This window comes from Pleurodeles waltl, chromosome 8 (assembly GCF_031143425.1).
Source record: "Pleurodeles waltl isolate 20211129_DDA chromosome 8, aPleWal1.hap1.20221129, whole genome shotgun sequence".
Lineage (NCBI taxonomy): Eukaryota > Metazoa > Chordata > Amphibia > Caudata > Salamandridae > Pleurodeles > Pleurodeles waltl.
In genome coordinates, this window is record NC_090447.1 from 116,068,409 (window position 1) to 116,140,497 (window position 72,089).

The window sequence follows — 72,089 nt, forward strand, 5'->3', positions numbered from 1 at the left end:
GTGGTGTGTCGTACAGTACAGGAAAGTGCTATAGATAACATTGTGTAGAATGGCATAGAATCTAGTAGAGGTTTGTAGAATGGAGTGGTGTACAAAACAGTGTTGTAGAGTGTGACTGAAGGGATTGGAATAGAGTTCTATAGAGTAAAATAGCATAGAGTGGCATAGAGTTTATTGGCATTCAGTAGAGTACTGTGTCGTAGAGTTGAGTGGAGTAAAGTGGGGTGCAGTGGCATACAAAGAGTTGCGTACAGTGTTGTATAGTGGACCAGATTATCATAGAACGGCATACAGTGGAGTGGAGTTTTTACAGTGGCACACAGCATAGTACAGTGGTGTGGAGTGCAGTGTAGGGTTATAGACAGGAGTAAAGTGTTGGAGAGTGGCATACAGTGTACTAGAGTGCTATAGAGTGGAGTTGCATAGAGTACAGTAGTGGGTGAAACAGTAGAGTTGTATAAACTGGATTGCTGTACAGTAGCGTAAAGTGAGTTAAAGTCTCATGCAGGGTGGAGTAAAGTATAACAAGGTGTATTGGCAAGTTGTAGAGTAGAGTGGCATACAGTGGAGGAAAGTGGTGTAGTGTAGGTAATAAACTGTTATAAATTGGAGTGTGGTGTCATACAGCAGAGTGGAGTGCAGTGTTGTAGAGTATAGAAAAGTACCCTATAGTGGAATAGAGTGCTGTACATTGGAGTGTATGGGCATAGAGTAGAGTAAAGAGTTAGATAGTGGAGTGTATGGGGTAGAGTGGAGTAGAGCATCATAGAGTGCCATAATGTGTAGTAGACTGTTATAGAGTGGAGTTATATAGAGTGAAGGAGAGTCTTGTGCAGTGGAACACCATAGAGGGGAACAGCGTAAACTGTAGTGGCTCAGAGTGGAGTACTATAAAGTGGAAAAGCATACAGTGGAATAGCGTAGAGTTGAGGTGCATGTAGTGCAATACAGTTCAGTGGCATACAGTGAAGTGGTGTAGACTAGAGTGGCGCACACTGTAGTGGAGATGTGTACAGTATAACAGTGCAGAGAGGAGTTGCGTTGAGTGGAGTGTTGTACAGTGGGATGGTGTAGAGGGTAATAGCATATAGTGGAATAGCATACAGTAGAGTGGCATACAGTGGGGTATTGTAGACTGGAGTGATGTACATTGGACTGGGGTGGAGTGTACTAGCATACAGTGGCGTGGCTTACATTAGAGTAGCATCCAATGGAATAGTGTGGAGTGCCATACACTAGTTTGGAGTAGAGTACAGTGGATTGGCATACAGTGGAAAAGCATAGAGTGGAGTGTGGAAGAGTAGAATGGCATACTGTGGAATAGAGAGTAAAGAACAGTTGAATGGCATACAGGGGAATAGTTTATAGTGGAATAGCATTTAGTGGAGTGGAGTGGTGTGGAATGAAGTGGTGTAGAGTGGAGTAGCTTATAGTGAAGTGGCATACAGTGGAATTGAGTGGTAGAGTGCCACCCCAAATGGGGGGCACGGATCTTAGATCCCGGGGCCACCACGGCCTGAGCCCTACGCACTAGTCTTGCATTGGGCTGGCCTTGAGTACTTCCGCCCTCTCGCGCAGAGGCGAGAGGGCGGAAGTGCCTTCAACAAGGGTCGCACGGGGCCCGTCACTACCAGATCCGGCTGCCGGTGCTGCATCCATTGGGGGGTACATAAGTGAGGTCTCGCAGGTCCGGGGGCAGCGTATTATTAGGAAGGCACTATCCGGGTGGGATCGCCTAGATGGCTCAAAAAAGGATGATAGGCGTCCCATAACGGCTCACATCTTAGGGGGGCTCCTGACCAGCCTCGGGAAAGTTTGTTCTCCCCTCTTTGAGGCGACATTATTTGCAGCACCATTCTCTACAGCTTTTTATGGCACTTTCCGTGTGGGCGAACTAGTGGGGTCATCTAAGGGTGATTTTTCAGGGGGTCTCCAATGGGCTGAGGTTCATATTGGCCCAGGGTGTGTAACAATTCAGTTACAAAGATCCAAGACAGATCAACAAGGGAGGGGGTCGACAGTTGAACTCAAGGCAGCGCACGGCTCCCCCTTGTGCCAGTAGATCGCTTGGGCTCTTACTTAGCAGTGCGCCCAACCTCTGGGCCCCCAGTCTTGTTTCTCATAGGAATGGCGAGTGCTTATCACGTTACCAGTTCTCAGCAGTAATGAAAGTGACATTAGAGGCTGCTGGGGTAGATGCACAGGGTTACTCATCGCATTCATTCCCGATTGGGGCGGCTACTCTAGCGGCAGGTGCTGGGATGTCACCTGAATTGATAGATGGTCATCTAATTGTTATAAACGTTACATCCGGCCTGAGTTACAATCATAAGTGCTACTCACGCCGGTTTTTTTTCTTTGGGTACTGATTACTCATGCTGTTTTCGTTAATTTCAGTATTATGCCATGTCATGTGGTTTGGGTGCTCGGGCACTCCTTTGTCTGTTGCGTGCCTACAGGTTGCAACTGCTCTGTAAGCCTAAGCCGGCAGCAAATCTTGACGTGGCCTTTCGCTGGTGTGGGATTGGTGGTCTACGAGTCGCTCAGATGCAGCAACTGGTAAAGATGGCGAAAGGGTGCAAGGAATTCCAGTTCCTGGATCTCATCATCATACATATAGGTGGAAATGACCTGGTTCGATTGGGTCGCAAAGCTCTCAGAGAAGCGACTTTAACGGATATCACCCAGTTATCCAAAGAATTCCCGAACACTGCCATTGTGTGTTCGCATATGGTACCTCGTAGCAACTGGGGTTTGAACACTAAATCTAGGACCATCAATGTGTCCGTACGTCGACTCAATGAGGAAATGTCAAGGTTATGTCCTGGTCTGGGCCGCTTGTGAACATCCCACACAGACTGCTAAAAGGGGCAGACATGTTTAATCAAGATGGGGTGCATTTATCTGATGCGGGCACGGACTGTTTCATCCCGGACATTTGGGCCTTCTCTAGCAGCTTGTTTGGTGGTGGGGAAGGCGAAGGACCTCTAGGCCTCTGGTCGCCCTTGTGGCGGGAGAGGAGATACTAAAGTCACCCTAAGCAACAGAGGGGTCCCCAAGGCAGGGTTCCCTGGATAACAACAGAGGTAGGATCCTGCAGTCCTGAACCAAACTGCGGATGTACACACCAGCTTGGGGGTTAGGGAGCCTAGATCCCTGGGGTGGGCATGGGGCTCCCGCTCCTGGCCGCCCCATTACACCCCAAGGGTGGATTGGTGTTTGGGGAGTGGGAGGAACCCGGAGCACAAGGACAAGGGACGGTGAAGTGTGGGGAACCACCCCCCCCCCCCCAGGGATACAGGTGAGGTGCGGTTCATCTGTGTGGTCCATCAGAAGTTTGGGATGGGGAGGGATCCTTTCAGATTGGGGTGTCAGAATGATTTATGACTTAATTGATTCAATGTTTTATTGAAATATTATGAAGTTATTGATGTAATGTTTAACTTTTAATCTCATTGTTGTAAATACATTTCTTCCAATGAAACAAACATTCTATGTCGGTCTGCGTGTGGCGGGTGTTGGGGCAAGGGCTGTCTGGTGGTCTCCCGGTTCTATGGTAAAGCACCCCCCCAAATGGGGGGGGCGTGGCTCTTAGACCCAGGGGCCGCCACAGCCTGAGCCCTACCCACTAGTCATGCATTGGGCTGGCCTTGAGTATTTCCTGCCTCGTGAGGCAAGAGGGAAGAAGTGCCTTCAACAAGGGTTGAGTGGGCCGCGTCACTTCAGGATCTGGCTGCCGGCGCTGCATCCATTGGGAGGGGGTATATAAGTGCCCCCTAGAAAGGGCTACGCACTTTTTTCTGTATTCAGCGTCTGCAGTCTCGTGGGTCCGGGGGCAGCGTAATCCCACCCTCCCATCCCCTGGTTTAGGTCAGACTTGAGATACTAAAGTCACCCTATACAACAGAGGGGTCCCCAAGGCAGGATCCTCTGGATAACAACAGAGGTAGGATCCTGCAATCCTGAACCAACCTGCGGATGGACACCCCAGCTTGGGGGTTAGGGAACCCAGATCGCTGGGGTGGGCATGAGGCTCCCACTCCTGGCCGCCCGTTACACCCCCATGGTGGATTGCTGTGTGGGGACCTGTGTGGTCCAACGGAAGTTCGGTACGTGGAGGGATACTTTCAGATTGGGGTGTCAGAATGATTTATGAATTAATTGATTAAATGTTTTATTGAAATATTATGAAGTTATTGATGTAATGTTTAATTTTTAATCTCATTGTTGTAAATAAATTTCTTCCAATGAAACAAACATTCTATGTCGGTCTGCGTGTGGCGGGTGTTGGGGCAAGGTCCGCCTGGTGGTTTCCAGGTTCAATAGATTGGAGTGATGTACAGGTACAGTGAGGTGCAATACAGTGGAATAATGTATAGTAGAGTACTGTACAGTGCAGTAGCATACAGTGAAGTGGTATAGACTAGAGTGGTGTTCACTGGAGCTAGACTGCAATAGCATACAGTGGAGTGGCATTCTATGGAATAGAGTAGAATGGAGTGGTATAGTGTGGAATGGCATTCACTAGAGTGGTGTAGAGTAGAGTTGTGTGCAGTAGAATATAGTGCAGAGAGGAGAGGTATTGAGTGGAGTATTGTACAGAGGAGTGGCGCAGAGTGTAATAGCGTATAGTGGAATAGCATACAGTTGAGTGGTGAGGAGTGTTGTAGACTGGAGTGGCCTACAGTGGATAGGGTGGAGTGTACTAGCATACAGAGGAGTGGCTTATATTAGAGTGGTATCTAATGGAATAGTGTAGAATGAAGTGGAATAGAATGGAGTGCCGTACCCTAGTTTGGAGTAGAGTACAGTGGAGTGGCATACAGTGGAAAAGCGCAGAGTGGAGTTTTGAATAGTAGAGTGGCATACAGGGGAATAGTGTAAAGTGGAGTGGTGTACAGTGGAATGGCATACAGTGGAATAGCGTATAGTGGAATAGCATCTGGTGGATTGCATAGACTGGTATGGTATAGAGTGGAGTAGCATATAGTGAAGTGGCATTCAGTGGTATAGCAAAGAGTGGAGTGCCATACAGTGGAGTAGCGTACATGGTTGTATGTCGGAACGCCGCCTGCCAAAACAATGAGTGCCTGGACAATGAGGTCGGAACACCGACCTCATTGTTACCTCTAATGCCTTTACCACGAATGCCTTAACAACGATATTTTGTTGTAAAGGCATTCCTGGTAAAGGCATTAGTAATAGGCACCCACAACCCCACCCCAAAACCTAAAACGCCCGACCCCCCACCCCCAAACCTAAAACCCCCCGACCCACACCCCAAAACCTAAAACGCCCGCCCCCCACCCCAAAACCTAAAAACCCGACCCCCCCACCCCGCACCAAAACCTAAAACACCCCACCCCAAAACCTAAAACTCCCCGACCCAGACCCAGACCCAAAACCTAAAATGCCCCGCCCCCCCAACCCCACCCCAAAACCTAAAATCCCCGACCCCCCACCCCGCTCCAAAACCTAAAATGCCCCCCAAGCCCCCTCAAAACCTAAAATCCCCGCCCCTGCCCCAAAACCTAAAACCCCCGACCCCCCACCCTGCCCCAAAACCTAAAACACCCCGCCCCCCAACCCCACCCCAAAACCTAAAACCCCCGACCCCCCCACCCCGCCCCAAAACCTAAAACGCCCCACCCCCCCAACCCCGCCCTAAAACCTAAAACCCCCGACACCCCACCCCGCCCCAAAACCTAAAACACACCGCCCCCCCAACCCCACCCCAAAACCTAAAACCCCCGACCCTCCACCCAGCCCCAAAACCTAAAACCCCCCGCCCCCCCACTTACCTGAGTCGTCGCCTCGTCATCTGCGTCGTCCTCCTCAGCCGACTCCCTTGTTTGTACCTTAACCACGCATGTTCGTTGTTCAGGACATGTGTGGTTTAGGCACAAAATAACGAAGTTGTGGTTAAAGAAAACGTTGTTCCGCTTTCGTTAACCAGGACTTCGTTATTAAAGAGTCGGCGTAGAGGATGTTTCCCGCGTACAGTGTAATAGCATATAGTGGAGTACCGTACAGTGCAGTGGTATAAAGGGAACTGATGTAGGCTAGCGTGGAGAACACTGGAGTTGGTAGAGTGTAATAGCATAGAATGGAATGGCATACAGGGAATAGCATACAATGGAGTGGTGTAGATTGGAGAGGCATATGCTGAAATGGTGTAGAGTAGAGTAGCCTAGTGGCATATAGTGAAATAGCTTACAGTGGGGTTTTTACAGTAGGGTGGCATACAGTGGAATAGCATAAAATGGAGTGGCATACAGTGGAGTGGCATACACTGACGTGGCATAGCGTGGAGTTGTGTACAGTCCCATAGTGCAGACAGGCGGGGCTTAGAGAATTGTACAGAGGAATGGCATAGAGGGTAACAGCGTATAGTGGAATAGCCTACAGTGGAGTGACGTACAGTGGAGTGGTACATTAGCATTGGGTCCAATGGAATAGCATAGAAAGAAATGGCATAGAGTATGTATGTTAGGGCCTTATCTATATATATATGGGGGGATTAGCCACCGCAAGGCCTGGTCCATGGTCAGACCCTGCAATTGACTCTCTGTGGTGCACCAAGCCCATCCATGCATGGCTGTGCTGTGTGGGGCTGGCCTCAGGCAGCAAGCTCCCTACTAGGGGTGGGAGTTGCGTGGCCCCCCTTCCCAAGCCACTATTGGCCCTGGGGCCAAAAACATTTATATTAGGAGAGGAGGGTGCACTGCTGTCCACCCTGAGCCCAAATGGGCCCCAGGGACACCATCCCTGGAGACATACACTAAATATAGGGGAGGGGCATGTGGTCCCCTGTCCCAAGCCTTAAGAGGCCCTGAGGACCACATGCCCGAGTACCAAACATATTTATATTAGGGGAGGGGGCGTATGGGCCCCAGGGGCCTTGAACTCCACAGACAAAAGTTAACTATAGGGGAAAGGGGTGCATGGCCACCTCTCTGAGCCATAAGAAGTCCTAGGACCCATCGTCCAGGGCAAAAAATTATTTTTTTAGAAAGGTTGGCACATTGCTCCCAAATGAACCACGGGGACTCCATCCCCTGCGGTCAAAGAATAAGAAAAGGGGCATGTGAGGATTAAGAGGCCCTGGAGACCCCTTCCCCTGGGACCTAAAACAGCTATTTTGAGAAAAGGGCATGTGGCCCCCTCCATGAGTCCAAATGGGCCCCGTAGGCCCCATTCCCCACGCCAACCACTCATAAAATGGGAAGGGGGTATGGGCCCACCTCCTCGAGCCTTAAGAGACCACATCCCGAGGCCAGCCACTAATGATAGGGGAAGGAGGTGTATTGCTTCCCTCCCTGAGCCTTATTTAAGCCCCAGGAACCCCATCCTCAGGCCGAACTCTGTCATAAAGGGGAGGAAGGCTATGCAGGACCCATCCCCAAACCTTAATATGTCCCTGGAACACCTTCCCTCAAGTCCGAAATCTATTGTTAAGGGGAGGACAGCATGTGGCCCCAGGCTTATTCGGCCCCTGTGACCCCATCCTCCAGGTCCAACTACAATTAAAAAAAAGGGGAAGGGGTCTGTGATGCCCCCCTGAGCCGCTTTAGGCCCTAGGGGCCCCATTCCCCAAAGCCAAATGCACTCAAAAAGTGGAGGGCGTGCAGCCTCTCCTCCCAAAACCTTCTTGGGCCCCAGGGACCCCATCACACAGGGCCAGATGTGGGTGCCCCAGTGCCCACCCGGAGCACCCACAAACCATTTTATGGAGGTCATGGGAGGCAGGGACTCCAGGACCCTGTGTAATAGCATAGAATGCACTCACTGCATGGTGGGGGAACCAACATTGCTCTCTCCGCAACTGATTTTTGCATGCTCTATCTGGGTGGAATTAATTTGTGTTCTGTTTCCCTGCCTACAGGAGTGCAAGCAGGGAATGAGACGTTCTGCTCCCACCCAACTAGAGCATGTTTAAGTCTCCCACCGAGGGGGAGCAGACTTGCCTTCTCTGTCTGCGCTGGTGCAGGCAGGGAAGGCATGCTTGCTACCACCTGCCGGGAGATTTAAAAATGCTACTGCTCGACGGGAGCAAACATATGTTTGCGCTCCCTGGGACACAGTAGTTGAGTTGGCTGGGGGGACAGGGTTCCTGGGGCCTTTTAAGGTTCAGGGAAGAGGGCCACATGTTAAGTTTGGCCCTGGGCGATTGGATACCTGGGGCCGTCATCGGCTTGGGAGGAGGACTGTGTGCCCCCCCTTTAATTTAGATACTTGGACCCAGGTGATAGGGTCACTGGAGCCCACAAAGGGCTCAGGGAGGGGCACCCAACTCACGCTACCCCCCCAAATATTTATAAAAAAATAGTGGGTCACCTTCCCCCCCCCGCCCAATCCCATTGGAGTCCTTTGCGATTGCGGCAAAAATTGCCAATTCTTTTTTTATTTTATCTCCCGGGGACTCCCCCTGAGTCCTGCCCACAGAGCGTAAGGGGCGTAGGGTATCCCTATCCTTCCCTCTTATATATATATTTTTTTAATGATAGCAGGACAGGGGACTTAGAGACTAATTTAAGAAAAGTGGCGCTGTATTCAATGCAGCTGCACTTTTCTTGCACCCCGTGCGCCCTCCCCTATGTGTGCGCTGTATTTAAGGTATGATGCACCATGGCAGTAGTTAGAACAATGGCGTCTACATTTTTTACACTATTCTAGTGCTTTGCTACACTAGCGTCAAAAACGTTCACGCTAGTGTAGCAAAGTGCAAGGATGCCCATTGATTTAAATGGGTGCGTCACTTTAACGGCTGCTTTTTGAGCAGGCGTTAAAAATTACAGAAAAAATGGCGCAGTGAAATCTTTCAAATTTCACTGTGTCATTTTTTCAGGCCTCCTAATGGGAAAAGCCCCCCCTTGAAAACATTATGCCTGCCACAGGCATATTGTGACGCAAGGAGTTACAAAGTGGCGCAATGCATGCATTGCGCCACTTTGTAAATATGGTGCAGCAAATTAGGCCTTGTTGGACCACACTAGTGTCATAAAAAATTATGCTAATATTGCACAAGGAGATGCTAGGCCCTCTTAAATCTGGGCCTTAGTCCTGTAATGGCTGCTAGCAACATTTTTCTCACGTTTCTGGAAGCCAAGAGTATCCAAGACTCTCACGGGAGCGCCAATTTAAAAATAATTAACAATTCCATAAATAGGAAATCGCAAATAGGGATTTCTTATTTGCGATTCCCTAAGCACATGTAGTAATCATTTCCTAAATGCAATATAAGCATTTAGGAAATGCTATTACCACCAACTCCAAGTTGGTGGTAACCATGTGCAATTTTAAAAACTACAATAAAAGTGCATTTTTTAGAGTGCCATGTAGAGGATACATGCCCATAGGGCATGCGTGCGCTTTACTTTACATGTGCACAAATTATTTTTTGGGTGTATCAAAGGGGGCCTTAGGCCCTCGGCACCCTTGGTTCTGTATTTCCCAATTTTGTGATGTCTTAATACGAAAACGCAATTTAGGTAATGCAAAACCATTCACACCTATGCCCATAGGAACAAATGGAGTGGCAATCCAAATAGCGATGCCCTAATAGTGATTACGATTCTGTGGGAATCGCTATTAGAGATTTGCTATTTTGTTGCATACCATTTTGCATTCTCTAAACAGCGATTTCTTAAAGTTTGCTATTTAGGGAATGCAAAATGGGATTTTGATACATCTGGCTCTTAGTCCCCTGTCCTGAAGTTGTTAAAAAATAAAGATCTATGGGGGCAGGGTAGCGAAAACCTGATCCCCTAGGTCCCATGGAGGGGCTTTACGTTGTGTGACAAATACAATTCTTCTTCATTGTTAAGAAAAGGAGATGCCTGAACACTGGTGTACTCTGTGTTGTTCTTTTCATGATTGAATAGTGATTTCCTAACTGCACACCACCTTAGTGAGTAAGCCTTGGGCTGCTATGCTTTGCTATGCTGAGGGTCAAGTGCTAAATGGGTGTACTTGATACTTAGGGGTACAGTTAGGAGCCCCTAGTGCCTCCTTCCGCCACATTAGCATTATTTTTTTATGCTAATGTGGCCCAATTAGGCCAAAATTGCTGCACCAAATTTACAAAGTGGTGCAATGCATGCATTCCGCCACTTTGTATCCCCTTGCGCCACATTATGCCTGCACCAGGCATAATGTACGCGGGGGGCGTTCCCCTGTTAAGGGGGCTGAAAAAATGGCGCAAAGAAATCTAAGAGATTTCTTTGCGTCATTTTTTCAGCACTTTTAACTCCTGCTCAGAGCAGGCGCTAAAACGAGGCACACCATTGTTTACAATGGGCCTCAATGGGCTTTGCAGGATTGGAATCAAAATTTTGGGCGCCACTTCTGTAAAGCTCCAAACTAGCGTCAAAAGTGTTGACGCTAATTCCCCAACTAGCGCCATGGTGTTCCATATCTTAGATACGGCACACACATCATGGCATTAGGGGGGCACTAAGGGGTGCAAGAAAAGTGGCGATGCACTGGGTGCAGCGTAGCTTTTCTTAAATCTGGCCGTTAGTTTTGGACTTTATGGTAAGAAGGCCCAAAAACATCACAGAGAAATGTGCCTAATTTATACAAGTCCAGCCCAGTAACCCTTTGTGATGTGTGGCCCCGCAATCGGTTCAGTACTAATGAAGTACTAATGAAGCCTCAAAGTAAGAACACTTCCCCTGAGGGTATTTTGTAGGTATTCGATCTTTTTTGCTGGCAGCAGTTTACTGGGTCAGGCTATACAGATGGTCAGACTGCCGTAGACCTATGGGAGGAAACGGCTTCTGGGGCATTAGGGAGTTTTGAGCCGCAGGAACCAGGAAGGGAACCCTGCAGGAACCAAGAAGGAGGAACATTCCACAGGAATCTGTATGGAGGGAGCATAGCTGGAGGACTGAAAAGGCTTCAGGATCCTGGAATTTCTCACAACCCATAATTGACTGACCAGGAGCTGAATCACTTCTCATCTGATTAACATCATCAGTTCTCACACAGATCTATTTAGAATGCTTTTTAACCCACAGAGCTATTTTTGTGTAGTTTGTGGTGACTTATCTGGTAACAACCACACATGCAGAATCCCCCCTGTATTAACTCTTGTAATGTCTTTTCTCTAGGTCGTCCCTCCTGTACTACTTATCTCCCCCGTGGCAAGGGCATCCTGGGCTCTGAGGCAAGCAAGGGGAGTGGACCCCTCGCCCACCCTCCTTTTGGATTTAAAATATAGCCAAAATTTGGGTGCGAATAGCCCCTGGGCACTACATCCTTTGCACCCACCAACCTATTGATAGCTCCTGTGCACCCCTTCTCTTTTCAATTGCATGTTCTCACCTTTCTTTAGGAGAGGTTCACACATCAACTACAACCCTCTCAGTGACAGCATCACCCCAAACCTGGCCCATGGATGAGCACTGCTATTTAAAGTCAGTGCCACATATGTGCTTCTTAAAATCTAAGGCCCATATTTATACTTTTTTAGCGCCACATTTGCGTTGTTTTTTATGCAAAAGAGGCGCAAACTTACAAAATGCAATTGTGGCCCATATTTATACTTTTTTAGCATCGCATTTGCGTCATTTTTTGATGCAGAAACGGCACAAACTTGCAAAATACAATTTATTTTGTAAGTTTGCGCCGTTTTTGCGTCAAAAAGCGGCGCAAATGCGGCGCAAAAAAAGTATAAATATGGGCCACAATAGCATTTTTAAAGTTTGCGCTTCTTGTGCGTCAAAAAATGACGCAAATGCGGAGCTAAAAAAATATAAATATGGGCCTAAGTATATCTAGTCTCCTTCGGTAAATATGAAGGTTGATCTATCACCAGAAAAAGCAGAGCAATAGCGAGGGTGTCTCTACATACTGCGGCGGATGCCAAACGCATGGAACCAAGCGCAGTTTTTTAAGGCCGCTCACTGTGGAAAACATGAGATGGGGATCTGCAAATTATGTTCCAGCCTCCCTAAAGCGTAGCAACAACACAAATCCGCTTGCTCAAGCCGAAGAACCCAAGCGAATTCCTCCTCCAGTTTGGCTCTAGGACAGCTGGGTGGCACCCGGCTGCCAAGTTCAAGATTAATGTGGGAGCAAAAGCTGCGCGCGTTGTGGTAATGTTTTGCCAGCAGTTATCTGAAGCACGGCCATTCGATGCAGCTCATAGAAGTGCTCATAAAAATACATATTATCTGTAGTTGTTGCCGTAAATCTTTTTCTACAATTCAAAAAGTGTGCAACAAATTTAGCCAGACGTCCACCCCTACCTTATCATGTATGTTGTACATATGTGTATGACATCCTTAGTTAGCAATGCATTGGGCATGATGAAAAGGACGAGGATCACATTTAAAGACAGCACTGTATTTTGTCTGCTTACTGTTATTGATCAAACAATGCTTGTTTTAAAATTCACGTGTAGGGGTTTCACATTTCTTGGGATTCTTGCCTGTGGCAGTCTGAGCAGTATATTCTACTGCTGGCCCATGACATCACCTCCAAGAACCAGATATGTTGGGTGTTTACTCCCCACACAAGCTGGGACCAAGTGTCACATCTCTCTATCTGATACCTGTGGATGATGTGAAGAAAGCCTTCTATTGATTCTTTACTGCATAGAACACCCCTGAGAAGGTATTTATCTACGGATGAAAAAACTTGCCTTATGCCAAGCACACCCTATGTTTGATTCCCATAGGCTGACTTCTTTCAGTCCAACTCTCCCACTACCTTTAGGAGGTTGCCATGGTCCTTGAGTTAAGTCAGCAAGGTCCTACTCTTCTTTCAGCTACCTGACACTTAGGGAAGTCGTGTCAAGGCCAATGTTCCATTCTAGACAGACCAACTCATTCATATCAATACTCACCCAGTTCTTCATGGGAACCGCCCAACCTGAAGCATGGTCATCTCACCCCTCCACCATATGGCCCACTTCTTCACTTTTCTAGTTGGGAAATTTGAAATTCACACCCGAATCTCACTGAATAACCTTCGTTTTGGTGTTGTCCCTTCCCTGCTTAGAAAAAAACAGAGCTTTTCCTTGCAACAATGTGGTGGCTGGGAGACTCAAAAAGGCTGCCCCTACGCAGCGCACATTTTTCATTCCTGCCATGTGGGAGCTGGTGGAATGCACTGCATCATGTAAGCTCACATGCTCCATAACATTCTCCCAAGTGGGGAAACAGTGGACAGGCTTTGGATGCTGTGGACAAACTGTTTGTTGTCAGAGGAACAATGTCTGTCTGCCCCAAAGTCCTTGAAGGCCCTTGTCAAACCCAATTTGGGAGGCCAATGGCCAGGCAGGGTCTATTGGACCAGAGCCATGGGGGCTGAGGTAATTTGCCTCTGCAGTCTGGGGTAAGCCCTATTATGGCTCTGCAGACTGGGCAAAGTAGAACCCTTTCAGCACTTCATTCCCAGGGGTAATAATGACAAGCAGTCTCAGGGACTTCTGTGCGTGGTATCGCAGACTTAGCACTCAACACCTCTCCATCAGCACATTAAGATATTTGTCCTGGTGAGTCTTTTTATCAGAGGCAAATGCCTTTATTATCCAGAAAGCAGAATCCTACACAATAGAATTTTGTTTTAATACTCAACATGCAGGTATGAGTCTCTTATGCTTCTAAGTGGACTTGCCCCTCTAGATACTTAACCCATGCCCCTTCTTCTCTGCTATAAGCTTCTCTGGGTTAATGTGGAACTGGGCTCCTCTATCCCGTTAACCCCAGTGGCACTGGCAGCACTGCTGCCACACCCCATGACACAAAATGGAAGGAGAATTTACATGTTTTTCCTTCAGATTCTCATACACTCTCTCACCCCTACACCCACCACTCCTCCATTAACTGCATCCAGCACCCCACTCATTCACACACAAAAATACAGCCACTCGCTTACGCTCACACAGACAAAACACCACCCATATAAGACGCCACATTTGCATCCATGCTCCTCAACACCCACTCGTTCACCGAACATGTCAAGGATATGGGGGACCTTCTGCATGACCACGTTCCAGGCCCGCTCTTTCGCATGGAAGCATGGCTAAACCCAACCTTGGCACAGGACATCATCATAGCCATCCTGATCAGCTGCAAGAACATCACAACCAACTTCTCCCTGGGTGTAACCCTCGCATACAGACAACCTGGACCCTGTATCAATTTTTCCAGTGGTATTGCAGATTTCGTCGCATCCCTCGTCATCAACAGCAGCACCCTCATCTTCGTCAGAGACCTTAACTTTCACCTAAAAGACCCAAACTCTACGACCCTTCTAGAAAACTTTGGAAACCTTGGCCTTACTCAGCACATTACTGAGCCCAGCCACATCACTGGACACCTACCGGACTTGAATTTCTCAATCAGCAACATCACAGTGGACAAACCAGCAACTATGACCTGGACAGACCAGCATCAGTTTCAACATATCCATCCCACACCATCACAGACCTACCACCACCAGAACCACCCACTGCAGCTGGAAAAGCATTCCAGAAGAGGAGTAGGATTCTGCCCTCTCTGAGCACCAGCCCAAGCACATCACCAATTTGAAGCAGCCACTGTATCCCCAATAAAACCAAAGACAGAATCCTGTTTTCTAGCAAAGACAGTGGACACACAAGAATTGTATCAGCATCTTGTCCCCGTCCTTTTAAGTGCACCCCCAGTGCTATATGTAAAACCAAGATACAGAAGTCTGGTGAGACAAAGCAGGTCCTTCTGGAACTAGACAGTAAATATACAAGTGTGGTCCTTTTCTCTGCCTTTCAAGTGTGCTCTAAACTGTCATATTTAAACCCAGCAGTACTGCAAAGCAGGCATTGGCACTCAATTAGGATTGGACACTCTAATGTGAAAGAGGCTCACAGTCCCCACCCTGCATATTCTGAGAGGTTCAGGTGAGCCATCCCTGCCCTTTCAAAGCAAGCTGTTGTTTGCTCTTGGGAGTCATTTTACACTATTTGCACACACATTCAAATGCTAAACCCTGGCTTGGAGATGTTTGAGAGCAAATGCAAATTAGCAGGGAAAGGGTAACTTTCTATAAGTTAATTGTCCTTAACATTTCTTAAAAACTTGAGTTCACCATTGATTTTTAATAACTATTAAAAATAGTTCTTCTTTCTGTTTAGTCCCATTCCAGAGGTACAGTATAGGGATTTTAATCTGTATACTTTGGTTTTCTACACAGGACAGCTAGGCCTCCCACAGTGGAAAAATAGCTTTTGGGTGCTAGTTACTGTAGGGACGTGTTAACATTAAATTCCTACATGTATGATTTCTAAATACCACGCATCCTGCCTTGTGGACTACAAGGCCAATATAGGAGTGGCTTACTAATATTTAAAACAGAGGTTTCGACCTGTTATAAGGCTTTATTTTGACAGGTCTATTCCCAGTTTTTGCACTGCTGCAGCCAGGTTACATTGGCATGCTGTAAGTGATGTTTGCACTCCCACAACATTGGATGGCACAATAGGTGCTACTGTCTTCTAGTGGCATCTAACTGCTAGGCCATGGGTACATCTTGTACCATATACTAGGGACTTACAGGAAAGTGGAATTTGCAATCTGACCATGTTTAAAGGGAGAGCACAAGACTTTGCGCTCCCGGGAACCGATAAGTTGATGACCATGTTTCTGGATTCCTTGGCTCTGATGTATCATAAGGTTCTGGAAACAGAGTGAGATGCTGAGCAAATAGAGCATTTCCAAAAGGCCTCAGTTCACTGGAGTATCACTATAATGTAACTAGTAACTGAGTTTTCATCAAACTGATTATTCTAACTCAGATCCTCAACTCCACAAAGCCTTGTGCATCATGCCAAACGATTACTCACAATGCAGTGGTCAACCCCACTTCGGACCATGGGAGCATGAATTTTCTTTGCTATGCTTTTTACTTCATCTGCTTCTCCAGCTCTTCAAATCTGACATGTCAGGGCTTGACCTGTCTTTTTAGAAATTGCTGGACTTCCAGAAGTTCTAACAACCAAGTGGAGACTTGATCTGCATCAAAAGACATTGCATCACATTTTGGCCTGGTAAGCAAATTGCAACTCCTTTCATCATTTACTGTGTGGTACTCCAGCAGGAGGTACTGTAGTCCTCCTGCAGCAGCAGCCACTCAAGCTTCACCCCATCAGTACTGCAGTTCAATGCAAGCTTCTCCGGGGGAAGCTCTATGGTTCCTTACGGGTGATGCTTGAGTGCTGGTACACAAGGAATACCATAGTACAGCGGTACCACAAAAAAAACAAATACAAAATGAAATGGGTGTTAGGAGGTCAGTGGGAGGTTGGCCGCCAGCAGGAATTTCAGTGGTGCAGAGCTGGAGGATGGAGGTACACAGGGGATTGGGCGCAAGGCCTGGACAGAGGACAGGCCCTGGTGCGAAATTTCTGCTGCTCACAGCAAAAGGCTCTGCACAGGGCAGGGTTGACTGCCCGTCAATGGCCAGGCCCTACTTTCAACTCTAATTCTGAGCAGGAGAGTTAACTGAAAATGATAAAAACACAGAAACCCACTGAAAAAACAAGGTTAAAGTAATGTTACAGTTTGGTATAGTAATAAGAACTTACCTTCCATTAAAGAAACCGCACAATGTCAGTGAAAAAAACAAAGGTTAAAGTGCCTTTATGATTAGGTATGGTAATAAAATCTTCGCATATGTTAAAAGTCTCTAGAAATTCACTGACAACACCAAAGGTTAAAATTAGAAGTGGGTGTTGAAATAACAGAAAACTGAAAAAAATCCTGAACTTCACCAGTTAAAGTTTAATGAGCTAACTATAACTTGTGCATACGCCATGCACTGCTGATGACCTCCCATATCATATCACTCATGACATGCTAAATGACATCAGTAATGACATCATCCAATAAATGTCATGGTTTGATGTACACATTTCAAACTGGAAGGTATTCAGCAAGCTACACCAAGACCCAGTTATCTTTCACCTCTGTAGAGCTTAGGGGTGTAGCCTTTTTCAACATGCAGGACATGATACTTATCGATGAAATAACCAACATTTAGAAGATATTATGCTGCTTTGGTGGTATTCAGGTGCATAAGAATGGTGCATAAGAATTCCAAGGCTCTGTAGAAATGAATATGATCAGCAATTTATTAAACCCTGAATAAGCTCCAAAAGTATTTTCCTTTATCTACTCTAATAAGATGTGCCTGTTCAATGCCTCATCTGACAAAGCATTTTATGACTACGGCTTCACATTTATAAATTTGCCAGTGATAGGGCATGCACAATCAGGCTCAGTAGATAACCCTTATTAGTTTATAAATTTACCCTACACATATTCCTGAAATTTGCTGAATGGTGTACATCATTAGAATAATGCTTACAATCATACTGCGACATGAACTTTCTATAAGTGCGTATTCCACACGTTAAAAATTATACAACAATGTATAGTATTTCAAAATTTTCACTGAGCATCTAAAAATTAATATCTGCACTTTATAAATTTCCAGTTTATAGAGAATGTGTTGATATCCCTACATGACCGCATGACTGCTCTTTAACATCAGGATAATGTATAGTACGGAGAGGCGTTAGGTTTTCTCCTATATTTTGGCAACAGGCCTTTGATTTAAGCCACAACCTATTTGAAAAGTATATGTGCAACTTGCAGTAGTTACACTCAGTCTCTGCCTTGATTAAATGAAGTACTGGTTACACTTAAAACTAATGTGGTAGCTATAGTGTGTACAAAATAAATTACTGAATGAGGCTTGCATCCAGTACTACACGGCTTGTATTTTGCACATGTGTACATGTGCAGATAGTCAATCTATGCTGGTTATGTTTGTTGGCACTTTAGTACCTATTTTTTTTTATGATCTAGTGGTTTATAAAGTTATAGAGTTTATTGAAGAGAGCAGTAAGTTGGATGATGTCATCAGTGATCTTATCAACAATGTCATTTGAAATGTCGTCAGTGATGTCATAAATGACATCATTTAATATGTCATCTGTGGTGTAATAGTTGAGGTCCTAAGCAGCATATGTGGGTTTGAAAGTTATAGTTATCTTAGTAAACTGTAATTGGTGAATTTATAAGTTTATAACATTAGATTGTGTATCGTTGTCAATGAATATTTATGTATATTTATACATGCATATATATTATGTTTTTTGAGGTACTTTGCTTTTGCACAGGGAATAACTTGCATTGGTGCAAAGGATGAGCGCTAACATGTGCAGTCTCTTTTACATGGGCAGAGCTAATGTCCGGCCACATATGCCTCATAGGTGGCCGGACAGTAGCTCTGCCGATAAGCCATTCGTTGGGATGGAAGTGAGGTTAGAATTCTGTATGATATGATGACAAGCTGGTTGGTGAGCTCAGGACCCGACTGACTGCTGTCTCACTCCTGATGGCTGCAGGCTAGATGGCTAATTTTACAGCGAAAAAACCCATAACCCACCCATGCACCCATGGCCCCATTCTGGGTGAGACTTCCTGCAGTGTGGGGGCTGGTGTGAGCATTTATGTCAGGGCTGACTTTGGTTTCCAGTCCAACCCTGGGTGAGCCTTCTTTGGACGTATGATATGCTGCATGACTAGGGCGTGCCAATACCGAAGATCTATTTCTCACGGGGACATCATACTTACTAGGATGGGGGCTGCGCCACTGTTACGGGTCGCACTCATAAATTGCACTTGCTGAGACCTAGAAACTGTGCCATCAAAATGTAGACGGAGTGCAAAAAATGCCTTCTGTCTGCTGGTCCTCAACAGACGACGATGCCCAGGATCAGGGCATCTGGCATTTCCCCGGTAGGCTGGAAGAGTGGGGGGCTGGTTTTGCAGCGGTGGGGGCCGGTTTTGCCGCAGTGCTGCAATATCAGCCCCCAGTAACAAAAGAACAAAAGCAGCACTGCTGACCCCTCCCGCCCACCCCAACTCCCCCTTCCACCAAAATCCCCGCCCCCTCCCAACCTCTGACTCGGGAGCTAGTCTGACAAAATTGCCAGGGCTGATTTGGGTTTCCAGTCCGGCCCTGCCCAGGATGCAATGAAATTGTGGGTCTGGCAAAGAAATAAGGTAAGAGCCCGAATCACTTCAATACTGTCATCCAAAGTTTTACAGGTCATAATTTCTGACTCATTTTCTGAAAACTCAATAGCTCTTCGACCACCTCAGTGTATTGACCAAGAGGATCCATGTAGTGCTCTACAATTTGTATAATGCAACTGCAGGACTCTTTCTGAAATCCACAAACAGATGCATGTGTGCAGGAAACCATGATCATGTCTGCTTCCTAAATCTGACTAGTGGTATTTAAGATACAGTTATGTGTAGTTGCACTGCTGCAGACTGCCTAGCTAAAGGATGCTTCTGCAACAGAGGCTTTTTCTTTTAACAAAGGTTTCCACTGCATATGCTCAGGATGTATCCGCAAATGTTATGTTTATGTCTATGGAATATGAATGGGCCTTATTTCAGTTCACTGGAATTTCGCAATTGTACAGCTACAGATAATTTTGCATAATTATAGATTTGCCACTTTTGCCACGTAATTCATCATCTGCTGCATATTCTGCACATTTTACCCAAAAACAAATGTTGTTTCTAGCTCAAATGGTTGAAAGGTTGCTAAAAATGCAGCAATATGTGGTGCTGCACAGTGGAAGGCCCTTTGCAAAGGTTGATTGGTCATCTTTCTGCTGCTTAATACCATGTTTAGGTATCAAATGGGTGCCAATGAGTTGCAACCAATACCCAGACAGTGTTGCCAGGGTAAAAATGACAAAATAATGAAGTAATACTATTATTTAAAAAATGTGCCGCAATGGGCCGCATAATTTGCCTTTGCTTGCCGCATAATTTAGTCAACCCTGCTACATAATTTGGCCCTCCCCTGCCGCGTAATTCCAGTGACTCTGCCTAAAAATCACCCAACCCTGGTCATGATGGGTCATTTAAACTAGTAAACGTTTGGTGCCAGGCTGATCACAGCTCCTCTGCAGCAGGTCACTCACAGCTCGAGATGAACTTGTGACCTTCCATTAGCTCATAGCTCAATCCCACACCTCTGCTGCCCAGACACTACGCAGTTGCCTATAATCAATTATTATGCCAAGGGGACCCCTGGGAGCACTTCTCGTTTTACAGCCCCCCTTAAAAACAAAATGGAGGCTGTCACGGGACGGCAGCTCTGGCAGAAAAGATCAATTACCGTCTGCTGTGATAGGCCGCTGTGTTGATGTTTTCTCACATGCGGTGACAGAACTCACAACAGGGTTGGGGTATTGTGTGGCTCAACCAGAGAACAATATGTCCCTTTGTTGAACGTTCGAGTCACGTATATGACAGCAGAATCTCCGCCTGAGGCTGTTTACAAGTGTCACCATCATTCAAATGTTGACAGGTATAAATATTTTCTTATTTTTGGTAATCCATATTGCACGATAAGATCGTCTAGGTGCAAATGTGCACTTTATTGAGAATACTTTGACTGTATTAAGGACATCTTAAACACGGTGTTCTACATAGGATTGAGCAGTGTTTAATTTGTAAATAAAAAGGTGCCAGTGCCCAGAGCCCTCCTGGTAAACACTCGACTGCTGCAATTAAATGTGGGAACATGGAATACTGAGGCAGCGTAATCCTGAAGCCATCTTGGGCCTCTTCAATCCATTTTAGCCATTCCCTGCCCTTCCAGTTTACTCCTGCCGCTTTCTGCTTTCTCCCATTGTGACGCTTTTTCGTTTTTCGCTTCCTCCGTCTTTCTCATATGTGTCTTTTGCTCGCAGGAAATGCCTGGCGCAGAAGAATAAGCGCCGGCCCTCAAAAATAAGTGCCGGTGCTCAGCACCGGTAACAACAAGCACAAATTAAGCACTGGGATTGAGATCGGATTACAGAATCCGAGATATGATGGGGCCAGAGAAGGGCTTTAACATTGGATAGCTCACGGTATGGTTGACCTGTAGTTACATATATTGCACATACTCGAATATGAGACGCATGATTATAACGTTTTTTTAACGAGATCACACTAATTCCGCCTAAGTGTCTAACCTCGGATAAAACCACAGTTTGGTTTCTTGGCAGTGCCTGCCTCACAGTCAAACATGCAAGCGCTTTTCTCCAAGAAAACTCGGACTCCGTAAAGGTGAGTTTATTCGCATGGACCACCTGGTATTCCTGATGCAAATACAATGAAAGCGAAGCATATACGTCACCGTGTGAAAGAAGCAGTGACGCAACTGGTCATTCTGTAGGTGCGCGCTGGTGTTTCCACAAACTCACGTGCCTCCGGAGTGACGTGAGCACTATTTTCTTTTCATTTTATTTTCCGATCAAGAATGGCGTTTAAGAAAAAGGACTTAATATGACTTTTTATAATGCACAGTCGCCCGGCAACAAACCCAAGCTGTGGGGTCTCCCAAAAAAAAAAATGCGAACGAAAGCTTTAAAGTACTGTGAATGTGGGAGAGCAATCGAGGGATGAGTGGGGTCTGTGGAATGATAGAGACGCGTCCGACTGGGGTCGGGGATGAAAAACAAGACACAGTGAGGGGTGGAGAAAGCAATGAATGATTTTGTGGGAAGCTGTGCACGAGGGAGAGAGACAGAAAACACATGCACACCGTTTTGAAAGAAAAAGAAACAAGGATTGGCAAAGCCAATAAGTCTCACCTAAGCAAGGTTTTTTGGCTTTGCCCATGGGTTTTAGCCATGTTGTACACCAGTATTGCATGCTTTAAGCATGGCTAAAACTTAGTGGCGTAGAGAAGAGTTGCAAGGAGTATCATAGAGTGGAATGGCGAAGAGTGGATTAGAGTGTTGTAGAGTGGAGTGGTTGAGAGTGTCATGTAGAGTGGTATAGTGTGTATTCATGCCCAATGGCATACACTGAAGTGGCATAGATTAGACTGTACTGGTGTAGGGTGAACTGGAGTAGAGTGTTGCAACGTGTAGTGGCATTGAATTAAGCAGCATTAGATGCAGAGTTGTAGAATGCAGTGGTGTAGATTAGAGTGGTGCAGAGTAGAGTGGCGTATAGTTCAGAGGTACAGAGGGTAGTGGAGCAAAGTAGGTTCAAGTGGCATAGAGTGCAGTGGCATTCAGTGATGCAGAGTAAAGTATAGTGCGTTAGAGTTCAGTGGCATGGACTGCAGTGGGGTAGAGTGGAGAAGCGTAGAGTGGAGTAGTGCAGAGTAGAGTGGCATCGGGTTTAGTGAGGAGAGTGCAGTGTTGCAGAGTAGAGTGTCAGAGTACAGTGGGTAGAGTGGCATAGAGAGCGGTGGCGTAGAGTACAGTGATGCAGAGTAGACTGCAGTGCCATAGAGTGCAGTGGTGTAGAGTGCATTGGCATAGTGTACTGTGGTTAAGAGTAGAATGGCATAGAGTGAAGTGTATAGAGTGGAGTGGTGTAGAGTGCAGTAGAGTGGTGTGAAGTAGATTGTTTTAGAGAAGAGTGAAGTGGTGCAGAGTGAACTGGTGCAGGGTACAATGTTGATGCGTAGAGTGGCATAGATTGAAACAGCATAAAGTGGTGTAGAGTGCAGTGTCAAAGAGTGAAGTGGTGCAGAGTAGATTAGAGTGGTGTACAGTGGAGTGGCATAGACTGGGGCATACAGTTGTGTTGCACAGTAAAGTGCATTGGCGTAGAGTGCATTGACATAGAGTGCAGTGGCATAGAGTGCAGTGTTGCAGAGTGGCATAGAGTGGAGTTGTGCAGAGTAGATTGCTGTGGCCTAGATTGGAGTGGTGTTGAGTGCAGTTGCAAAGAGTGCAGTGGTGTAGTGTGGCAAAGAGTGCATTGGTATAGAGTAGAGTGGTACAGGGTAGAGTAGAGAGGTGTAGCATGAAGTGGCATAGAGTGTAGTGGCATAGAGTGGAGTGGTGCACAGATAAGTAGTGGCATGGACTGGTGTAAAGTGAAGTGGTGGAGAGTAGAGTGCAGTGGTATGGAGTGCTGCAGAGTAGAGGAGTGGTGGAGAACATAGTATGCATGGTATGGTAGTGCACTACCATAACAGACAACACATTTTTAATTGAAATGACCATTATCTTTGCACAGACATATAGTCTTACTAATACAACTATACAGTTCACAAATGAAAATATGTGGAAATGCATCACCTCGTGTAATGATTTGTTTTGATTACATTAAAGTATTTGTTTCCAACACACTTCAGAAATAACAAAAATTGTGCTTCATTTGTGTTCCTAATTCTGATATATGCTGGAATACTTACACAGTTCATTTAAATGTTGTTGAGTGCTAGACAAAAATTCTTTCCTACCCCCAGTATCGAGAATGATTGTCAAATGAATCCTCTCACTTTGAAGTCAGAGAAAGAAAAGTAAACAAGCGCCCTCGGAAGACATCGCCTGACATTTGACCATAGCCTTTGAAACGGCAAATGTGACAAGATAAGAACAAGATTTAAAGGCCTGTGTACAGAAAGAGAATCTGTGGAAGAGTACAATAAACACGGTTTAGGCAATGGGAGGGATGAAGTGAACCTGGAGAGCCTGAAGCAAATAAAGCCAGCAAAAAGCAAGCCAGAAAATGTGAGTTACAAACCACAAAGTCAATGGTAATCAACGGGCGGAATGCATTTTTAGGTCAACTTTCTGAAAGTCCCCAAGATGCAACCTAAAAAGTGATTATGTGAGTAGTGGAAGTCATCCAATCAAAAAGATGATGAAAATGGATAAACTCTAGTAGGGGGAAAACAAGAAAGTAAAGGAAAGCCCTTGAATAAGAAGCAAGCAAATGAGAGTGTCAAGAAAACCAACCAGCACTAAGCAATAAACACGACTAAGCTGCTGGAAAGTAGAGGAGTCCCTCCAGATCCCAGTTCCAGCAGCTATTTTTCATACCAGGGAAATATGCTGAATTTGTTCTGGTATAATTTTCTGACACACTGGACACCATTTAGCAGTGCCCACACATTGCCAGCACTCCTTTCAGAGCAACAACCTGCAGGGGGGCTTTCTTTTTTCACTCTCAGATAGGCCTAAAACAAAGGCCTGAATTAAAGGGTCACCATCCATTCTTTTGTACTAGTGTCACTGATCCAGGAACCATCTAGAGCCTAACACCTAGATGCCAATTGAAGGAAACACAACTTATCACTTTACAATTACTTTAGAGAAATTATGACTTAGAGGCAGGCTTTTGACTTTGTTCAACCACCTATGCAAGTGATGTACATGCACTGTAAAAATGAAATATTTAGCTGTGTGTATGATCATGACCCAAATAATGATTTAAACAACACCTACTAATTTGTTTTTAGTTAATTCTTTTTTAGGGGGAACATCCTTTTTTCCAATTTTTTTTTTCCGAAAGTCGTGGTTAACGTAAGCGCAACAATGCTTTTTTTAACCACGACTCCGTTTTTTTGTGCCTTAACTACGTATGTTCTGAACAACGAACATGCGTGGTTAAGGTACAAAGAAGGGAGTTGGCGAAGGTAAGTGGTGGGTTTAGGTTTTGGGGAGGGGGTGGGGAGTCAGGGGGTTTTAGGTTTTGGGGTGGGGTTGGGGGGTGGGGCGATCTTGGTTTTGGGGAGTGTGTGGGGGGTTTTAGGTTTTAGGGTGGGGTTGGGGGGTGGGGCGTTTTTGGTTTTGGGGAGTGGGTGGGGGGTCAGGGGGTTTTAGGTTTTAGGGTGGGGTTGGGGGGGTGGGGCGTTTTTGGTTTTGGGGAGTGGGTGGGGGGTCAGGGGGTTTTAGGTTTTAGGGTGGGGTTGGGGGGGTGGGGCATTTTTGGTTTTGGGGAGTGGGTGGGGGGTCAGGGGGTTTTAGGTTTTGGGGTGGGGTTGGGGGGGTGGGGCGTTTTTGGTTTTGGGGAGTGGGTGGGGGTCAGGGGGTTTTAGGTTTTAGGGTGGGGTTGGGGGGTAGGGCGTTTTTGGTTTTGGGGAGTGGGTGGGGGGGTCAGGGGGTTTTAGGTTTTAGGGTGGGGTTGGGGCGTTTTTGGTTTTGGGGAGTGGGTGGGGGGTCAGGGGGTTTTAGGTTTTGGGGTGGGGTTGGGGGGGTGGGGCGTTTTTGGTTTTGGGGAGTGGGTGGGGGTCAGGGGGTTTTTAGGTTTTGGGGTGGGGTTGGGGGGTGGGGCGTTTTTGGTTTTGGGGAGTGGGTGGGGGGTCAGGGGGTTTTAGGTTTTGGGGTGGGGTTGGGGGGGTGGGGTGAGGGATGTAGGGTGAATGGTGCCTATTGCTAATGATTTTATCAGGAAGGCCTTTACAACGAAATATCGTTGTTAAGGCATTCGTGGTAAAATCATTAGTAGTAGCAACGAGGTCGGTGTTCCGACATTGTTGTTAAGGCAGTAGTTGTTTTTGAAGTCGTTGTTTCGTCGTACAGTCCTTTTTTAGTGATACACATCCCAATTTCCTCTAAATTACTCTTTAATTATGCAACAGTGTGAAATTGTGTAATAATTGGTAATTCCACATCGAGGAATTACCAAAATTACTCCAATTACTCCAGCGTAATTAAAATAACTCCTTGGACTACAAATAACCCTCAAATTCTCTCCCTATTTCTGATAAAGGATCTCTCTGTAGATACTTTTACACTTTTATGGAGACAAACAAAATGTTGTCAATCATGTAGTTGCGAACTTAAAAGGGATATCTGAAAATAACTGCAATGGTTGACTTATTAAATATGTTCAGAGCTATTTTATAGACTTGCACAAAAGCATGTCTGGCATTCTGAGAGGACCCAATGATTTTTTATTTTACACAAAGTAGATGCAATATTACAAGGTTTGAAGACCACCTCCCTAAAGCTACTGAGAATTCTGAAATGTGTGCTGCTGCTCTGTTGCAGGAGGTACTAAATGGCATTACTGCACTGAGGACGTATGTTTGATGATGAAGTACTGTGCTTATGAGGCTCAGGAATGCCATAACACTCAAGAATGACTTCTTGATGTCATGCCAAATATTTCTCATGCCGTCAAGTGGATAAGAAGTACAACTCCATGTGCAGCCGAATCCCAAGGATTTCTGAGTGAGGGTTTTTATAAGTGAAGCTTGGAAGAGGGAAGCCTGTGAAGGGACAAATGAAGTCTCAGTGACCTCGAGGCAACTGGCAACGCTAGCTATTTGACAGATATCCTAGGCACTGTTTTTCTGTGGCAACATCTTGGGGCCAAAGGTCATGTGATGTCACTTCCTGTGAAGTTATAATTCTGTTCATTAAGTATTGAGACTATAATGCCCCCGTGTCTTTTTGTCACAGGCTTGTATTGTCAAGTATAAAAATAGCATATTTTAGCCTATTCTAGCTGCAGTTATCAACCGCTTTAACCTCACATCAGTGGGCTGCTTCGGAGAACCCAAAGGGAAGTCGATGAGAGTGCCCAAAAGATAGGTATATATTTATGAGTGAGGAGGGAAGAGAGACAATGATAATGGATGTATGGTTTTTATTACTTTACATATCTTAAAGAGGAATGCTGTGCGTCTCCTTTTCATTTTATTTTTACAATGAGCAAAAATCAAAATAAATTTTAATATTTTGTTGGAATTAGGACATATAAAAAATGAGTTTCGCAGCTGTAACACACAATATATGACCAGAACTAACAGTACCAGTCATCCAATTTATATAATCTGTTGTTCTGGTGGTTTGTTTTTTGAGGGGGATGTTGAAGGGGATAGCTAGGTTGCAAAGTCCATTTTTAGGGTTGAGCGCGCGCAAGCGCTCTGGACCATGCTGTAATCTCTCTGGGGACTTCTAACCACGCCCATGTCACGCCCGTCACTTTCATTAGTTTGTGGGCTTCCCTTTTAAAAATCGATTGCTTCCATTTGTGAAAGGCATTCATACGTCATGCCTTTCCCGGTGTTTAGCCCTCCTCGAGCGCACCGGTAAACTACTGAAAACATACGAGGCTCCGTGTTTTCAGCTGGTTTCTGGACTACTTTATCTTTTCATTTCGTGTGCAGCGTGATCTCGCTGGGCAGAAGTTGAGGGCTTTGAATGACATCGACCCTGTTACCTGGATAATTGCACTGTTTTACTTTTCATTATTAGTTTATGTGGCAAAAAAAAGTCCGGTTAGGAGTTTACAACCCTAATAGCTCTAACCCGAGCAAACGCTAGATCCGTTGCATTGCAAACGCTTGTTTTGCTTGTGGTCTGGAGGTACATTATCAGGGAAGATTTGCCTCGGTCTCAATTATGGTACTTGGGGCCAGATGTAGCAAATTGGCAATTTGCGACTTGCAAATTGCGAGTCCCTGCGACTCGCAATTTGCAAGTCGCAAATTGCTATGCAGTATGGTGTCTCAGACACCGACTGCGACTCGCTATGGGGTCGCAATGACCCACCCAATGAATATTCATGAGGTGGGTCGCAAATTGCGGCCCCATAGCGAGTATAGGCACTCGCTAACATGGAGGCCTGCTGACGTCAGCAGACCTCCATGTTCGTGACCTGCTTTTCAATAAAGCATTTTTTTTTTTTTTAAGTGTAGCCCGTTTTCCTAACAGGAAAACGAGCTGCACTTAAAAAAAAAACGAAACCTTTTGTTTCGGTATTTTTTCAGGGCAGGGAGTGGTCCCTTGGACCACTCCCTGCCCTGAAAAAATATTTTTGGGTCCAGTCACAAACTGGAAGGGGTCCCATGGGGACCCCTTCCAATTTGCGAGTGGGTTACCATCCACTTGAAGTGGATGGTAACTGCGATGCCATTTGCGACCGCGTACGCGGTCGCAAATGGTATTGCATCCCAATGCGACTCGCAAATAGGAAGGGAACACCCCTTCCTATTTGCGAGTCGGAAATGCATATTGCGAGTCGGTAACGACTCGCAATATGCATTTCTGCATTGGGAAATGCGTTTAGCGAGTCGCAAACGGCAAATTTTGCCGTTTGCGACTCGCTAAACGTTTGCTACATCTGGCCCTTGCTCGTCTAATAAAATACTCATGGAGGAATAGGACTGACTAGTGTCCTAGTGGCATCACCATAGTAATAACGGACCATTGATACTTGATGGTTTTCCAAGCCACTAATGGATTCCTAGCTGATCCTTTTGCCTCCCTAGTGCAAGCTACTTAAAACTTACAGAAAGCTATGCGCACGGCTAAAACAAAGAGTTCTAGTTTTCTGGATCATTTACACCACTTACAAAACAGGTTTGCATCATTGTCTGTTTTCCGTGATGCTAGTGCCTCAAACACTTTACCAATGTCTAACCCTGTGTCTACCACAAATTCTGCCAAAGCACCTCTTACTACATTTTCTGGGGAAACAAAGTTATTCTCTGCATTTTATGAAACGTGACACTTATTTCATGTACCTCATCAGCTTAAAAGTGATATAGTTCAATTGTTGCTTGTCCTACCAAAACTAAGGAGGCACTTTTGCACTGATTAGAGAGACTTCAACACCATTCCTATATCCAATAAGTATCCCATGCAAGTTAGCTCTTTTTCTGGATCAACTATACACTGCTCAGTAGTTCACTACATCGGAAATTTGCTGAGCCTGAATTCTTGTGTGAAGTACACATGAATAGAAGACTACTTCAGCACCAACTTTGAGAATTATGGCATTTCATGATGTGTTTTAGCCTTTTTGCCGCCCCAGCAGCCTTTCAGCATGTCATTAATAATATATAATGTGACATCCTAGATCAGTTTGTGGTACTCCACTGCAATGATATTCTGATTTTTCAAAACCATTCAACAGCATGTGAAAGACATACTATGATGCCTGAGGCTCCATCACTTGTATCTCAAGTTATTCAAATGTGCATTTGAGTCATCCTCAGTCACATTTCTCGGTTATGTTATCTAAGCTTCCAGAATAGAAGCGACTAGAGATAAAACACAAGTACTACTTCAATGGACAGTACCAAACACAGTTAAAGACATCCAAAGTTTTGTAGGATTCACCAGTTTTTAATGTCAATTCATTCCAGCCTTTTCATCTTTGATAACACTGTTTTCATGACTTACACAGAAGGGAGGTTTTCCTAGCCTTTTTCTCCCCTGGCTGCTATGTAGCACTAACTCCATTAGTGGATCCCTGATTTCCAGCACCTGACTAATTACTCAAAATTGTTTCTACTCCTGAGCTTCTGGCTATCCCAGTCTAAAATAATCATAGTCATATTTGGTAATCCAATTTTTTGATGAGAATAGAGGAATGTCTTGCAGTGGCATTATAAATTCCAATGTTTAGGTAACATAGGGCGTGGTTTAGAATTTGATGGATGGTACTCCACCAGTCAGGGTAGCGGAGGACATTACCACAACCATCCTGGTGGAGTACCATCCATCAAATTTGGAGATGGCCACTAGCCCAACGGCCATTTCAGTACATTGAAAGAAACTGTAGTCACAACAGTTCTTTTATTTTATAAATGTTTAGTGGACTGCAACTGTCATTTTATGTTTCAGAAACACAAAATATTAATGACCCCCCACACCCTGAGAGCTCTCCCTTGGTGTGTGGGTCATTATTTATTTTTTCTGTCCCTCACTGCCAAGTTTTACCAGGCAGTGACAGTCTGGAAAAAATATATTACACTCTCCACCTTAAATAGGGAGAGCAGAGTAATATTCTTCTTTCGATGGTCCCTATTCCATTAGAACATCAGATACATTTTTCTGTTGAATGAGCCAATGGGGGGCTCAATCAAAGGAAAACATATGGTCTATCCTTCTCTGAAAGAGGCTAGCAAACGGACCATTTGGTGGACAGGGTACTAATTTGCATTTTATATAAAACAATATTAGAGAATGGAGTTTTAGTATAATTCAGCAATATGAGAAAAATAGAAGAAGGAGAAGAGCAAAGGTCTTTGATGACAACAGGAAGGATAAGGGAGGAATGATGGGGATTGAGGGACGAGTTAAACATATTGCTGAACATTGGTGTACAAAAATAAGTAGATGTTTAATAAATATGGTTTCAAGTTGTTTTCAGAATTGGAGGCTTTCTTGCTACTGTACACTTAGGGCCTCATTACAACTTTGGTGGTCTTTTCGGAAGATGCCGCAGTGGCGGCCGCCAAAGCACCGCCATGTTGGCGGTAATCCCCCTGCTGTTTTAAGAGTCACACTCAGAAGACTGCCAGAAAACAGCCACAAATCCAACACCTCCAGGACACAGGAAGGCTGGAAAGAGGTGGTTCTATCACCAGCACTGCCAGCCCAACACTATTCCACCCACCAGATTACAAGCCACAAATCACCAAAGTGGTTCTTTCACAGCAGAAAACCATTGGCAGTGAGAACCACCGCGCTCAGATCTCACTACTGACAGAACACACCACCACATTGGACAGTTTGAATATCCCACACCTGACACAGACACCAGACACACCTACTCACTGCACTATACAACACCCCCCACACACAACCCACAATCCTTTGCTACTAAATCGATTTTCACATACACCGAGAACAGGCAAATACACCTATATAGCACCATTACACCATAGGCACATATACACATCTCACTCAGCAGACACCACACAACTGCACTACCAACACAGAACACACAGAATGAGCACACACACACACCACAAGCGTCTATCACTCTCAACGCACCACCCACACCCCATCAATCACCCTACACTGCACCCTTACACATACAACACTCCTCCTCAACACAATCAGTACCATGTCCCCACAAAAGCACCCATGGTTCTCAAACGATGGGTTAAAGGTCATGGTGGATGAAATCTTTAGGGTAGAGCTTCAACTGTTTGGAGCACAGGACCAGCAAACCTCGATAGCCAGGAATATGGAGTTGTGGCAGGGAATAGTCGACAGGGTCAACTCAGTAGGCAACCATCCACGCACAAGGGAGGACATTAGGAAGAGGTGGAACAACCTTAGGGGGAAGGTGCGTTCCATGGCATCACAACACCAGATTGCCATGCACAAGACTGACGGTGGGCCCCCACCTCCTCCTCCACACTTCACATTTTGGGAGGAGAAGGCCTTGGACATTCTGCATCCCGAGGGCCTGACTGGAATACCTGGCGAACTGGCCTCTGGTAAGTACCCACAACTACCATGGCACACAACTGTCGTATCCTGCATCGTTCCTCACCACACAAATACTCCCCAATCCACTGTATGTCTCACTACACCTCCCACTTATACACCTAATGCCCCTCTCCTGCATGCCACACCTCCACGCAGCCAAACTGCCCACACAGCCCTTGACAATGGCACTGATAGCAGTGGATAACACTAGCAATACTACTCCTAAAATGCACTAGCCCATCTATGTGAAAACTGCAATGTGCACGCAACATCATATCACCTGCATGTATGACTATTGAACTAGCTATACCAACTAGATGATGCGACTGAGGACCACTACGTGGCAATGACAGCAATCCAATGGCACTACACAATGCCAAACAAGGCAAAACACAGTTACAGCACTGTGACTAATCAAATTGGCCACTAATAAGGATCCACAACCCAGAAATTGACCCACCGTGGTATGGAATGTAAGATGGCAGACTCCATGCACACCACATGCACAGACAGGACAATCAACCTTGCATATTCACAAACCTTCCTTCCACTGGGACACCATGCTGCACTGTACAGCCATTTCCCCTCACAACTAGCAAGCCTGAGGAGTCACTACCTACAGTGCAGAACAGCCATGTGAACTGTCTGACAGTACCAGATGGTTGGTTGACACCAACCTGAATGGAGTATGGTACACATGTCACAGACCACTATCTAGCACCAATGGTATGCTGTGCAGCATCTGTCATTGTCATAGCTGGGAATTATGTTACACCACTGAATACATCTGACAAAGAAATAACCAAACACACTTTTAAAATGTAACTCTGTGTCTCACCCCATCCACAGGTACCCCTACCAGTGCCACCATGGAGAGGATACCAGAGACTGCCATCCCTCCTCAGGATGAAGGCCCCAGTGAGAACAACACGTCTGGATGTCTAGACACTGAAGACCTACCTGGCCCATCTGGTCAGTCTAGTACTCCCTGCCTCATCCTGCCCACATCAGTCCCCTAACCCTGTGGCTTCTGCATCACAGCCAACCTTTTGTTCCCAAACCTGTGTCCCAAGAACTGTTCAAACTATTGTGTGCCCCATAGTACAGGGGCCTGAGTCAACCCCTCACACTCCAGACAATGAAGGTCCTGCAAAAACTGGGAGTGGGCACAGGCACATGGGGGTATGGGGGGTGCGGGAGGGAAGCTGTGGGCCAGAGGATGTGGCTCCCAAGGGACTCTACTGACCAGGAAACCATCTTCCAAGTCCTGGGAGCACAACGACAATCCCAGAACAGGATGGGCCAGATCATCACCATGTTGGGGGAAAACCAAAGGCTGTAGAGGGAATGCCACCAGGAGGTCATGAAGCAGTGGCAGGCCCACAATGCCACCATTGCCACTATTGCAGGGGTGCTGAGGGACATCAACACCACCCTGCATGCTTTCTCCACCCATGAGCAGGTCCCTTCCGTTAGCAACATAACATCTGAGGCATCCACTGCGGCAGCTAGTGGAATGAAGGCCCTGCCAGGGGAAACACTACCCTCAGACACCCCTCCCTCTGTAGCTGAAGAACCCCCCGCAAACATAGATGTCCATCCAGACATCCTGCTGGAGCAGATGCCAAGACGAAAGCCACTGCCAGGAAGTGATCCTCACCTGATTTGTCTCCCTTGTATGCCACTGAGATACCCTTTTTGACTGTTCAATGACATTACTCCATCTTCCCATTGGCACATGAACTCTGGACCTGTGCAACCAACAGCTGTACCACCTGTTCTGATGATTCCATCTACCATGACCTCACTCCTCACCTGTTGGACAATGTATGCACCATATTGTTTGTTTTCACCATTTCATTATATGCTCAATAAATACCATGGAACACAGCTACTGTAAATGTGTATTCATTAAAACATCAACAAATTTAATGTTTGCTAAATGTGATCTGGTTATGCCCCCCTACATCTAACAGGCAGTGTAATGGACAGCAGAGGGAGACATCATCAGCAGGAGACACAGTACAACAGAAATGTCCCAGGACAGATTTCAGAGACTCATAAATCCAGGGATACACAAGAGTATAGTCAGTATTCCAACCGGCAAAACTACCACGTCAGAGAGTACCATCAGGATGGAAGGCATGGAGCCACACAAACCACATATGCTGCACATGGATGACGTGCCCAGTGTAGTATACCTCCTAAGCAGGGTCCCCCAGATATTACCTATACATCACCAGTCACAGATTATTCATCACAAATCACTTTTCCTGCCATCTGTCATGTACAACCCTCAAAACTGTAATCATTTACCAATGGGTAATGACTATGAATTCCTCAAGCCATAGGTAGCAGAGGCACAGAATATATACCACAGTCAGTGGATGGAATGACATGAGAACAGGAGAAGGCAGCAAACATAGCTCAATAAAGATGAGTACATTGAAGATGTAAATGAAGGAAACTATAGTGAGTACACTTGTTTAGAGCTGAGACACTTTTATTGTGCACCTTACAATCAATGTCAGCTCCCCCTACCCACACATAGGGATAGGACCACATTACATCCCCACTGATGAGTCAGCTCAGGAGGAATGAGTCACCAATTAACGTGGAAATACAACACTTGCAAACTTGCAACCAACATACCTGTATGTCACTGGAAGTACTGATTGATGAGCTCAGTCCTCGAGTCAGCTGCACCTTCCTCCTTTTCCTCCTCATCACTTGCCATGGCAGCATTATCATCCACTGGTCCAGCTGCCTCACCCTCATCAGCTAACAATGGTATCTGACATCTCAGGGCTAGATTGTAGATAATGCAGCAGGCTACTATTACCTGGCATACTTTTTGAGGCGAGTAGAGGAGGGCACCTCCAGATAGGTCCAGGCACCTGAATCTAAACTTCAGGAGGCCAAATGTTCTTTCGATTACATGCCTTGTCCTCCCGTGGGCCTCATTGAAACAGAGTTCCTCTTCCGTGGCAGGGTACCTCACTGGTGTCAACAGCCAGGGAAGGTTAGGATAGCCAGAGTCAACTGTGTATTAAAAATGTAGCAGCAGTTAAATTACAGGACGACTGTGATGACAGGTGCCATACCAGTGAAACACCTACATATGCATACATACCAAGGAGCCAAGCCCTCTCTGTGTGTAGTCTTGCCATCATGTGTGGGACATCGCTGTTCCTCAAAATGTAGGAGTCATGCACAGATCCTAGAAACTTGGCTGTGCCTTGTGAGATGTACTGGTCTGTCAGACACACCACCAGAACATTTATGGAGTGGTAGTTATTCCTGTTCCTACATACCTGTTCATTGGCACTGGGAGGGACCAGGGCTAAATGGGTCCCATCAATGGCCCCTATCACATGAAGGATGTGTCCCATATCATAAAAGCCTGCCTTCACATAGACCAAATTCACATGTTGGGGAACCTAATGTAGCTGTCCAGGTGCTTCCACAATGCACACAGTACATCCTTCAACACCAGACTGAACATGGGCTGAGAGATCTCTGCTGTCAAGCCCACTGTCTTCTGAAAGGAGCCTATGGCTGTCAAGTGTAGCACTGACAGGACTTGTACTGTGGGAGGGACGCAATAGGGATTGCATATGGCTGGCAGGAAATCTGGTTCCAACTGGGTACATAGATCCATTCTGGTGTGACGACTCAGATGATAGGTGAGGATGAAATGCATGTCCTCCCTGGTTGCAAGATCAACTAGTGGACTGTACACTGGTGGTTGTCTCTTTCCTCTCATGGCAGGATATCTAGGTAGAGAGGAATGTAAGCAGAACATGTCAATATAGCACACACCTAGCACTGTAGGACATCCGTTGCACTGCTGACATATACTATTATGGCCATGCAGAAGCGCTTTGGACACCATCCTTGCAGCACATTGCTCTACATGTAAGTCGTATAGGACACAAATCACATGTATAATGTCACATATGTGGCAGACTGAGCTGTTCTGCACTAATCAAAAGAATAGTGTTTGGATATACCAATATTGTGCCATTGCCTATGTGCCTCTGAGTAGCTAAACATGGCCATCATCAGACATACTGCCACATCATGTCCCTGTGTCATACATGTGACATTTCTTTGCACTACCATGATGGCACAACATAGGCTTACTCCGCCATTTAGGCGACTATGTGTATGGTGCACTTATTTTGGCACATCAATGCATTATATGTGCACAAAATGGCATCCACTTCTCCTGCTGCACTGGACAGTTGGAGGTAACCTTAGTCCGCAGGCGTATGTTGCCATGGCGGTAGGCTGTCACAACCGCTGTGCTACTTGTCATTGATTAACATTGCTGCCTGTGGTGGACTGGGACCAATGGTGATGACTACTGGTGGTGACAGTCCTGTGCGTGGCGGCCGTGACCGCCATTTTCTGCAGCCTTGCTCACTTGGCTAGCAAGACCTCAATGACCTGAGCTGCTGTGTGCTGTCTCTGGGAGCTATCATGCCACGTCCTGCAGGTGATAGGGCCCAAGCCTTCACCCCAGAAGAGCTAGAGAAGCTTGTGGAGGGGGTCCTACCCCTGTATGAACAGCTATATTGGGAACCAGAAGAGCAGGCGAGTCCAATGCCATAGTCATGTATGCTAGGGGTTGTGTGTGACGGTGAATCGGGCAAGTGTACCACTGACGGAGTATATGCATGTAGAGGGCATAAAGTGAAGGCTTGGTGAGTCAGATGCGTATAGGCCATTGCTGTTGGTATGGTGCCAGTGTACATGACTATCTCCTTTTGTCTGTGTCATCTATGCAGGTAAATGCCGATCAGAAGAAAGGGATCTGGCGTGACATCACCAAGCAAGTGCGGACCCTCGGGGTCCAGAGCTGGGGGGGCACCCATTGTCACAAGCCGTGGGATGACCTGAGACGCTGGGCCTGGACGACTGCGGAGGTTCAGCTGGGGATGTCCTCCCAATGAGGGGGGGTCCCCGTCAGGCCCTGACCCCCCTAATTGCCCACATTGTAGCAGTGGCCTACCCTGAGGTGGATGGGCATTTGATGGCAGCACCTCAGCCACAAGGGGTTGAGTACTGACTGTATCCTGGAACTTGGCTCGGGTTGTATGGGATTAGCTGCCTCACTGTAGCATATGTGAAAATGTAATCAATGCAACATGTATGTAGACTAGTGGGAATGGGTAGTAAGCACCCGGCCTGAGTATTAGTTGTGGATCTGTTTACTCTCAGTGGACGTACATCTTCCATATCAAGACATCTCCATGTCTGTATTGTGGAGGTGGTCTAAAGGCATTGGCACATGTGTGACTCCATCCTGTCTTTTCCATGGATGTGAGCTTATGTATCACCCTACCCATTAAGTATGACCTGCTCCATCCATCTGCCTTTGAGCATTAGTGGCTCTAAGGTGTCAGTTCACTCCCATTTGTTTAGCACACCTGTATTTGCAACTGTGTGACTCTTGTTTTATCACAGGGACTATATACATCAAGTACTGGTAATAGCATTGACTCCATGTGTGGCAGTCATTACATTTCCACCACAGATATGGCCTGTGTAGGACTTGTCTAATGGCTTGATACGTGTATCCCCATATGATTGTCATCTGTTATCTATAGGGTATGTGAAGGTTGCTAAAGTAGGAAATTATTGAAATGTATGTTTAATTAGGTCTGATTGCAATCATCATGCATTTCTAAGTGCTAGACTTGTGGGGATGAAACCTTGAACCCACTGGGATAGTACTAGAAGTGGTAAGTGCTTAGACAGACCTCGTCATTGTAAATATGCAATGTGCATGCCATGTATGCCAATGCCCTAGCAATTACAGTGCAACATAACTCTGATGGAGTGGGACAATGTCTGCTACTCTTAGCCTACCTGAAGTGGGTGATTAGGACAAGGTTCAGTATTGTATGATTTATGAGATGTTGATGTGAAATGAATGTTGTATTTTCTCTCCTGAGGCTGCCCTATGTAGTAGTGGCATGTGTTGTCCGTGCAAAGGCAGTGGTGTTGGTCCATGTGTGCATAATGCCTACATGTATTTACAGTCTGAGATGTGTGTTGTCTGGACACAGGTACAGTTATTCACCATTCTGGAATGGTGTGAATGTAGGTGCTATTATCATGTTGTGAAGTCCTACTGGTGAAACCACATGTGTGGTGGTATTGTATGTGAACCATGATGTCATCTGTGTGTTCCTGAAGTTCATCAGTTGTGACACTGCACTCAGTGATTGAGTATGGATGTGTAATATGTGCAATATGGGGCATTGTGGATGCACTTAGAGATATGAATAGTTGTGTTTTATATGTGTTTGGTGTCTGCAGATCATCCTCTGTGATTGAGTCAGACTAATCACATGCCTGTACCCCAAACTTGTATTCTACACATCAGATGTCACCTGTATGGGTGTCTAACTTGTAGTGGCTAAATCAGTTTTTGGATCTATATTTGGCATTGCTGTACAGAGTGTTAGGTCAGCCATGTAATGTGACAGGCAGATGCTGTGTGGTGTGTGAGTGGAGTAGTCTTCACTATCATGAATATTTAACAAAGGACATGGACTGATCAGCTGTTGTAACTGCACAGGCCTGATGTATTTTGTTTAGTCAGCTGAACTGCCAATAAGTGATAGGAGTATGGAAAGGTCTCATGAGAAATCAGGGAGTCATTTGTACCTGATCCAGAGCATGATGTGCATGCAGACATGGCTTTGGTGGTGATCATGTGGATGATTCAAGTTATGCTCACTTACTTGGATTTAGATGTAAGTGTGAGGGTTAGCAAACAGGGGTGGGTAGTAGTTACATGTTGTGACATGATGTTGGAAATGTGTATTGGCACCTGAGCCAGGATATGTATTGTCACAGATGTGCATGTTTACATGTGTGTGTGAGGTATATATTAACCCTCTCTTTCCCTATCTCTCTGTCTCCCTCTCTCTCTCTCTCTCTCTCTCTCTCTCTCTTTGTGTGCATTGGCAGGAGAAGGAGAAGTAGCACAGGTGAGTGGGGATACTGCTGGCCACGGGACCCAGAGTACTGATACCAGTGACAGAGAGGAAACCAGTGGCACGGACGAGACCTGAACTTCCACATTATTTTCGGAATCCTCTTCCAGTGGACACTTCCTGGTGGTGGCGGACCCTTCTGGGACCACCCCAACACTATGTTTGTCCTCCACCCCCCTTACTACCACCACCCTCCCTGTAGCTCTACACCTTGTTGCCCATGCCTGCTCACCCAAGAGGGTGGGCGTCTCCTTCGCCGCAGGCCCCACTGCCCCAGTCAGCCCTGCTGCCCTCAGAGAGGAGGCTATTGACCTCCTGAGGTCCATCTTTGTAGGTCAGTTGACCATTGTGAATGCCATCCAGGGACTGGCAGCTCAAGTCCAGCAGTGCAGTGCATTCCTGGAGGGCATTCACAGTGTACTGGCTGGCTGACAGAGATCCTTTCAGGCTCTGGCCTCCTCAGCCATTCGCCCTTTGTCTACTGTCCCCTGTCCACCTACTTCTTCCCAATCCCAAACCCCTCTTCCCAAACCCAGCCACAGCGCACAGACATACAAGCATGCATCCACCTCAACATCCAAGGGTAGCGCAGACAAACACAAGCACCACAAGACCCACCACCAGCATGCACACAAACAACACCCACCTGCAGACACACCAACACTCACTACCTGCACAGACTCCCCCAACACCCCCACCTTCACAGACACTACACCAGACACACCTGCAGCCACCACACTAACATTCATTGATCTAGCCACAAATCCTATTTTACTCACAGTCAGCACAATATCAGACCCGCAGACATCCACTCCAGTCACCACATCCGCAGACACCACAAACGCTGACACACTCACGTGCAGCACATCTTCCATACCTGCAGACACCACCACAACAGTCACCCATCCAGCATTGCATCTCCCATTACCTCCTCCCCCCTCCTCCCAAGACACATGAACATCCGCACTCACCCACCCAACAGACACTCAGCACCCACAAGCATTCCTCACAACCACATGCATCCAAAACATCCACCAAGACACCTCCTATAACCACCCCCTCTCCCTCCATTCCCAAACCCTTTTGCCATGACCGCCCCTGTGTGTCTAAGATGGTGCTCCTCTTGGAGTTTTCCCTGTTCCCTACTCCCCTTCCAACCCGTGATACCACCAAATGGTCTGTGTCCCTCCCCAAGTCCAGCCCTCCCACCTCCAAGACCTTCCCTCCCCTGCTAGCACCCAAGCCCCTCCCCCTGCCAAGAAGTCGACCCCTCCCAAGTGTTCACAGCCCTCCCCTAAACCTCACCCTAAGCCCCCCTCCCAAGCCCAAGCACACAACCCCCCACCCAAACCGCCCATCAGCCCCCCCAATCCCTGGATGCCTGCCCCCTTGATGCCCCTACCCTGTGGAGGACATATAGCAGTCAGGAGTCATGTAGGGGCACACAGAAGTGCCATTTGTGCCTTTAGCACTTTGAACTGGCCAATGGCCTTCTCCTTGTACATTTATATTTATTGTCATATATATGTATAGATTTTAATACATCTGGCGCAACCAGTTGTTGGTTCAATAGTAACATACTTGTCCTGCCTTTATTTCCACATGGATGTAAGTTTTTGGCTGTTTTGGTTTGTGTGTGTGTTACATGTGTGTGCGTGTTGGTTGTGCTAGCAGTTGTGACTGGGCAGCATGTGTCCCGCTGTGATGGCTGTGTATTGTGTGTAGGATATATTTGTGTTTGGTACATGCATGCATGTTGATAATTTCTGTATTGTTTGTTTTGACGTGTAATGGTGGTATTGTGTGCCCTTGTGTGGTTGTTGTGTGTGCGAGCGTGTGTGTGGTGATGGGTATGTCAGAAGCATTGTGTGTTGTGTTAGCGTGGTATGACATATGCTTTGTTGTATGGTTGTGTGATTGTGTATATTGGTTGTCAGGTGTTGTTACGTGTTGTTGTTTTCTGTAGTGTCATGTGGAGGTGTGGTAATGTGTTTGCCTGCAGAAGCATTTGTGTTGTAGTGTTTGTTGTGTAGTTGTGTGATCAGTGGTGTTTTGTATTGTTATGTTGGACTGTGCAGGTGCTGTTTGTCTGCGGGTTGTTGTGTGTATTGTATGTGTGTGTTGGCCGTAGTGTGTGTAGTATGGGTTTGCAAGTGTGTATATGGGTGTGTGTGTGTGTGCGCGCATGGGTGTGTGGTTACGTGTGTGTGTTGCCGTCGCCAGCAGTCCCGGATGTGTATGTTGGGTGTGTGTGTGTACTTTGGGTTTTTCCTGCAGTGTAAGGTAGGTTTGTGTACTCAGGGTTGTTGTCGTCATAACTGGTTCCGGAGTCATTGTGGGAGCAGGAGCAATAGGAGGACGTGCAGTTCAGGTTTCATGGTGGCTCCTTTTATAGCGTTGGTTTCCATGGTGATGCTACCACGGCGGAAACCTTGGCAGTGTGCAGCCTCGTAATATGTCCAGCGGAAACATAGTGTCCACCATCCGTGTCGGCATGACCACACTGGCGGTAATGGCTGTCTTTATGGTCATAATTTGTCAGTATTCACCGCCAGCCCATTGGCGGTATGACCGCTGCCGCCAACATGGTGGTCCTGGTATCGCCAAACTCGCAATGCCCCTCCTTAGCAAGATGGAGAGTTTAAAAGAAAAGGACCAGGTCCTTAGAAAGACAACCTTGAGACTTTACCTTATAAGTTGCAGTTTTAAGACATCTTTGTTTCGCAGTTCTTTTTTGCCACAGAAACTTTTTAAGGCGGATTAGAGGAAGGTGGACATTTGTACGCGAAGAGCTTTAAAGATCAAGCAGGCAGTCTTGATTTTGATTCAGACCTGCTTGTTAAGCCAAAAAAGCTCTTTCAGTGCAGGGGAATGTGGTTACATTTCTTTGGACCTGGTACATTTGAAGACACTAAACACAGAAAGGCATTAAGCTGTATTGTGCCAAGGATGCTTTCGTAACTCTATTATCATGATATTTCCATAGTAAATAGGAAAACTGCAAGAGTTTCAAATACTCGAAAAAAAGCCAGTTGGTTGAAGGGAGGGCTTTAATCTTTTCAGAGGGTGAAGACAAGCTATTGCTGAGTTGGAGGTATGGTCATCGTAGATGCATGTACTGTGTAATGTGTTAGTGGAGTGGAGAGGATGATTACAATCACTTTTGTCCAGATAATTTTTAATGATTTTTCTTGAAAGAAAAAATATTCCAAGATGGGTGCAGCACATGCACATGCTTATGCGATGGATAGAATTTAAAATATTTGTTTAAACGAAAGAAACACCGATCTATAATAGAGAGAGAAAACAATCATTGGTAAAGACAGTAGGAGTCATGGACAAGAACTATTTTCTTTGCTAATGCTTATTTTAATCTGCTTCTCCTTTTTAGTTTAGAGCCTTATTATTATATTTCTTCTGGGCATTCCAGCTTTAGTTCTGATCCGTTCTTGTCTTATCTGACCAAGTTGCCCTTTCTCCTGTTTCAAGGTCCTAATGGTGTTATTATTTTCCTGCATTTGTCTGTTTTGTTGCTGCTCCCCTGCCTTCTGCCCTTAAAAATACAATCAAATAATAAATACAATCTGGAATAAACTAAACCCTCTGTGCAAAGAAGCAGTAAAAATAATCTGTGTCAGTAGTTAAAGTCAGCAGGAAGGAAGGCTTCAAACACATTAAAATATTCAGTTCAACTCTGCAGAACTAATACATTAAATAAACAATTGACTTAGGTTATGAAAAGAAGAAGCATATACGTCTGTTACACTTCTTTCTTAAGTAATGTTCCTTTTTGCAAGCAATGAGGGTGCAATTAAAAACATAAGAGTAAAGGAAAACATAATAAAATAAAGTATTGAGCTGAACTGCAACATGGGAATGATTGCAACTAAAACGAGCCAGATGGAGAACCTTCCTTTCACAACTGCCAAGCAGTAACTATGCCCTAATGAAATTGTATTCTAAAAAGACAGCCTTTACTAGTGCTTGCACTTTACAGAATGCTGAGACGCTGAGACATAAAAAATGTCTGCCATAAAAAATGTGTGGACAAATGTATAGCACCCCACCCGCTAAAAGATACACAAATCACTATGCATATTCTTGATAAGACACCTTCGAGATAGGCTGATAACATTTTTACAAGGGATCTATCTGTTTTCATTGGCAACGTTTGGTGTAATAATCTGTTTTGAGTGGCAAAGTTTGGTGTAATGGGGAAACAAGCATTGGCAATGTCAATAGTTCTGGGTTTAAGTGGTAATTTTAGAAAGTGTCATAGGGCAAATGGTTGTGTTATTTGGGAAGTTCAGCTGAGACTTTAGATAAAGTACAGTCTGAGATTGGCAAATGGATTTGTGTGGAATACACAACAAACCCACAACAAGTTGGTTGGAATTGCAATCAAGGCAGTTACTCAAAACTCTCACTAGGGATTCATATTTAATAGTAGAGAAGTATTTTGAAATATAGTTTGCTATTGCTGTCTTTACATTACGTTCTTTCATGAGACAATGATGTTTAATTTGATGCCAGTAAATTTGTCAACCCCTAAAGGATGATAGGACTGGATTGGAAGTGCTCATCTCCAGATTAAAATGGATGTTTGCAACAACACTCAATTGATTGAGCCATCTGAGTCTCAGGAACAGATAAATACTGAAGACCAAGAAGGAGCTTTGCTAAGTGACACCTGGTCATGTTTTGGCCTCACCTGGAGAGGCACAGAGGAAACATCTAGCCAGCCACCGAATTTGCCAGGTGAATGTGTGGAGAGGTTGTGGAAGCTGGTGCTTCAGAGGGATCTGGAATTGAGCCTGGGTCGACCTGCTTCAGGGTAGATGACCTTGTGCCTGTGCACAAGGAACGGCTTACCAGACTGTAGAATCAAGGGTCTTTATTTTCTTCTGGTCCATGCTGCATCACACAAGTGGACTATTGACGCAGTGTATTGCTTCTAAAATCCCCAGCATTCAGCCCAAATCATTTGAAAATGTTGGTACATTCTAAAGTGAACAGCTGATATAGCTTGTCCGGTAGAACTCCTAGTCCAATGTTTGGCCTGGCATTCTGGTACTTGAAGCCCTGCACGCATTGTATGATATAGAAAACGGCAAGCCCTAGAATGTAAAGTAAATTCACAGGATTCTAGAGTTATTCATGATTGGACCTGACAAACTTCAAACCTCAGAAGTAAGCCTTTGTTTTGTAACTATTGAGTCAAACATTTTATGCCATTCCATTGGGTATTGGGGCTCCCTTCCATTGATGGTCACAGCTGTAGCTACAAATATATTCTTGGAATCCATATTATCAACCCACACATTGCTGGTGTCATATATGGCAAAACCAACAAGGTCATGGAAGGACTGCTTGAATTGATCAGAGCCACTTGCATCACGCTGGGCTGCATCCCAAATGATTGTTTTTCGCCCACTGTGCCATTCTAGCCAGAGACCCGCCTTATGCAAATCAGCATTGGCCCGGCTTCTGTATGGACAGCCAGTGTTCAATATGTCTGAGAATGAGTGTTGATGCCCAAAGCCCTGCTCAGAAGCCCACAGCTGGTGGAATTAAATGTCAGAGTGCCGAATACCACGGCTGCGTAGTCTTCAATACACCTCATGCCTCTTTAATCCACAACCAGACACCTCTTCCCCTTTATTTTTTTCACCCTTGCCGGCTCCTGCTTTCTCCCTTTCTGACAGCGTCTCCATCTTTCTGTTCCTCATTGTATCCTCTTTGCGTGGTTTTCTCTCTCTTACTCTCAGGAAATGTCTAACGAGGAAAAATAAGGTATGGTCCCAAAAACGAGTGCCGGTGGCCCCCGCCGGAAACCACCGGCTCAAATTAAGTCCTGTATACTCTTGCTTAAGTTTGCCCCAGTGTGTTTCTTTGGAATAAAAGAAGCACACATGTTCCGTTTGCACCACAGCGCCTTTGTTTTGTGGATCACACGTATGGCCTGACAGCAGGCAAGTACGAACCAATGATTCTGATGAAAAACTGCACCGCCGCACTATTCTTCACTGAGATTTGTAAATGGAAAAGAGAAACAGGTGGTTGGGCTTTCTTGTTTAAAATGTCTGCCCAACCCAGCCAGGGCACTGAAAGTTCAAAGACCTGGGTGCACAAGCTTGATATTTATCAAAATGCTACTGGTGAAAATCTTCCTTAAGCCAGTCTAGCAAACATATACAAACTCCAAAATAAATCTGAATGAGGCACGAATGTGTAACATATTCCCTCGGAAGAAGCAACTTTGTAAATGTGTTTACTGTTTTAACAGACATGGGACCAGAGAAGTGGGATGAGGGTAAATTGGTGCAAATGGTGCAAATAGTGCACAGGCTGCCAGAGATCTTTTCGCTGTCCATCTAGCAAACCTGGTTTGCAAGGGTAATCTCCTTTCATAAAGTAGCCAAGGTGTCATGGTGACAGTGAGGCTATGTAACACAAAATGGTTCCCCTCACATTCCAGTGGGGTTTAATTGCCATCCACATTTTACACAATACACAATCTAAGAAACTCAGGGCCTCGTGTACAAGGTTTTGTTGCAGGGCAGCCCTCAAGGATTTGTGCAGTGCTGCCCTGCACCAAAAGAAAAGGGCAGGAAGGCACTGTATATGTGAGATACGGCGCATTCCTGTCCTTCCCCCTGTGCTGGCGCACAATTGGTTGCCAAGCGCCACCCGTTCATGCAGGGAATCACCAATAAGGCATGCTATGATGAGTCGGCCATGCTGCTGCAGGAGTAAGAAGCATGAAACACTGCTTTGAAAGAGACACCAGGAGAAGTTTGTAATAATATAATAAGGTGTTGGTGAGGGAACTCATAGGAAAATATGAATTAAATCAATTAAGCTCCTTTGCAGTACATACTCATTTTGCTCTCTCCCTGCAATGAAAATATTTCAGAAGTGGATTAACAAACCTATTAGTCAATCTAATACCTATAGAGAAGAAGATCTACATAAGGATGAAGCCAGAGCCCCTCTTTCAATACTTATTTTGAGATACCGCCTAAAACAGTACATATGAGCTGGCAGTGAAATATTTTATAAAAAAATCTGAGAGCCCACCTATTATTTAATAATACTTACCATTGGTTGTCTTCATGTCAGTCATGTTTACTTCCTTCTTATTGGACACGTCTCCTTCTTCCTCCCAGGTGCTCGCCTCCTCCCACCTACTCCTGGGGCTTCTGACCCTGCTGTGTAGCATGGACCTAGCACAGCTTCCTGTTTGCGACCAGTGTCCTTCCACTGCCCGTGTGGTCCATCTGGTCATCTTTTTTTTTACTTTTTGCCATGCACTCTGTAAGAGTGCATGGCAGTATGTGACTCACGTCCTCTCTCTGTCTTTTGTTACTTCTCCCTAGCCCCTCCCTACAGATCCCTTGCACTGCTGTGCAACATGTCTGAAAAACATTGACAAAGACAGTAGTTCTTGCATCAGTGAAACATATTGACTGTGCCAATGATTGCTATATTTCTTTTTGGAGAGTATATGAGCTCTGGTAGACAGCCTCTCAGTGTCAAACACTGTCCCTACTGATGGTGTTTGTCAAAGAGTTTACAATGTACACCTGTTTAAGATTGTATTTGTAAGGGTTCACGAAGCCTATCCATATTACGAATTTCCGCAAATCTTGAGAAGCTGTACCTCTCTGACTTCCTTTTGGAAACATCTTAAAACCTGGATGTTCTGAATTAGTCAGCTCTGATTGAACCCTATCCATCTCCAAGCACCGGGAAACCCTGTGTGGGTAGCTGTTTGGGTTCTATAAACTTTAATAATAATAGTAATAATAATAATTATGTTTGTCACAGGTTTCACTATGTAAAACCCCTTCCTATTGTATTAATAGCCTAACACAACTTCTTTCCAGTCAAATGCTTATACAAAAGATTAACATGAGCCAAGTAAAATGTAGATTTTCCAAATAATTTATGATGGAAAGTCTTAATTTTATTAAAGACACGGAAGCGAGTATTATGCTTCCTTTTCTTGCTTTATTTTCAATAGCAGCTGCAGCCAAGATAAAAAACACCAATCCCATATGGTTTGCAGAACAAGCAACCAATGGGACACAGAGTACAACCAATCAGTACCTTATGCGCCTAAAGATATACCCATCCTGAGTGCAAGCAGCCCTCTTTTCAACTGCGAGGTATTCAAGAGAAGGATTTAAACAAAGGTAAAATACAATATATAATACATATGGCTAGAACCAAAGCGAACAAGTCCTGAACTTTGTATAGGGTAGAAGAGGCGGACGTCTTGATGTGATGATGTCCAGTATCCGGTTTCGATGCAGAGTGGAACGGAGGAAGGTTCTGGGTAGTAGCAAGATCCAGATCTTCAGACTGAAGTAGACGTTGGAGTGCTGGTAGCCACTAAAGAGGGTGGGTGAAACATACAACAGCGTTAGAAACGTATGTGGTGGGAAAATACCCGCCTCCGTGTCTTTAATAAAATTAAGACTTTCCATCATAAATTATTTGGAAAATCTACATTTTATGGCAAGACTGGAGGCTCCTACTATGCTTGTTTAAAGCATACTAATTACCAAAGAAGATGCAGTATCAACAGGCTTGCAATAAAATGTACGAAAAATAAAATCATTTGACCAATCTGCAGATCTTAGAATATCTTCCAAACGGGAGCCGGCCCAGAAGGCTTTGGACGCCATAGCTCCTCTAACAGAGTGGGCGAGACATTATCCATTTAACCCAACGGGCCAAAGCAGTAGAAGAAACTGGTTTATAGGGTTTCCTGAAGGAAATTAAAAGTTGTGAAGCTGAAGATGTTCTAAAAACGGCAGTCTTTTGTTCATAAACTTTTAGACAGTTTCCCACACATAGTTTTGGATAATTAGGAAAAAACGGATAGAAGACAGAAGAGATATTGGTTTTTGTACGACAAGAAACATTGAAAAGGACACCAGTAGGAGTAAAGTGACGAGCAGAAATGTCTAAAGCTTTAACATCAGAAAGACGTTTAATAGAGACTAAGCAGAGTAACCTGGTTAGTTTAACGGAAAGCATTTTCAAAGACAAAAGGTCGTTATCCTGCCAGGAAAAGAACATTTGCAAAACGAGGTTAACATCCCATAGGGTGGTATATTTGGGGAGGGGAGGGTTGGAGAATTTTACCCTTTTCAGAAGATGACAGATGATAGGATGTTCGCCTACCGGTTTTTCGTTTATGAAAGGATGGTGGAGGGAAATGGCGGACGTGGATAAGTTAATGGTCCTGTACGACTTGCCTGAGCTAGCTTGAGAGGCAAGGAAATTAGCTATTAAACTTAGATCTGCTGAAAAGGGATCACAAGCCTTTCCCAGACACCAGCTAGACCAGATAGACCAGGCTGATTTGTAAGCCTTGGATGTGCCCAGAGCCCAGGAATTGTTGATATAGGTTGAAGCTTCGAGTGAAATTCCTGGATAAGATGAGGAAGACCCGATACTTTCCAGGCTGATAGAAGTAGGGATTTGTTGAGAATTAGATCGTGGGGAAGACCTTGGGGGTTGAGAAGGAGGGATGGGAAGGAGGGAAGAAGGACTGGGAAGTCGATTGACAGTTCGAGAAGAGTAGGGTACCACACTTGAGATTGCCAGAACGGGACGACTAAAACAACGGAAGCTTTCTGACTCTGTTTATCATGATGAAGGGTTGGAAGGAGTAATTTATTGCCTGGGTCCACTGTTGGAGAAAAGCGTTGGTTGCTAGAGCCTGAGGGTCTGGCCTCCAGCTGAAGAAGTGCGGAATTTGAGAGTTGAGTCGAGATGCGAAAAGGTCTATTTGGAAGGGCCCCCATTTGTGATGTAATAGGTTGAAAACTGAAGAGTGAAGCTTCCAGTCGCTGGAGTCGGAGAGAGGACGCGAAAACCAATCTGCCACTGAATTGAGCGAACCTGGCAAGTATTCTGCCCGGACTGAAATTTTTCTGTGAAGACAAAATTCCCAGAAATTTTTGGCTAACTCGGCTAGCGGTTTGGATTTTGTACCGCCGAGATGATTGATATATTTGACTGCAGAGAGGTTGTCCATATGTAAAAGGACTGAATAGTGGACTCTGTTTTTGGTGAAGCTTCTTATCACAAAGGAGCCTGCAAGCATCTCTAAACAGTTGATGTGCAATGAAGACTCCTGTGACGACCATGTGCCTCCAGTCGATATCTGACCGCACCTTGCGCCCCAGCCTGTTAGGCTTGCATCGGATTCTAAGACAAGATCTGGGGCTGACGCAAAGATTGTCCTGCCGTTCCAGGCTTCTAGGTGATCTAGCCACCATTGAAGTTCTGTACGGGATTCGGAATCGAGAGGGATGAAATCTGAATAGGCAAGATCCTTGTGCAAATGTCGAATCTTTAATCTCTGGAGAGCTCGATAATGGAGGGGACCTGGAAAAATTGCTTGAATCGAGGAAGAAAGAAGACCTACAATTCTTGCAAGAGACCTTAGGGAGAGAAAAGTCTGGCGTAAAGAGAGGGTTATCTCTGATTTGATGGATTTTATTTTTGATTCCGGGAGTTGTAGAAGATCTTGGGTAGAATTGACTAGAAAGCCTAGGAATTCCATGCCTGCACCGGAATAAAGAGTGATTTCTCATTGTTGATTACGAAACCTAGCTCTGAAAGAAGGGAGATGGTGTAGGACAGTTGGGAACGAAGAATAGAGGTGTCTTGATGCATGAGGAGAATATCGTCTAGGTAAATTATCAATCTGAAACCGTGAGATCTGAGATGAGCTACAACTGGTTTCATTAACTTGGTGAAACAAAAATGAGCCGAAGATAGACCGAAGGGCAGGCAAGTGAACTGATAGGTTTGATGTTGCCATTGAAATTGAAGAAACTTTCTGTGAGAATAATGAATGGGAACCGTTAAATAGGCATCCTGAAGGTCCAAACGGACCATCCAATCATTCAGAAGAAGTGAATCTCTGAGATGGAGAATTGTTTCCATCTTGAAATGTCGATAGATGACAAATTGGTTGAATTGCTTGAGATTGATGACCGGTCTGATTTTTTTGTTTTTTCTGATTACTAGAAAAAGGGGACTTATGAAACTGGAAGGAAGAGGAAGGGCTAGCTGAATAGCCCGTTTTCGAAGGAGATCTTGTATTTTGGATGATATTAGATTTGACATTTCTTCTGAAAAATTGAGCGGGGAAAGTGGAATTTTTGACAAGGAAAACTGTAAAACTCTATAAGGTAACCTTTGACTGTATTGAGAACCCAAGGGTCTGAGGTAATTTCTTTCCATTTGTGCAGAAACAATTTTAGGCGACCCCCTAAAGAAAGATGGCCAGAAAGATGGCTTACCTGAGTTGTTGAAAGACTTGGGGTTGCGCTGATTTCTGCCTCTGAACCCTCTGGAGCGCTGAGGGTAGAATTGCGGCCAGAATTCTTGATGTTGATTACCATAGGAACCTCTGAAGCCTTGGTTTCGGAAGGACCGGCCGGTAAAGCGGCTTCTTCCTCTACCGGCCCTGGCAAAAACCCATGCGTTGAACACCTTCTTAAGTGACTGTTGCGCTTTGTCCAAAGAGGCAAAGGTGGTGACATATCTACTCAACTCTTTGATGAAAGAATCTCCAAAGAGGAGTCCATCAGCTTTTGATCCAGGATCCATGGCTGCCAAATTCGCAAGCTTCGGATCTAATATGAGTAAAAGCCCTTTGCGAAGTTCATGCGTCATGGCTGAGTTTGCATTGCCAAGTAAGCAGAAGGCTCGCTGAATCCAAAGCGACAATTCTTCAGGATCAATAGGTTCATCATTAAGTCTTGCGGATTCAGCTAGATCAAAAATGTGAGCGAGGGGACCTACCATGTCGAGCACTTTATCTTGACAGAGGGACCAAGCTCTGTCTACACCTTTGCAAGGGTCTTTCCCGAACTTGGAGAAAAAGGTGATCATTGATGGATCGATGGATGGGGTGGCAGTTATGTGTAAGGGAAGAGAGGGTCTAGGGCACTCGGAACGTAGTCTGGAACGAACTTGGTTGTCTAAAGGAAGTCATAGTTTGGCTAAGATGTAATTAGCCACATGATCGGAGGGTAACCACTCAGTGGAGTTGGGGTGATGTATTAGGGCAGGGTCGAACGTAGGATTGCCATCTGAATCCAGCAGAGGAGAATGTGAATGGTCAGAAGAAGCTGATTTTGCCTTTTTAGGTGGAGGCCCAATCCAGAAATCAGAATTGTTATTGTTCTCATTATTCATATTGGAACCAATATCATCCATATCATCCTCCGTGTCTTTTATATTTTCAATCACAATCTTATGGGTTTTTGCAATATGTTTGGTTTTTTATTTGCTTTTTGAACCCATAGAGTTTTTCCCCTCTGCATTAGGAGGCCTGTGAGGAACTTCGTCCTCTACACTGTGTGAGTTTAACTCACTGTCCATTAGCGCAGAAGAAGCAGTTGTTTGGTTAGAATTAGAAGCCTCCGAGGTTTTGCGCTTTCTGCTTTTCATGGGCAAGTGTGATTGAGAAAGACATGAAGACACTGTATTTTCAATTTGTTTGGAGATTTTTACCATAGAGGCAGAAACTGCCTTACTTACAGAGGACTGAATAAAGTCATTCAAATTATTAGTAAAAGCCTCTTCAGAATCATCATTGTTTGAGAAAAAAATCAGAAAAATCCATTGCCCTGAAATGAAACAAGAACAAACTGGTAAAAAAGGGGTTAACAAAATGAGGGGAAGGGCTTTGCAGGAAGAGCATTGACTCACCGATAAAACTGCCAACCGAAAGGCAGAAGCGGTGAAGCCACGCCTAATGAGGGAGTGGAAGTAATACAAACACTGAGGCTGAGCAACGAGGTATTGAGAGCGGAAGACGGCTCCGTGCAGCTTCTTAAATCGGTAAGAGAAAGGGCAAATGTATGTAAAAGAGCCTGCACGGCCGGCTGGCAGGCTGTCAGCGCTGGAAACACTTGACAGAAAGAACGCGTGTCTAAAGGCGTTCAGAATAGAATGCTGACGAGCTCGACGCTATATCAGGGAAAGCGTTGTTAAACAACGCGGAGAGAAATAGAACAAGCAATTAGATTTCAGACGGAAAATGAATGCGGGAACACGCGCCTCACATAACAACGTTACAGAACACAGTAAATATAATAAAACAGATTTAACTTAGGCATGCAGAATTAACAAATATTAGGAGCACAAAAAGATATACTTATCTTGACTGCGAGCAGCAAGAAAAGAGGGCTGCTTGCTCTCAGGATTGGTATATCTTTAGGCGCATAAGGTACTGATTGGTTGTACTCTTCTTTGTTTCCCATTGGTTGCTTGTTCTGCAAACCTTATGGGATTGGTGTTTTTTATCTTGGCTGCAGCTGCTATTGAAAATAAAGCAAGAAAAGGAAGCCTAATAGGAGCCTCCGGTCTTGCCATAAAATCCAAGTTGCCACCTTACTACTGGATGCAAAGTAAGCATCAACACAGGTACTGCAACACATGCCCATAGAAAATAATGGAGGTAGGGACGTAAAATGGCAGACTGTAGGAAATAATGTTAAATAAAATTATTTCAAATTTTATGATATATATGTATATATCTATAGTGTTAAAAATCATATTGAATTTAAAATTATTTTTAATTAAGTAAGTTGTTTTGCTTTTTGTTTAAAAGTAATTAAATAAAACTCTTAAACATTTACTTTGTTATCTTTCTCATAGGTAGAATCGCCATCTCGGCGGCGGAGAACTCCAACCACATGTCAAAGGTTGCTGGTAGTAACTTTGAACTCATAAATCCTGTTCTAGCAGGCACCAACCCCAGTTTTGTGGGTCGGAGACATGTAGGTCTGCACTTACTAGTAAATTTACACTCAGAAATGATTAATAGCAAAAAAGGTGTTAAGGTACCACTAGGTGCAGTAGTACGTTTGCATTTGAATAAGGCCAATCGTATTTAAAAGCGTTTTCTTTTCTTTATGGCAAAATCCAATTCAAGATGGGCACTCAGTAGTTAAAGAGGTGCAGCAGAAATTGTTGTCAACAAAAGAACCAACTTTGAAGGAGGAGTTATCAAAAGCGACTCTGGGACATGCTTTTATTGTTTGAGGATAACACCGCATACTATCAACTATCAACCTGTCCAATACCTTGCCTGGTGCCAGAGGTAGTATTCTATATCAATGGATGCTATTCAGAGTTGCATCAGTGTCCAGAGTTTTTAAATAGAAAGTTCACGCTTTGATTAAAAACCTATATGGAATTACATTTTTCCTCTGTGACATTCTGACATAGTGGGGATGGTAATGGAAGGGAGCATACATTTATTTTGTAGTTTTTATAAGGCATTTATTGACCATTCAAATTGAAAGTGCCCCATAAAAATTGAGTGCTTCATTTATCAAACAAAGGTGTGAGTTTAAGAGTGCTTGGTGTGAGCTGTAAGGGAGAGCACCAGGCCAAGCAAGAAAAAGGTCTTTCCTAGGCCTTGCAAAGTATTATGCCGTATTTGTGTATAGTCTCCTGATGAAGACACAACTCAATTCTGAAGGCAAAAGGAGAAATTGTTAAAATTATTCCTTAGGAACTGTTTGAGAACAAAAGTAATTCAGTCATGGGCACCAGTGCATAACGCTCCTACAAAAGAGATCTAGCCATGACATGTGGCTGTATGACAATGTAAGGTGCAGATATAACATATTCCTTATTTGAGAAGGAAGACCTGGCATGGTGGTGCAGTACATATTGCTTCCAGATGTAGTTTTGGGATGTAATATTCCAGGAGCAGCAGATCTTGAGATGAATGAGCTTTGTATTCCTACTATGGTTGGACTCTTGTCTGATTTGGGGTAAACTCTGACCTGGGGATTCTGAAGGTTATGGGATTGACAGGAAGACTCTTATTTGTGTATGTATGAGCCTGCCCTGAAAGTAGCTCCCGACCCTGCAGCCTACCTAAAAAAATCCCAGATTAAAATAATAGCCAGACCTGTCCTGTATGTGCGTTTTCAGTCTGAGGTGAGGTGATTAGGGAATGTTTTTTGCCTTTGCGGGTTGTGTTTGACAGTTGCTGCTTGCTTTCTGTTCCTCCTGGATGCTTACTGATAGACAGCAATAAAATACTTCTTAAATTATCATAGGGGTGCAATGTTTCAAGTTTGTTTCATTATTTTTGCCATTAAACTGAGAAGTATTAATCTCCGATTTATCCTGTCATCGCCACAGATCTCTGATGTTTTCCCCACACATAATACCTTTTTAGCTGCAGAAATGTCAAGACCTGTGAAGAGACTTACACATATTTACTGAAGAGTTGGACTGAGCCCAAGAACTGACTCACTGCCAATTGAATAGAAAGCTGGCCGGCAGTATGAGTGAGAATTACCATTTGGTGTTTAAATGAGCAGAACCAAAGTGCCTGGTGAGCACTGGGAGCTATATTTTGAATTTAATTTCATGTTTTATGAAATCAACAGAGCTTCTTTAGTTTTGGAATGTTCCACCGTGTCCCTAAATTGAACATTTAGGCTGCTCCTTTAATAACTTGTTTTGAAGAATTTAACAGATGAACAACATTTGATCATTCTAGTGGAACCCCACTTGCATGTTGCTGTAATGCACAAATATTCGGCAGCGCGGATCCAGTATCCGTTTGTAATCATTCTGTTGGTCAAACAGCACGTGCCCCCGTTTAATGTGGTTACTCCTACGGATTCCTACTACAACAACTCATTACAAGGACTTCCCGCTGATAAAAAAACATATTTTTAAGGTCCCAGTGTCTTCCTTCTGCTCGAGACGTCGTCTGCTGTGAAAACATTCTGATTGTAGGAAGACTTTTAAACGCTCTCCGGAGCGTTTGTGGAATGTGTTGTAATGTTTGTTTAATCATTGAACATGTCTTCCTACCATTCAAGAGGGATTAGCTGGAAGGACTTGTGTGTGCTCGTGCACAATGACATGAGGGTTTTCCCACTAGCTGATAAGATTATCTATGCTGTCCTGATAGCACGAATCAAAAGTGCGAGTGAGACATAATGGGAAGGATTTCTGAAGGATATCACACCAGCCAGAGAGGCCTATACGTAAGTCATTTCACATAAAATATGACTATGACTCAATCGTGTGACAATATGGCCTCTAACGAAAGGCCTGCTCTAACAATTGATGACCTATCAGAAGCATGGGGTGGTTTATATTTAGGACTTTGTTTTATGATTTTTTTTTCTTTTCCATCTGTAATTATTCTTATTCAATTTGTGATATTTTTATTTCTGCTTATCTTGTGTCTGGTGAAAAAAATATTCTGACATTGGTATATTGGCACATTTGATTATCCCGATCAAGGTGCACTTGTGGTTGGATGGCTCAGGGGCGTTAGTGCTATGAAAAGCCTGAATCAGGTCCTGTTTGGGGTCTACAGGGTAGGCAGGGGCTATAGAGCTCAATGTGGAGGTTGGGGTCTTTTTTCTTTGTTGTCCCGACACCCGTCCCAGTAGGGCTCTTCATACTGGCCGAGAACAACCCTATAGCATTTGCCTTTCAATGGTAGCAATGGTTTGCAGCCATAGTGTGAGCATGCTCATAGTTAGAGCTGAACAGTCAAACAACAGCCCAATAAATTAATGCTCAGGCCAAGTCTTCTTGAATAAAAAATAAATAAAAGTTATACGTTAATACATATTAGAACAAAATACTACATACTATTACGACATAATTTGGTTTAGTGTCCATGGGTGTTCCCAGGCAGTGCTACGCCTCTATCTGCTGTCTCTTCAGGGCATCCAACTTGAGTTTGGCTCGGGTCCCTCCGTTTTTGTCTAGGTCCACTCTACGATACTCTACCCCGCGCCACTTTACAACATTCTACACCACTCCATTCTATGGCAGCAGACCAGCACAACAAAGCAACACGCAGAGTGGCAGTCTCTCCTACAGCATCCAGCTCTTCTTCTTGGCAGAATGTCCTCAGTCCAGAAGTGGTCCAACTTTGTGGGGCAGCGGTCCAGTACTTATTTCAATTTCTGTCTTTGAAGTAACCAAACGTCAAAGAGAAGTCTTTGTAGTGTACAAGACCCTGATTTTCCCTGACCTGGCCCAAGACACACTCCAGGGGATTGGAGACTGCTTTGTGTAAAGATAGGCACAGCCCTATTCAGGTACAATTGTCATCTCCTCCCACCTCTCTAGCTCAGGAAATGCAAGGCACACCTCAGCTCCTTTTGTGTGACTGTCTAGAGTGAATTCAGAAACAGCCCAACCGTCAACTTGACACAGACGTGTATTCCACAGACAGGCAGAGGCACAGAATAGTTAAACAATAAAATGCCCACTTTCAAGAAGAGGCATTTTAAAACTTACAATTCAAAAACTAACTTCACCAAAAGCTGCATTTTTAAATTGTGAGTTCAGGGACCCCAAACTCCAAATCACTATCTGCTCCCAATGATAAATTACACTTAAGAGATATTTAAAAGCAATCCCCAGGTAACCCTATGGGAATAGTGAAAATGGAATTTGGCAGTATTTCATTATTAGGGCGTGTAAAACACACTGGTACATGTCCTACCTTTTAAATAAACTGCACCCTCCCCATGGGACTACCTTGGTCCTACATTAGGGGTAACGTGCAGGTAATACAAGGGAAGGTTTGGGCCTGGCAAGTGGGTGCAGTTGCCAGGTCGAAATTGCAGTTTAAAACTGCACTCACAGCCACTGCAATGGCAGGCCTGAGGCATGTTTGCAGGGCTACTCATGTGGGTGGCACAATCAGTGCTGCAGGCCCATTAGTATCATTTGATTTACAGGCCATGGGCACACCAGTTGCACTATACTAGGGACTTAATAGTAAATCAAATATGACAATTATGGATAAACCAGCCTCCAATTTATTGCTTGGACTTTTACAGCCCACTGAAGTTTGGCTCAGGTCCCATCAGTTGGTTGCGGTGTATAGTTTGGGAAACACTGGTAAAGAGTGATGCTTTCCAGAGCGGGGAGTCTGCAGCCAGGACCAACACAATAACAGAGGCACAAATTGGTGCAAGTCATCAGCAGCAGCTGAAACAGTTCATTAGGGAAAAACAAAAGGGCAGGTCCCACCCAAAGGTTCCCCTCACCATGCACAACAGAATCTGAAGTCCCACCCCTCACTTCTAACATCCACCAAATGGCAGTGTTCAGAAAAACGAATCAGCAGCTGTTACTGACACACACATCTAGTCAAATTTCTAAAAGAGCTCTGTCTCCCCCTCAATCAATTGTCTAGGCTTCCTCCCTTCAGTTTCAGGAATGTAATTTATAGACTTCTACTCTCTGGAAAAATAACCTCAACCCAAACTCATGTCAACATCAAGTCTGAGGAATCCAAAATGGATCCCACAGACCTCCACTACTTTGCTCGCCCACACATACACCATGCATGTAACATGAAGGCTACGCTTGAATACATGCATGACATACATGCTGGACATCAGCGGAAGGAACTAGGATAGCACATATTGGAACTTCACATGAGGGGCCAGTAGGCTGCCACTCCAGTGACACATATAACAAGCATTTGCAATGCAATAGGTCTTGCATTTTTTTGAGTTAGAGCTATTGGCATTGTAAATTCATAACTGGGCTTTTCTTGCCAAATAAATTGGTCAACCCTGCCTCATAATTTCGTCGTTTCCTGCTATATAATTCCAGTGGCCCGGCATTTAACTAAAGCACTTCCATTTACCTTCTTCCTCTATCTTAAAATATGCACAATTATCATATAAACCTTTATCTGAAATAAACGTTTGGCATTAGAGTGTAATGCTCAAAACACCATAACAATAATATGATTTGGGACAGTTTTGCGGGTGAAGGGAAAGAGGGAGTCGGGAGTAAAGATGGAGAGTACAAGTGGCGTAGTAACGGTGTCATGGGCCCTGGAGTAAGAAAGGAAAATGGTTGACTGGAATTTCGGCAGGAAAATAAAGCAGTAACTAGAGTTGAGTGAGGTCCATAGGTCTCTGGGCCCCGGTGAAACTGCACCTGTTGCTCCATTGATAATTATGCCTCAGGAGAGAAAGCAGATGGGGCAGAAAAAGAGAAGCGAAAGGAATACAGAAGACAAAAGGAAGAAAGAGAAGGGGTCGTAAAGAAATAAAAGAAAGAAGGGAAAGAAAAAACGAGAAAATAAAAACACAGCTAATACAAGAAATAGAGTAAATGTGTGAGACAAAAGAAAAAAGGAAAGGAAGCTAGCGAATGAAAGCTAAAGAGGAAAAAATAATGGAAGAAGGGTGAAAAGAAAGAGACAAATAAACATTAGAGAAAAAAAGAAAGATGGTGAGATACGCAAGCAGTGAAAGAACCAGGGCATGTATGTACTGACACATTTCCCACAGACACAGAATGGGAAAACCACTTTGACACTTCGGGTCCCGACAAGTAACTTGTGGCTTCCACATACAGATGGAAAAAAGAGGGATTTATAGTGAAATGTCAATTGAGAGATAAAGATAAGAAAAATACCAGAGAAAACAACACTCTTGACCCCTCACAATCCGGGTTCCGCAAGAACCACAGCACGGAAACCGCCCTCATTGCATGCACTGATGACATCAGGACCAAAGTCGACAAAGGCGAGACCGTCGCACTCATCCTCCTAGACCTCTCCGCAGCCTTTGACACTGTCTGCCACCACACACTACGCACACGCTTCCACAACATAGGAATTCACCACAAAGCCTTAGACTGGCTCACCTCCTTCCTCACAGACCGGAACCAGAGAGTCCACGTTCCACCTTTCCACTCCACCGCTACCAAGATCATCTGCGGAGTCCCCCAAGGGTCCTCCCTCAGCTCCACACTCTTCAACATTTACATGATCCCCCTAGCCAACATCCTCCGACCACACAGAATCACTATCCTTTCCTACGCAGATGACACCCAACTCATCCTCTCCCTCACCCGCAACCCCACCACCGCCAAAACCAACCTGCACGCTGCTCTCCTCGACACCGCCAACTGGATGACAACTAACCACCTCAAGCTTAACTCCAACAAAACCGAGATCATCATCTGCGGCCCCAACAAAACCATATGGGACGACTCCTGGTTGCCCACCGCCCTAGGCCCCGCACCCACCCCCGCAAACCATGCACGCAACCTCAGCATCATCCTGGACCCCTCCCTCTCCATGACACAGCAAATCAATGCACTAACCTCCTCCTGCTTTCACACACTCCGCACTCTAAAAAAATCCTTCAAATGGATTCCCCCAGAGTCCAGGAAGACAGTCACCCATCCACTCATCAGCAGCAGACTAGACTACGGTAACGCCCTCTACGCCGGCACCACACTCAAACTAAAACGCAAACTCCAGAGAATCAAGAACACAGCCGCACGCCTCGTCATTGGCCTCCCCCGCCACCAACAAATCTCACCACACCTCAAATCCCTTCACTGGCTTCCCATAGACAAGAGAATCACTTTCAAGATCCTCATCCACACACACAAATCCCTCCACAACACCGGCCCGACCTACCTTAACGAAAGAGTGAACTTCCACACTCCCACCCGCAACCTCCGATCAGCCGACTTCGCACTAGGTACAGTCCCCCGCATCCAACAAACCACCACAAGCCTTCTCCCACCTCGCCCCCACAACCTGGAACTCCCTCCCCACCAACCTCCGCAAAACCAAAGACCTCCTACTCTTCAGAAAAAACCTCAAGACATGGCTGTTCGAACAGTAATCCCCCCTCACCACCCCCCCACAAGCGCCTTGAGACCCTCACGGGTGAGTAGCGTGCTCTATAATTTCTTTTATTGATTGATTGAACATAGTGAATGGGGAAGAGTGTTCAATGTCCATGTGTGAGAAGAGGAAACATATGATAGCATAGAATGGAGTGCAATGTTTAAGTGGAATGGACAAATGATTTAGGGGCATATTTATAAGTCCCTAGCGCCACCTTGCACCACATTTGCGGCATTTATTTGGACGCAAATGTGGCGTTAAGGTCGCATTTCCCATGTGCCATATTTACAAAGTGGCACAATGCTTGCATTGCGCCACTTTGTAACCTCGTGTGCCACATTACGCCTGCGCCAGGCATAATGTATGCAAGGGGGCGGTCCGGCGCTGGGGGGGGCTGTAAAAATGGAGCAAAGGAATCAATGAGATTCCTTTGCGCCATTTTTATCGGCATTTTTTAACGCCTGCCTCAGGCATTAAAAAGAGGCTCCCATTGATTACAATAGGCCTCTGGGTGCTTTGCAGGATTGGCGTCATAATTTGTGACGCTAGTCCTGAAAAGCACCAAACTAGCATCACAAATTATGACGCTAGTCCCCTAACTACTGCCATGGTGCGCCATTTTATAAATACAGCACTACCATGGTGGCGTTAGTGGGGCACTAAGGGGTGCATGAAAAGTGGCGCTGCGCTAGCTGCAGCGCCACTTTTCATAAATATGCCTGATTGAGAGTGAAGCCTCGATGAGGGGGAGGTAAGTAGTTGCTAAGCCACTTAAGCTGAACAAGAAAGGGCTGCACTCAAAGAGAAACAAGAGCAGGGGAGGCGTGCAGGCGAGGGTTGTTTTAAAATCAGCCTACGACAGAGTTTAAAATAGACTGTATTTGGAAGAGAGAGAGGAGGGGGAAGAACAAAAGAGTGAAACAATGGCCAGGATGCAAAAGGACTAACACAAGAAGAAGAATTTGAGGAAATGAAAATCAGTCGGTTTAGGGCAACAGACGTGATGTGAGCAGAAAGGTGTTCATGGGGTCAAAAAATCATACCAAAGTTTCGGCCAGGAGGGAAGGTGGAAAAGAAAATGAGGGAAAGACGTGGAAAGCACCATCTCCACAGCCTGTGTGTGAGTTTGATTCTGGACCTCTTCTAAGGAGAAGTAGCTTTTCCTCTGGTGGATATCCACATCTTTTGTTGGCCCCCCTGCCACATTAAACACATTTTGTGGGCTTCAGGAAGTGGGGGCACAGTACAGGTGTATACCCAAAGGAGGCAGAAGAGGTGAGTCCAGAGTTCTATAATGCAGGCTTTGGAACGTTTTTCAGGTATCCCAGGGCAGGATGGGTTACTGGGCTCAGTCTGTAGCAATAAGAGCCCTTTACCACTGGCCCAGGGGCTTTACCTTACTGTTGGGCCCAAACGTTTGCCCCAAGATCACCCCTTTAGCATTGGCCTTAGGTGTAACAAAGTAGAGCTGCCCAAGTCTTACTGAAGGATTTGGTGTTAAGTAAAAACTTTGGGGCATATTTAGGAGCTACAGGAGCCACCTTAGCGCCGCCATAGCATCATGTTTTTACACTACAGTGGCGCTAAAAGGGCATTTTCCCCACCCCATGTTTACAAAGTAGCTCAATGCATGCATTGCACCACTTTGTATAACCTTGCACCAGTTTATGCCTGCGCCAGTCATAATGTATGCAAAGGGGGCATTCCCTAGGTAGGGGGGCCGATAAAAATGGTGCAAGGGAATCCAAGAGATTTCCTTGCACCATTTTTTAAGCACTTTTAACGCCTCCTCAGAGCAGGCATTAAAAGGCGGCCTACCATTATTTATAATGGGCCTCTATGTACTCTGCAGGAGTAGTGCCATAATGTTGGCACTACTCCTGCAGAGTACATCAATAGCGTAAAAAAAGATGACGCCATTGCCCCCTAACCTGCGCCATATTTTAAATACATGGTGGCAGTAGGGGGGGCGCTAAGGGGCGCAAGGAAAGTGGCGCTGCACTGGGTGCAGCACCACTTTCCTTAAATCTACCCCTTAGAGCTCATGTCAAATATTACAGTAGGAACATGTGAAGATTTATATTTTCTTTCATCCCATTTGAGACATTTGCTGATTTGCATTGGAAACAATCATCTCGGTAGTGGCCCCACACTGGTCACTTCCGGACCCTAGTGAATGATGTTCTAAGGTAACATTTGTCTCCTATCCCCTAGCTCTTGATTATCAGTTTGATTCTGCACCGGAGATGCCTATCATGCTTACATCTTCTTTGTAGAAGAGCCGCACACACTTTACTGAAAACAAATAGACCATCCCCACTGCTCTCCCTTCATGTAGTTCATTAGTGAGACAGTAAAACAGTATTGTCATAGGTTTGCCATAGTGAAATTATACTGAAGTTGATTTAGTTATACTGTGCCTTCATGATATTCCACTACATTTTTAATTCCCTTAATCAGCCTTACTGGCCTACAGTTTCAAGTTTCGCCTCCACTGCCAAGTTTACAAAAGAAGGTTTCATTTATATGTTTCCACCTCATCTCTAGAGAAAGAGAATAAGAGATTGCACACCTCCTCAAATTCTAACATTTACTAAATGTGGCCTGATTGCTAACCCCATCTATAGAAAGGAACATTCCTCCTTAGCTGCTCTTCTAAAATTAAGTTATAACAATCTTCCTGCAATTAACTTAGAGTAGTTAATGTATTGTGTTTCTTCAAAAACGTAGCTTTTTCACTGTCCACTTTCAGGCATACAGTACCCTCTTTGCCCATCTATCTATCCATGGTGAACATTACATCATCTTGGATCCTTGTTCTATGTTATTGTTTAAATATATTATGGATTATCCTTTTGTTAAAATGAATGCAGGATATGAATACACTTTTTATAGTGTGTCACAATTTTGTGGCTTACCACAGAATTTGAGTCATAAAAATTAGGAATTTTATATTTCCTCTGTCAACACATTTCATCAAGGTGCACGCCTGGGCTGTGTTGTTACCAATTCAAGCCTCTTTTTGCTTGTTCCGATGCCTTAAAAATGCACAAATCCTGCACCATTATCTAGACTGAACCCTTCTTTTCTTGCTGCCTATCAGATGAGTGCCTGGTGGGCTCCATGGGTTGCACCAGTTCCTGCCTTCATTGTAAGTGCCATCATGTGCTTCATCACAGCAGCTTCCCATGGGCAGTGTGAGCTATTCAACTGATCATTGCTAGCATTTGTCTGCACATGTATTATCACAGATGCCACATGAAGTTGAATTTATGAATTTTGATCACTGTCCATGTTGTTTGTGCAATAGGCTTAGATTGTTCAATTGTGATTGCTTAGAGTCGGCCCTGTTATATAAAAAGGACAACTCCCTGAACATTGATGCATGCATATCTCGGAGATCACATAGCATTAAAGCCATTCAGCCATGACACTACTTCCTGCATATATTCCCCTGGGTGTTTATGAGTCAGCATGTGTGGCCAGACTTGTTTACACACAGCGTCAAAGACCTGGAAATATTCTCTGATATAAGCTTGTGATGCCCAATATTTATGTTCCAAGTGCCTAGTTTCCTCTTTAGTTTTTGGTATAATGTGTTTATTGCCCCTAAAATGGCGTCGATTTATTTCAAGAAATACACTACTAAACAAATAGCTGGAAGCATCACATATCTTCAGACTACTAATGATATGCTTGTATTGCAACGAATGAATGATGCAGTGTCTGTTCGGGGCAGTGGCCATAGACTGATCCTCTTTATGCCATGCGCTACACTGGTAGGTGGATCATCACTTAACAAAATATATGAGCAGGGGCATAGCCTCGGGGGGTGGGTGTTGGGGGTCTTACACCCCCAACAAACGTATTTTCTGATAAATAGTTGCGTACAGATGCTTTCAGTCTGGTATGGTGAGGGTGTCTGTCAGATTTCCCACACAGACAAAAACGTGCACACACTTTCTCCCTCTCTGTTTAGAAAGTCCTTGAAAATGTTAGTTATTTTACAAAACTTTGGTCCGAATTTAAGAAAAGTGGTGCTGCATCCAATGCAGTGCCACTTTTGTTGTGCGCCTTAGCGCCCCCCTACCTCCACCATAGGTGCACCATATTTAATATAAGGCGCACCATGGCGCAGGATAGCGGCAATAGTGTAAAAACAAATACACTATTGATGTACTGTGCAGGATTAGTCCCACAAATTTGGCCCTAATCCTTCAAAGTACAGAGGGGCCCATTAGAAAAAGTGGTATGCTCGATTTTACCGCCTCCTCTGTGCAGACGTTCAAAATAGCTGCTAAAAATGACGCAATAGAATCTCTTAGATTCCACTGTGCCATTTTTGTGTGTCCCCCTAATGGGGGAATGCCCCCCTTGCACACATTATGTCTGGCGCAGGTATAGTGTGGTGTAAGAGGGTAACAAAGTGGCACAATGCATGCATTGCACCACTTTGCAAATATGGCACAGCAAATTTGGCTTTGCTGGGCAACTTTAGCGTCATAAAAAATTACACTAATGTGGCGCAAGGTGGGGCCAGGCCCTCTTAAATCTGGGCCTTTGTGTTTTCCCTCACTTAGTAGTCCTACCAATCCACATTCCAGTGCCCCTTAGGCCCCTCTCATGCACCCTGCTTGTTGTGTAATGCATTTTAACATTAGAGACCATCGTGATTGTTGGAAAATTTGAAGCTCCCCCACCCCCAAATTTTACTGACTAAGCTACGCCCCTGTATATGTGGTAGCTTCTCTCTCTAGAAGAGAGGCTGAAAACAGCCTTTTACCTTACAACCAAGCACCAAAAACGATATTTTCCCTTCAAATCCACGAAAAGTGCTAAAGAGTAACCCCATATCTTGTAACTAGTTTATCTATGGTTGCATGGGATTAGTCCATTTACTCCATCTTGTGGCGTTGTCTTTCTTCGCACCCACGTCTTTCCCTCCCCGCTCATTAAGTTGTGTACCCCCAGTAGGAATGAGAACAGACCCCGGTATACCATTATGGGTGGTATAGCACAGACCCTCACTGAGGTAGAATCCAACCCCAGGAGCACCATTAAGCTCATGCTAAAAGTTGGGGCAGGTGCTGGTGTCTGGTGACTACAGGGAATGGGGACGAAGCTTAGGACTCATGCAGGATGGTAACTCATAGAAGTAGTTCAAATCTGGATGCATTTATTTAGAAATGCTACCATTTTTATGGATGAGCAGAGGTACAATCTGACCTCTGAAGCCTCACTGGTCTATTTCAGAAAATCACATTGGGAGCTGAATGGGTGTGTGTGAATATTTACATTTTTTGTGAATTTGGCATGATATCATGACATGTATGCAGCATTAGATGTATTTTGAGAAATAGTATTAGTTGGCATCTTGCATCACAATTGCAGAGGTGGAAGTGGGTGTGATTTCTGGGGAAAGAGGTGCCCATGCTTTATTTGAATTGAACAAAAACACATCCCTACTTTTTGTTAACAGGCACACAACCGATCCGGAAGAGTTGATTCTCTATAGCTGAGATGCTTTAGTTTAAATGGCAGGGAGGGAATCTCCTGTGCTAAGAAGTAGAGTGAAGGACCGACCGCATAACAAGAAACAAGCCTTCTTGTTAGGGTGCTGGCTGTCTCAAATAAATGTAAATGTGTGCAAATGGTAAATCCACAAATGTAAAAGCTGCTTAGAATCCAGTATTGGTATTAATTGATGGAATTACTTGAAGATTTGTGATAAGAAAGATGTATTCTTTTTGAGGGGTGTTGGAAGGCTATTACTAGCTTAGTGCAAAACTGAATGTTTTTAATGAAGACTTAAAATGTTTGCACTAAAACTATAGTCTAATTACATATTACAAAAACTATATTTTGAAAACAACGTTTTTAATCTTAAACCTAAATATTTTGCACATTTTGAGGCAGACTATCCTGTACTTTGTGTAACAGTGCATTTCCTACTAATTAGTTTCATTTGAATTGTTTTATTAATTTAAGGTGTGTGCATCTTTTATAATGTGCAATTACCCGAGAGATCAGCAAAATTGTTAGAGTATTTTGTTATTTTTAGCCACACCTTTGAACCCACAACCAGGCACACTAACTCCGCCCTCATTGTACTCAGGATCACAGTTCCTATACATTTTATTAAAGCACATCAAATGCTGCCCATACATACCTCACTTACATAAGTCACGCCTTGATCCAGCAGGAGATAGTTTTGATAAGAAAATGCCTTCTTCAAAATGCCTTTGACATTTAATATTACTCACAGTGTCAAAAATGTTGCATAACACAAAATTCCAGAATTACACCAGGGCACTCCCTTGGAATCGGAATTTTTCACAGGCCTTTCTGCATAGTGCATTTCGAACCCTCCATGGGGCCGCAGTTCTCGTAGAGAGCAGTTCTTGTTTACCTGCTGCGGGTGAAGCCCCCCCCCCCCCCCCTCCCAGCATTAAAGGATAAGTAGTCCCCGCTCAGCAGCCTCATTACACATTCCTGCAACTGAAAGTCACACCCAAGATTGTCGACTGACTTTGTTGGCAGAGTGTATGTTTTGCCTGCTCCACTCTCAGTGTCAAAATTTGCAAATAAAAAGAGGCCTTCTCCATATGTGATTATCCGTAATCTCTACATCTTCATTCAGATCTCTTCAAGACACACAACATAAAACACTCTCACCATTACAAAACTCTGTCACAACATCACACGAACATACACACTTCAAACAGCAACATTATGCACGCCATAACACACACAAACATACAAACACACCTTCACAGCACTGGCAATTACAGCATCCAACAAGCATCAGCACACACTCTCCATTATGCATGTGCTGTCATACCAACATATGATCGCACGCAGCGATATGAGCTATCACACACGTCACACTCATAGTGCATTATCACACTCCATCAGTACACACAGCCAAGTGAAGCTTGCATTGTTACTGCACATGCTCTATCTATTGTGTGTGTGAGGAATCATGCTTTGTTTCTGCCTGTGCTGTAATTATTATGCACATGTGAGAGAAGCTTGCGCTGCTAGCTATGCTGTGCATGTTCTGTGTATATGTTAATAAAGTTTGCAATACTTTTGTTCCTGCCATTGCTTTTCTGTGTATGTGAGGGCAGCTTTCACTGGTGCTGCCCATGTTGTACCTGTTTAATTTGTGTTACAAAGCATGTACTATTTATGTCTTTTCTGTAATGCGTGCACCCGTAATGCACATGCTGTACATCTTGCTTGTATTGTACCTGTACTGTGTGTGGGTCTGAGTCTTACACTGCGTCTGCTGGCACCTGCGTAGGACCTCTTTCTTTTCATTACAGAAGTTTGCACTGAAGCTGCTACAAGCTGACCCACACCTGCACTTTGTACTGGAGAGCCTTGCTCTGCTGTCGCTGCTGTATAACTTTTCTGTATTACTCAAGGCTGGTTCTTGGAAATTACCAATTTTTACATGGTATTCCGCACCGATTGTTAGATTCCACACAGATTTTTTTCTTTTTTAGCTGAGCCCATTTTTGTTTGCAATTTTTTGGGCTTTACTTCTGCTAACCAATATTAAAGTGCTTGTGCTTTCCTTTTTAAACATAATAAACATGGCACATACCTAATTGGGCCATTTACTTCACTTGTAGGTCCCTAGTATATGGTACAACATGTACCGGGACCTGTAAATTAAATACTACTAGTGGACTGCAGCCCTCATTGTGCCTCTTACTTAAGTCACACTGTAAAACATGTCTACCAGTCTCTGCTACTGCAGCCTGCTTGGGCAGTTTTAAACTGCTATTTCGACCTGGAAAAATAAACCTTTTGCCAGGTATAGATCTTACTTTTTAATACTTATTAGACACCCCTATGGTAAGCCATAAATTATCTTAGGGAAGGATACATGGTATTTGAAAAGTAAGGTAAGACAAGCATATTTAAAGTTTTACATGCTCTTTCAATGAACATTCTTCTTCCATAGGGAAACACTGAGCTACATTATACAAGTTTTAATGCTTAATTTCTTTTGGGGAGCAGCAAGAATGATTCAAGGACTTATTTTACTGGTAATTTGAAATCTGACTTACGCCTCTTCTGCTACAGCCTGCAGCACTGCCCTGCTGGAAAAATCCAAGCCTCTAAAAAGTGACTAAGTCTGATGGCAGAAACCAAGAGCTTCTCCAGTGGCTATCCGATGATGTGGATCCCTCTTTGGCCACAACCTGTCACCTTAGCCCACTAAGAATTTTTTACTTTCATTGCAGAGACTGAGGGCCTGATTTAGATCTTGGTGGGAACGGTCCAGACGCCGACTTTTTGACTGAAAACACATCTGTTGCATGACGGTCTGCCCACCGCATCTAGATGTTGGCCATCCCATAGACGAAAGGCTGCATTGGAACCGCTTCTTCCACCAAGAAACAAGGCCCACATCAACTGTGGGACAGGGAAAAGTGGATTCTGGCAGGACCCAGCCATGCCTCCCACCCTGCAGATTTAGATGTGCCTTACTGCCAAGAAAAAAGTGAGGATCCGACCTCCATGTCTGAGTTAGTGAATTGGAGGGAAAACAGGTGAAAACTCACCTTTTCCCCTCTTCCACCGCCATCTTCGATTGGACATGACTGGACGACACCGGCTGTTACTACTGCCACTGACTTTAGGAGAAATCACGACCCCTACACTGGTCGCTGGATTCGAAGGTAGGGATGCCGCATTGCCAGGTTACATATGGGTGGCTACTGCACGGGTGGTCGCAACCACTGCAGGCGTATACATGTCACAATAATTTTTTAAAATCACTGTGACATGCATATGTGGGGTACACAATGGTGTCACATATGGCTGGGGACACACTTACAGAACACGCATATCGCACATATAGACAACTGTCATTGTGGCGTCATCATTCTTTGCCAGATGAATGCTGGCACCATAAAGACAGTATACTCACAGTGGATGATGGTGTCCATGTGTGCGCATTTCAAGGGACCGGTACGGGTAGATTTGTGCTATCTGTTATGTGTGTGAGTCACTATGTACATGTGTGTGTGTGGACTGGCTGGTTGAGATGGAGGGAGCGGGAGTGAGTGATGTGGTTGTGTCTGTATGTGTGTCATTTCCATGTGAGATCAATGTTGTGTATGTTGTGTTGCCATGTAACACATTCAGGTGAGTGTTACTGTTGTGTGGCAGACGTTGTCTTGATATGTGTAGTTGTGCGTGTGTGTGAGTGTGGTTGTGTAGCTGAGTGCATAGTTGTGTTGGTTGTTGTGGATGTGTCATGTGTGGGTGCAATGTCACTGGGGTGTGTATGTTGTCTCATGGATATATGTCAAAGTGTGCTTTTGGCATGTACGGTTTGTGTGATGTTAGCATTGTAAGGGATGATGGTGTGTATGTAGTGTGTTGTGTAGTGTGCAGTGCAGTGGGACACCTGTGGCTAAGGTACAGGGTGTGTGTGCCACTTACCTCTATTCCATGGCCCCTACCTTTGTACGAAGTATATTGGATCCAGCAGCCCTGTCAATCTGTCAGCAATTTATCACCAATCCTCCGCTTGCAGAGCTTTAACATCTAAATACGGCAGCCAGAACACTGTCGACTTGACGGTCTTCTCGGGTCCGCCGTCACAGCTTGACGGTAACACAGCCAAAATCCAAATCAGACCCCAAGTCCAAAGGTAACACTTTTCGCAGGGACAAACATGGTCTCTGCGTCTGACCCATGCTTCATGATGGTCGCCTTCATTTTTGAAGTTGTCCTAGTCAAGTGCAACCAGATGACTGTGGTGGGCGCTCAAAGCTTTTTGTCGTTATTTGGCACCTTAAACTTGAAAAGTTCATAACTCTGACAATATTTAACGGATGTTTGTAGTTTTGGTGTCATTTTATTTATTAAAATATTCTCTATTTTCCTGAATTGGTTTGGGATTTTTCTTATGATGTGTTTTCACTTTATTACTGTTTGAGTACTGCATACATATTTTACAGATTGCTTTTAAGTTAATCCTAACTGCTTTTGTGCCAAGCTACCAGAGGGTTATGCACATGTTTAATTAGCAACCTTTGACCCTGCTTGCAGGTAGGTCGTTCCCCGCTCCGCCTTCCGTGCCACCTCCTTGCCCGTTCCCCCTTTGCTTTTGTCCCCGCCTCTGCGTCCCTTGCGGCCCCTTCCGCCTCCCCCCTCCTTCTCTCAAAGTTTTTTCGTTTCCCTTTCCTGCCGCTGCGTCCCTTGTGGCCCCTCCCGCCTCCCCCCTCCTTCTCTCACAGTTTTTTCATTTCCCTTTCCCGCCGCTGCATCCCTTGCTGCCCCTCCCACCTCCCCCCTCCTTCTCTCATGTTTTTTCGTTTCCCTTTCCAGCCGCTGCCTCCCCTGCGGCCCCACCCCCAGCCCTCTCATAGGACAAGCCCTCCTGCCTCCCGCCCTCCAGCCTCCCAGCTGCCACTCCCACCCTCCCCTCCTCTTATGGCAGCCGCGGCGCGCTAGCAGAGAGCAACCTTTGACCCTGCTTGCAGGTAGGTCGCTCCCCGCTCCGCCTTCCGGCCACCTCCTTGGCCGTTGCCCCTTTGCTTTTGTCCCCACCGCTGCGTCCCTTGCGGCCCCTCCCGCCTCCCCCTCCTCCTCTCACCCTTTTTTCGTTTCCCTTTCCCACCGCTGCATCCCTTGCGGCCCCTCCCATCTCCCCCCTCCTTCTCTCATGTTTTTTCGTTTCCCTTTCCAGCCGCTGCGTCCCCTGCGGCCCCACCCCCAGCCCTCTCATAGGACAAGCTCTCCTGCCTCCCGCCCTCCCGCCTCCCAGCTGCCACTCCCACCCTCCCCTCCTCTTATGGCAGCCGCGGCGCGCTAGCAGAGAGCAACCCTTGACCCTGCTTGCAGGTAGGTCGCTCCCCGCTCCGCCTTCCGGCCACCTCCTTGGCCGTTGCCCCTTTGCTTTTGTCCCCACCGCTGCGTCCCTTGCGGCCCCTCCCGCCTCCCCCTCCTCCTCTCACCCTTTTTTCATTTCCCTTTCCCACCGCTGCATCCCTTGCGGCCCCTCCCATCTCCCCCCTCCTTCTCTCATGTTTTTTCGTTTCCCTTTCCAGCCGCTGCGTCCCCTGCGGCCCCACCCCCAGCCCTCTCATAGGACAAGCCCTCCTGCCTCCCGCCCTCCCGCCTCCCAGCTGCCACTCCCACCCTCCCCTCCTCTTATGGCAGCCGCGGCGCGCTAGCAGAGAGCAACCTTTGACCCTGCTTGCAGGTAGGTCGCTCCCCGCTCCGCCTTCCGGCCACCTCCTTGCCCGTTGCCCCTTTGCTTTTGTCCCCACCGCTGCGTCCCTTGCGGCCCCTCCCGCCTCCCCCTCCTCCTCTCACCCTTTTTTCGTTTCCCTTTCCCACCGCTGCATCCCTTGCGGCCCCTCCCATCTCCCCCCTCCTTCTCTCACCGTTTTTTCATTTCCCTTTCCCGCCGCTGCGTCCCCTGCGGCCCCACCCCCATCCCTCTCATAGGAAAAGCCCTCCCGCCTCCCGCCCTCCCGCCTCCCAGCTGCCACTCCCACCCTCCCCTCCTCTTATGGCAGCCGTGGCGCGGCCGCGCCGCTGGCGCGCCAAAGGCAAGCCCGTTTGCGCCCGTCCACGCCTGGACCGCTCCCAGCGCCACCCCCCCTGGTCCGCGAGACCCCTGCACCTCCAGACGCCGCTACACGGCCGACCAACTCAACGCCCTCAATCCCGGCCGCATCACAGCATGCTCCCAATCCTCACCAAGGAACACCCACGGACCCTTCGCATGCCGCACCTGCAGATTCACCTGCGACAGAACAACAAAACCAACAAAGACCGAAACTAACCACCTCCACTGCATACTCCTCAACACCCGCTCCACACGCAAGCACGCCATCGAGCTCTGGGACCTGCTCGACTCCACCGCCCCAGACGTAGCCTTCCTGATCGAAACCTGGTGGAACGACTCCTCAGCACCCGACATCGCAATAGCCATCCCGGACGACTACAAGATCATCCGTAGGGACCGCAACAACGGAATCGGAGGAGGCATAGACATCGCCCACAAATCCTCCCTCAAGGTCGACACCCACACTGACGACTCCCTCAAGACCGCCGAACACCTACACTTCCGCATCCACACCGACCCCAACACCACTCTCAGAGGAACACTCATCTACAGACCCCCCGGACCACGAGCACCATTCAGCGAATCCCTCGCCGACCTCACCAGCACCCACGCACTCACCTCAACGGATTACATCCTCCTCGGGGACCTAAATTTCCACCTGGAGAACAACAACAACACCAACTCCACTACTCTGATCGACAACCTCACCAACCACGGCCTCAGACAACTCGTCAACACACCAACCCACATCGCCGGCCACACGCTTGATCCCATCTTCTCCTCAAGCGCCCACGTCACCTTCAACCATACCACCGTACTCCACTGGACCGACCACCACTGCATCCGCTTCCCCTACAAGAAACATACCGAGCACCATCGCACCCAACAGCCACCCCGCCGATGCTGGAGCAAAGTTACGGAAGACCAGCTTACCAACGCCCTCGCCCAGAACCCACCCCCGACTCCACCGACCCAGACACCGCCACCCACAACCTCACCCTGTGGATCAACGACTGCGTCAACACCCTTGCGCCACTCAAAAAACCCACCGACAACCAAGCCAGAAGAAAAGCCACCTGGTTCACAGACGAGCTCCTAAACTCCAACCACGACTGCCGGAAGCTGAAAAAGGAATGGCTCCTCAAACGCACACCTGACAGCCTCACAGCCCACAAGGATGTCACCCGCAAGCACCACCAACTCATCAGACAAGCCAAACGATCCCACTTCAAAGACCGCCTGGACAACAATGCACACGACAGCAATGAGCTCTTAAGCATCGTGAAAGAACTCTCCAACCCCAGCGCCAACGTCAACGACATCCCTCCATCCCAAGAACTCTGCAACGCACTGTCCACCTTCTTCCACCAGAAGATTACCGACATCCACGACAGCTTTGACGCCACTCCCACGCCAGACCCAACCCCCGGACACTCCACCTGTGCAAACCACCTGACCTCCTGGACCAACGTGAATGACACAGAGACCTGCAAGATCATGAACTCCATCCACTCAGGATCTCCGTCAGACTCCTGCCCCCACCACGTATACAACAAAGCCGACTCCACCATCGCCCCCCAACTACGGAAGGTCATCAACATCTCCTTCGAAACAGCGACTTTCCCTGAAAAATGGAAACACGCCGAAATCCACGTCCTCCTTAAGAAGCCCAAAGCAGACCCCAACGACCTCAAGAACTTCCGACCCATCTCCCTGCTCCCTTTCCCAGCAAAGGTGATTGAAAAAATCGTCAACACA